This window comes from Rosa rugosa, chromosome 3 (genome assembly GCF_958449725.1).
Source record: "Rosa rugosa chromosome 3, drRosRugo1.1, whole genome shotgun sequence".
In the NCBI taxonomy this organism is placed as follows: domain Eukaryota; kingdom Viridiplantae; phylum Streptophyta; class Magnoliopsida; order Rosales; family Rosaceae; genus Rosa; species Rosa rugosa.
In genome coordinates, this window is record NC_084822.1 from 36487000 (window position 1) to 36547947 (window position 60948).

The following is a 60948-nucleotide window of genomic DNA, read 5'->3' on the forward strand; positions in this document are numbered from 1 at the left end:
ACGCGTAGAATGAATCACAGGAATCGTCCATCCAACGGTGGAGATCTGCTCACCTCGCTCTATAAATAGGTGCATTCTGAGGGCGCAACTGTTCACTCCAAAGGAACGAAAATCTCTCCTGAGTTCCAGCCCCTCTCTCCCAACTCTTCAGCTTTCCTCTTCTTTCAAAACTCAAAACATTTCTTCTTCGATTCAATCCTTCTCTTCTGATCTTCTCTCCCATCTAGTTGATTCAATCCCATCTTTCCTCTGAACTTTCAGATCTCCAACCCACCATCATCATCCTTAATCCCTTTAACAACAACTCCTTCAAACACTCGACAACTTTACTCTTCGATCTTCACATCCCCTCAACCCATCACCATGGAACCACGAACTCTGCAACTGATGGAGCTACAAACCCAGCAACAAATCGAGGATGGAGGAAACAACCAAGCAGCCGGGAGTAGTGTCAACACGGATTTCTGGCGAAGCCGTACCAGGTGGATTCCTACTCCAGATCAAATAAGAATCCTCAAGGATCTTTACTACGACAAGGGAGTTAAGACCCCAACTACAGAGCATATTCACGAGATCTGTCTCCAGCTGCAACAGTATGGACAGGTTGAGGGCAAGAACATTTATTTTTGGTTCCAGAACGTCAGGGCTCGAGAGAAGCAGATGAAGAGGTGCAATCAGGCTGCTCAAGTGCCCATGGGAACTAGTTCTCCTGGTACTGGTGGATCCATTGATCTCAATTTTGGGTCCACTGGTTCTACTGGTGCTGGTGGATCCATCGACATCAATTTTGGGCCAGCTGGTGGATCCATTGACATCAATTTTGGGTCCACTAGTTCTACTGGTGCTGGTGGATCCATTGATCTCAATTTTGGTTCCACTGCTTCTACTGGTAATGAAGGATTTATTTACTTAAAATTTGTTTCATAATCTTCCTCACCCTTCAATACTAATACCAGTACAACTCTTTTGGCACAACAGGAGGACAATCTTCCATGGAACAACGAGGAGGAGTTCGCCAGGAGTTTGAAACTCTTCCTCTGTTCCCCGTGCACGGCGAGGACGTCTATGGTAACCCGAAGACTACTTCCGAGGAAGGTAGCGCATATGATTACTATTTCGGTGGCTCAGGCGGTTACAACTGTGGATCTCCAATTTCTCTTGAGCTCAGCCTCAACCCATCCGGAGCTACTGATTAGGCTTAGTATAGCGTAGTTCCAATTTCCTTTTTGTAATATTAAATCAATAAGATGGTGTGCATGTTTTCTTTTCTTTTTGTTTAACCAACAACAACACCAAGGATCGAACCTTGGTCACCCAATACTATTTTCAAAACCATAAACAACTCTACTGCACACATCTCTCATAATGATGCAATAAAAACAATCACTCAAAAAGAATCCAACAATCAATTAAGTCGCATCGAGGTCTAGCTAGTATCGTCTGAGTCAAACCAAACACAAACAATTTCGTCGCTAGAATCAGGGATTAATAAAGCTAAACACTTCCTGAGTCAGCTGGGAAAAACCCACATCCTTAGAGTTACTCTTATTACTCTTATAAAGTCTCAACCATTCCATCTAAAAACATTTGTACGTCCAACTTAAGAAGGCAAAATTTCTATCAATTCATACTCGTATCCACATTCGATACTTGCATAGGTCAACATCATGCCTTCAACCAAACACTTCAACATTCAAAAGAACCGCACTTCCATAAAACAATTCTCATTGACTCAACAGAGTTAAATCCGGAGGTTCCCATTCCTCAAAGATTGTAACTCGCGGTAACTGAACTTATTCTAATACGAACCTACAAGACAACTTTACGGTTCTAAGTACTACCTCTTCGAATATCCATCATCTAAGAAGTATAGTATGCTTGGCTAATACACGTATAACACTTAAAACACAGTATAAGTCAAATACAAGTCCATATTAACCAAGTTGTTACTACAGGGAAGGTATTCACGTTCCTAAAACGACCTAGCGGCCTAAACAACTCCCAACACTCACGCATACCCAATGACTTAGCCAATACCGAAGAGCACACGATGGGGATCCGCTGCAGACGGGCCATCACTCGGAAAGTATTGACACATCACCAAATATGCACCTTACGCTCTGATACCAAACTGTCACGCCCCGAATTTTGAATAACAAATTCAAATCCGAAACATGAATTAAACAACTTAAACAAATAAACGTTCTGAATTTTTTTTTCTCAGAAACAACCTCGCCACTCACGCTCAAATTCAAAACTCGAAGACCTCGAGTTAATTATTACAACTCACTCGTACAAAGTAAATTGTAAAGCTCTAATGAGCATAACAAACCTCACAACTGAAAATCAGAGTATTACAAAGCAGCTACTCTACACGGTTCGATCACCTTCCTGAATTCTCCAGTCCTGTAGGATTATCCGCTACACCGTTTGAATAGTGTACCGGGATTGCAACAACACAAAACCCGGTAAGCTTTTGACAGCCAGTATGAGTAAAAGAAAGAATGGTTGATTTATTATAACACAGTACTTTTAACTCAAGTAACAACCAACAATTTCAACATCCACAAAGAAAACCACAATCTCGATAATCGATCACCAAAATCATTAACTCCAAATCATTTGAAATCACACACAAAGAAATCAAATGAATCACTCATCTCTACTCTTAACAAGATGTCTTTATCCCCACAATACGGAATAATATTTCTCAACTTTCTACAAGTCTCATCCATCACTGCACTTCCCAATTAAACTAATAAGAACATTAATCATGCATAGAAAATTAATTCAGGAAATAACCAACACGCATAAAATCAGAAGTCATAGTAATCCCTGCATATAATTTAGTTCAGGAGATTACATTAAAATCAAACAATAAAATGAAAACGAGAAATAAACGGGAAATCGAACCATAGAAATGATCAAGGAAATAAATAGAGATAATAAACAATATAACCGAAAAAGAAGAAAAGAGAAAAAGAATAGAAATTTAAACAAAAGAATTAACAAGGAAATTAATTAAAAACATCATCAACTCACACTAATAAATCCATCCAAAACTCAACACCTTTTACCAAAAGGACTCTTACAAGTCACATCGTGACAAAATCATAGGAAATGTTAACCTAACAAATCATTATGAAATTCCGGTCCAACCTGGACACGTTGGCAGACAGACTAGAGCTCTAACTGATCGAAATCACTAACCGGGCCAAAGGCGTAATTACGATATATTGCCTGAGGATGCAACCTGCAAACCCCGGATCTTTAGGCCAACCTGACCCTTAGATCAAAACATTTAAGCGAGTCGCACTGGACCCAAAATGTTAAAACAAATCAAACGGAGAAATCACAACCTGTGACTCTCAAATCCTCAGACCACCGGTCGTCAGATTAAAACATTTAAAATGGTCATACCGGACCTGAAATGTTTCCCAACCCAAAAGGAGAAATCACAACCTGCAACTCCCCAAATCCTCAAACACTTTTCAAAACAATAGAAATACCATTTCCCACGACATATTGTTTCCCGAAAAGTCATACCCAAAAACAATATATGAACTCACTCACAAATATTGTTTGCATCACAACAATTCTACCAATACATATATGTTTCCGACATATGTAAATATTCAATTCAATAATCCACATACCACAATGCCACACCATCCATATATATATTCCACATAAATATATATATACGTAATTATCCGCTCAGGGATAATCACTAATACCAACTATAGTCCACACAATAAAATCGTGAAATTCATTTTTATAGTTTAAATACATTTTACTTACCTATGGACCGTAGTTGATCAAGCCCATATGATTTAAAACAAATATTTATTTCATAAATATTTTCACACAATTACGACAAAATAAAGTAATTAAATTTATTCGGTTCGTAATATGAACCACGTGAGGTTTACTCACCTCTGATCCAGCTGCGTCTTCTTAACAGCTCAATTAACAATCTCACGAATCGTCCGCCAAATAAATCCATCGATCACCTAATCCAATAATGATCTTAACTTAGCCAACAACTCAAAAGCACACATATACGGGAATCTGACGGTCGGATTCTAACTTATATAAAAATCCGACGGATGGATTCTCACAATCGCCTCCCGAATCACCATTTCTCAATTATACGAAGATCCAACGGTCGGATCTTCGTCCGTGACCACACAAAGTCATCGGGACAGTCATACGATCAACATATCAAATCTACAATTCCATCAGACGGTCTGATCTTCACAGATCACAAATCGAACGATCGAAATCGATCGAAACTTAAAAATTCATAACTTAATCATACGATATCCAAAAATTACGTGTAATATACCAAAATGATCGTATTGAAATATAGAATCTGAAAATGTACAGAAACCATATTTTTGATCCCCGGAGGTGGCCGGAAAGGGCCGCCGGAGTTAGTGGCAGAGCCGCCGCCGACCACCACCAATGGTGTCGGGGCCGGGCTGCTCTTCTTCCTCTCATCATGCTTAACAATTTTCATAACTACCATGTAAGCTGAAAATGACCGGAAGTGGTTGAAATTACCTAAAACAGTCGAGGTGGCCGGAATTTTTCCAAAAACCGGCGAGAATTTGCAGAAACTGGCGAAGCTCCGATCAACGTAAAAATGTCCTCCTTTCGCTTCGATTCCTTCAGGAGACTTGTTCAGAACTTAAAGACGAACTCACTGGTTCAAGAATCACTCAAAACGAAGCTCTACAGCTCGAGATATCTTGATCGAAAGCGTCGGTGGCCGGAAAATTTCCAGAATCCGGCGAGCTTGAATTCCGACGTAAAAACTTCAATTTCTCGCTTCGATCCCTCATGAAAGTTGTTCAGAACTTTAATCTGAGTTCACCAGCTCAATAATCACAAGAAATGATGGTCTGTAGCTCGAGATATACGGATCAAAAGGTGATTTTCGATCTAAATCGAGGCGAGCTCCGACGAACGTGAAAACGTTCACCCCAAGTGCGATCCTTCTCGGAGGATGATCAGAAGGTTGAGGCGAGTTCAACAAGCCAAGAATCTTGAAGATTGGTGGGCGGAAACTCGAGATATCGGCGTTGACTCAAAATCGACATCAAACCGGGTCGAGCTCCCCGCCGCCTGTACAGGCCGCGCCGCCATGCAAGGCTGCCACAGATGGCTTCAGAGGAGTGAGGTGAAGCTGCTGGACGTGGTTTCTCGTCCAGAGATGGCCGGAAGAGGAAGATAGACGCCGGCGAAGGGAAGAGGCCGACGCGGCTCGAGAGAGAGAAAAAGAGAACTGAGTTTCCAAAATGGAAAAAGAAAATATTTTTTTTTGGAATTTCCGAAAATGGAAGCTTTATACAAAACTGGAAACTTTTTCGAAAAATTATAATTAATTCATACGAACTCCGAATATTGCGTTCCACATATGCACGAGATCGTATCGCCGAGCTCTACAACTTTCACGAAGGAAGTTTTCCCAAATTTTGAACGTATAAAAAGTCAACTTTCGCGAGCCCCTAAATAACGTTCGTTTTTTCGAAAATTAATCGTTCGAACTAATTCCACAACTTCTCCGAGCCTCGTACTCGCTCCCACTATCGTGAAATCATTTCTAAAAATCCACGGAATTTAATTTGGATTTTTCGGGGTATTACAAGGAAACTCATCTCCCACCACCACCAAGTTCAGACCGATGACGCCGCCATCAGGGTTCGAACGCCGGACTTGTTAGCACGACAACCTCCGCTCACCATCCCAGCCAGAACCACCAAGCAGCCTCGAGCAAAACTCCCTCTGATGGAACAAGAGCAATAGCCTTGACTACCCGTCCGGCAGCAGATCCCACGACGACGGCAAGGCCAGAGGCCAGCCCATTCGTCCGAGCGCCTCCGGACGAGAAGGATTGCTCAGATCGGGACGCCGCCGGCTTTAGGGTTCTCTCGTGGAGAGTAGTCTGCTTATTAAATATATTAATCTACTTGAATGTACGTATTGGTATATTAATGTCCTGAAGAACTTTCCTTGTTAAAATATATCAAGACTTTTCACCTTAAGTGCTAATTGTTTGCGCGGGGAATGATAGGGAGCCTCAACGAGGCCTAAAATTTACGGCTTCAAATCCTATGTCTCATGCCATGTAAACAAATGGAAATTTTATTTTCAATTTCACATGATATATCTTGCCACATCATACTATTGCAACACCAACTCTTCCCTTTTGTGTTTCCTTTTAGATGTTAGGGGATGAATCAATGACATTAATGAATTTAATTAGATGACGAAAAAAAATATCTTCTATTAATTATGTATTAATTTAAGGGATATGTCTACAGATTCTTTGACCAATATTTTTTTTCATTTAATTAAATTATTTCCTAAAAATTTTCTTATTTCCAAATAGCATTAATATATTGAATTAGATGTCGAGAAATAGGCATTAACTTTTGTTTCCAAATATTGATTAATTTCATCCAAAAAATAGCAATTAATTATCGTCTACAACCTAATGATAACTTTTAAACCCTAGCTTTATTTGAGAAAAAGAATTTCACAAATTTCATTAAATACAAGATTTCTGGGTTTTTTGGTAGTTTATTATTTGAGTCCAAAATAATTTGGAGCCGTTAGATTTTGGAATGATAAGATTGTCTTTCTCTCAAGAATTACATGACATGAATATTTGACAAATAGGTGATGTGTGTAGTTGACATGGCATGACACTTAGAATTGAGGCCACAAATCGTAGGCCTCATTGAGGCCACAAATCATTTTCCTTGTTTGCGCTAATAGTACCCACTGTTTTCAAATTTTTTTTTTTTTGGAATTTGATCAGAACATTTAATACCACAATATATTGGGGCATCTTTAAGGTCTTAGATAGAGTTTTATAAAGAGAAATTTTAAATACACACCTCCAATTACTTAATACACACCCCATTCTCAATACACCACTCATTTAATTTATCATTCTAATATTTTACTAAATACACAACCCAAAGTACCGAAAATACCCTTAATCTCAAAAATCATGAAATATTCTATTATTTGACTATATTAAGGCTACTATTTAGTATGATCAGTATAGGTTGACGTTTTGTAAATGCCCATATTGATTACTTGTGTTAAATATTGGGAAATCCTTAAAGATTTATTACCGTTCCCTTCAAATCTTTAAACATGATAATAATAAACAAGATGAAGAACACACACCTCAACAATGTGTTTGGATGAAGGAAAAAGAGATGATATTTAAAATTAAAATAAGCAGTTCATAACTTCTTAATATGAATTATCTCGTTTGATATTCTATACTTGGAAATTATGAATTTCTCTATGGAAAGAAATGAATGAATTGATTGTCCGAATTCTTCACTTCAATTTCCATCAAAATATATATCATTTCAAATTTCCTTACAAAAGTTTACTTTTCTTACTTTATTAGTTTCCAAAGCAAGGTCATTTTTGTTTTCAATATTTTAACTTGTTTGAAATCTTCTTAATTTATTACAACCCAACAATGGAAATTGCAATTTATGGAATTCTAATTGATGGAGTGGTAGATTCCATCATTTTAAATTTCTCAAGAATTTATAATTATTTCATCCAAACACGACATAATTGAAGATTGTTGAGCGAGGTCTTAAGAATCTATGTCAATGGTCGAAATTGATATGATGAAGTGTGGAGAAGAAAGATATATTACAGCGTCTAGGGTTTAGAAGAAGAGACGTAAAAAAGAATATAGGCGTGACTCAATTTTTTTTCCATCTAATATATAGATGTCTGTTTTGGACATTTAACCTACCTATAAAATTTGATTTGAAATATAAAATAATAGGGATGTGTATTAAGTAAGTAGGGGTGTATTTAAAATTTCTTTTTTTATAAATCCTTCAATGCGGTGAAAAAGATATTGACTTCGCCTCTCTTTTTCAACGCAATATTTCTCAACTCAATATCCTAAAAAAATAAATGCAGTGAAAATGGACCAAAAATATGTTTTTGCAAAGATTTGTAAATTTTATGCATTAGTAAAACATAGTTTGATCGGATTGGGGATGGGGTGGCGCATCTTGCCGGTGTGGGGATAATGGACGGTTGGAGGGTCAGACTGCCCTTGCACGGCGTCAAGGGGGTGGCGGTGGAGCTGTCGGCGGCAGGACGAGAGGACTGCGTCGTGGCTTCTGCACTTCTCTTTTTAGGCTTGGGCTTGGTATCATATGGGCCTGGGCTTTGGCTCTAGGCCCAATTTATTTTTCAGTTTATTTATCTATTTTAATTTATTTTTCAGTGTATTTAGGTGGCTTTATGCCCATAATAATGTCCTACTCTAGGTTTGTAGGGCGAGGTGGACGCTGTCCCGGTTTATGCACCTTGAGTGCCTTGTCTGGCCTAGGGCGGCGGCAAACTTCTTGCATTGTCAAATGGTTGCAGCCTCCTAGTGGCAGAATGAAGTCAAGTGTCACCGGATTTATTTTTCGGTGGCAACATAGTGGGAAAGTTGATATTATTAGTCTATTATGGCTCCGGGTGAGCATTATCTTTCCGGTATGTCGCCAAATTTGTAAAGCAAATGGAGTAGCCAGATGTGCACTTTTTGCTAATTGGTGCGTGATAGAATATACAATATTAGTAGGGACTTCTGATATTATTTCGGAATGTTCTCTTAAGGCTTCTTATAATTTGGGGTTTATGCTTTATGTCCCCCCCCTTGTATTCTATGGTTTCATTAATGGTTATGGCTTAAGGGCAGCCGTTTTGGCCCTACCTCAAAAAAAAAAAAAAAAAACAACATAGTTTGATCAATCATGGCAACAATATTTGAGTAATAAAGAAAACATTTATTAACATGAGATAAAAGATTAGACTTGAAGTAATTTACAAAGAGATAATGAGATATGTGACAAAATTTCTTGAGGTTCAAGGTTCTAGCTCTTAAGAGGAAGCAACAGTTGTGACATCTTTGCTCGATCGGTTGTACTTCATGTGGCTCTTAACAAGTTGACCAGCTGCAATAGCTGACATCAGAGATAGCTCTCCAGCAAGAACAGAACCAGCCACAACACTAGCCAACTGCCTTGCGTTTGATCCTGGTGCCTCTCTGTTAGCACCCTTCACTCCAAGCAAGTTTAAACAAGCCGACTGCGATGCAAGTTGGGTACCTCCTCCTACTGTACCAACTTCAATAGAAGGCATGGTTACAGAGACGTGAAGATCCTTTCCATCATTGATGGCTTCCATCATGGTGATGCAGTGAGAACTCTCGATGTTCTGAGCAGGGTCTTGGCCAGTTGCAAGGTAGACTGCAGAAACAATGTTACTGGCATGAGCATTGAACCCACCAAGAGCACCAGCGATGGCAGAACCAGTAAGGTTCTTGAGCATGTTAAGCTCCACCAAGGCCGCCACGTTGGTTTTCAACACCTTTGTCACTATGTCTCCCTTGATCACGGCCTCACAAACCACAGATTTTCCACGACCTTCAATCCAGTTAACAGCAGCAGGCTTTTTGTCTGAGCAGTAGTTACCAGAAATGCCAATGACATCCATGTCAGGGAAGTCATTCTGGAGGAAATCAAGAACGTTTTGAACACCTTTAGAGACCATGTTCATCCCCATAGCATCACCGGTGCTGCAGCAGAATCTCATGTACAGGTTCTTCCCAGCAACGGCACACTTGACTGTCTGAAGTCTACCGAATCGGCTTGATTTGTTGAAAACCATGGAAATGGTTTCATAATTGGCAGGGTCTTCCATGAAGAACTTCAACTCAGCAGCTCTTTTAGCAGAGTTGAATCTGACAACAGGAGCTCTGGTCATTCCATCTTTCAATAGCACACTTGAAGCTCCACCAGACAAGTTAATAGCTTTGCAACCGCGGTTGGTACTCGCCACCAAGCAACCTTCAGTGGTGGCCATGGGGACAGAGAACTCTCTTCCATCAAGCATGAGAGGCCCAGCAATCCCGACAGGAATGGTAATATACCCAACTGGCATTTCGCAACACTGACCCAAGATGGACTCGTAATCAAAGCCTTCCAAAGGCAACCCCTCCAAAGACTTGCCTGTAACTCTCTGCAAAGCCTCACGCCTAATAGAAGCTGCCCTCTTGCAGTCGCCAAGCTTTGACTCCAGTGAGTATGAAGGAATGGTTCCGGCAACCACTGCCTTTATAATCTCTTCGTCTTTTTCAGTAGGTGGTGGTGTCTCGATCATTGCCTTTTCTTCAAACACTTTTGGGGCAACTTTAGGAACAGCTTTTGGTGAAGCAATCGGAGCCATTTTGGGAATTGAATAATCAATGGCCTGGCCACAAGGGATTTTGCGAGCATCCTCCTTAAGAATAATTTCTTCATCATCGTCGGCAGCCCAAATGTCATTACTGGGCTGGAGAATGAGGGACTGAACGAAATCCATGCCGAAGAAGCCAAGGAGGTAGATGAAGGATGCTACAAATGCAATGATCGCAACGATCTCGGAGAGATCTATGATATGAAGAGGAGTGTTGGTACGTATCTTCTCACGCCAGCTTGTGAGCAAGAAGTAGACGACGGAGAAAAAGAGGGTGAAGAAGACCGCATTTGTCAGGTACAGAGGCAGGGGCAAGGCGTCTGTGGCTTTGACGACATCCTTTTCATCGTCGACAAACTTGACTTTCATTTTTAAAGGCTTGCCTGACTTGGTGTTGTGCTCCATCGCCGATCTCTTTCCGACTTCCATCTTATGTGTTGGATGTGGAAGATGATAGACAAGCCGCCGTGGGTCAGACGGAAGAGATCGAAGAGAGAAAAGTAAGCTTTGGAAAACTGAACAAGAAGGCTTGAATTCCTGTTCTTGTTGTTTTCTGTGTTGGTTTTGAGTTTGATATAAAATGGAAGGAGGGAGGTCTATATATAGTGTTGGTTGCGAAGAGTTGTTAGGCGTGTGAGTAAGAGCTCGCGTGCGCAGTAGGAAGCTACGTACAGGGTCATCACTGAGAATGAGTGAAGAGTCAAACGAGTACGCCTATTATTGTATTCGTGGTGTTTAATTCTTTCTCGGCAATTTCTTACTCTCTTTGTCCCGGTATCTTTTCTCTTACCATATATTGCTCAACTCTGCGAATTTGTTGTCTTTATCTCCATCTTTGTTAATCAATTTTAGGGTTCTGGTATTTAAGGCAGACTACGCTCAAAATTTGACGAAAGAAAGAATAAGAAAAATGGTCAAGGTCTGTCCTCCATGATAGGGTTCTATCCTGATCGTTTTAGTGCTATTAGCCACTGTGGCCATTAATTTACTACAGTGTTTACCGGTCCATTTTCGACATGTTTTAAATTTTTCTGTTTCAAATTTTTAGTTTTCTACATGCACTTTACTTTCATGCAATCTTATTTTTAAAATTCCAAAAAAAAAAGAGCAACTTGCCGATGATCTAAACAATTGTGTGATCTGATCTCCTAGTTCTTCACTACTATATATATATGTTATGCCATTCTTGGTGCACTCCCTCATAAAATCGACTTTCACAAATAAAACTATGTCCTTCGGTTTTATCTTCATCTGTGGTGGGGGATGTGTCTCCCTTCTTTTATCTTATTGTATTATGAGAGTGAGGGTATTCCACAGTTTAGAGTTCGTCAATTTGTTCTTTTTTGGTTGTTGCTTCCAAAGATTTTGGTTAGATCCCCTCTTTTGTCATTCATTTTTTTAGAGTAATAAAACGCAATGTTAGGGAGGTTGTTCATGTGCTATCACTCATTTCATAAAATAAAATAATAAATAAATATATACTCTCAAAAGGGGTTTGAGGATCCTAACCTTTGAGGCCGGCCCCTACTAAAGTCTTTGCTTCCAAGGCAATTTGAATTTGAGATCGGGATTTGATTATTTTTGGGTTATAATCCATGATATGGCAGCTAAATCCGAGGTGCAAACTACTATTAGTACATAAAAACCTCACTAATTTCCTAGACAACGAGCTAGTTAGCACGTCCATGCACACTAAAAAAGTCAGATGAACTCGTGTAGACTTCTCAGTAGGAAAATGATTTGTGGCCTCAATTTTAGGTGTCATGCCATGTCAGCTACACCAATCACCTATTTGCCAAATCATGCCATGTAATTCTTGAGAAAAAGACAATCTTATCCTTCCAAAATCTAATGCCTCTAAATTATTTTGGTTTTCTTCTAAAAAAATTATTTTGGTTTTTCTTTCTTTTCATTATACTCATGCTCAGATTTAATCATTTAAACAACAAATTTTTTTCTTCAATCAAGAATAGAAAAAATTTCATGTAATTCAGTCAATAGATTTGTACATATATTCGATCAATAGATTTGCATAACACATGTATATGAATTTAAACTTTGTTGGATTCCTGCAAATTTTAAAAATATAATGTGAAAAATACATATTCATATGATTGTATATATGTATTCTTTTGCTCATTTTTTTTTCTCTATATGTAGCTAGGATTTAAACGTTATATTTGAGTTTATTTTTTTTCCTTATCGTTAGATTGTAGATGATAATTGTTGGCGGCTACTGACATGGAATATTTTCTTATTACCTCTTAATTTGGACATATGTATTTTTCAAATTCAATTTATTAATGCTATTTTTTGGATGAAATTAATCAATATTTAGAAACAAAAGTTAATGCCTATTTCTCGACACCTAATTCAATATATTAATACTATTTGGAAATCAGAAAAATTATAGGAAAAAGTTTAATTAAATGGAAAAAAAATATTGGTCAAAGAATCTGTAGACATATCCCTTAAATTAATACATAATTAATAGTTGATATTTTTGTTTTGTCACCTAATTAAATTCATTAACATCATTGATTCACCCCCTAACATCTAAAAGCAAATACAAAATGGTAAAGTTGGTGTGCAATAGTATGATGTGGCAAGATATATTATGTGGAGTTGAAAATAAAATTTATATTTGTTTACATGGCATGACACTAGGATTTGAGGCTATAAATCTTAGGCCTCATTGAGGCCACCTATCATTGCCCTCTCAGTTATCACATGTGCCACGTGGACATGCATGATCGATTCCCTTAGTTCACCGGGTCATCCACTATTCACTATTTTTTTATTTTCACCCTCTGGGTCACGAATACAATATATTTCGTGTCTTGGGTCACCCTGGATCACTTTCTGGGTCACCATGGTGACCTACACAGTGTATTTTGTGCCCTGGGTCACGAGCACAGTGTATTTCGTGACCCATAGAATGAAAATATACACTAAAAAGCAGTGAATAATAGGTGAGCCGGTGACCCAATGGGTGAACTTGCTCTTATACCAATTGAAGTTAGCATTAGAAAAATGAGAAACAAGTTTAGGGGATTGGTGATATTTCTTGGACGGAGTTGAAAATAGAACCATTAATTACAGCAAGATATACTAATGAAATTCAAACAAATTTCCTGCTTTTATAATCACGGATCGCCTAGACAGCCAACCAAAGAAGAATATATAGTTTGAGAAGAGTGACAGATCGAGTCAGTATTCGCCTAACTCCATAAGTCAAACATGTTTGATTAATGCTTCATGATTTGCAACTTGCTAGTGTGCTCAAGTAATTGCCTTAACATAATCTGAAAATCACTTTAAAAAGTCTATGGCCTCTTGTTCTTTTGGATCGATTGAGATTCGTGATTAATTGGCCAACAACCCCTGGCCTCTATAGTCTGAACTGGCTGGCGGGCGCCTATTTCCTTTACTAAGACTAAGAAATTCAATCCACTTCAAATATATGTGGTACGTAGTAGTAATACTAGTATATAACTATATATAACTCTGTGTACGTATTTCTGATTTGTTATAGTCCTCAGCACGAACTCTTACCCAGTCAACATCACAAGAAAGAATTATAAATTCTAGCTATATATGGTGCCGTAACTTCAACAATACAAATATTTTTGACAAAGACAAAAATGTTTTGACTCCTATAATTGATCATGTATGAATGATTCTGTTGATTGTGGATGTATAGCTGGCTTCTTTTCTGAGAAAGCCCATCCTATTTGTTTCTTCATTACAAACATTGAAGAAATTAAAAATCATTTTGATCGCCACGTTATGCGCGCAAAATGCAGAAATGATTTCATTGAGGGTGCAACCTAAAACGTGCACATATGAAATGAAATTTAATAATAGAATCGATCTACATTGGGTGAAGGAAGATCGATTACGTAGTAGTAGTAGAATGCAAAATCCAAATTGATCCTCCAAAATAAAATAATTTAACCGAGTCCACTGACTCAATAGTATAAATTGTTCACGCGTCATTTGAAAACTCCAAGTTTTTTTTTTTTGAGAAATTTGACTAGAAAATCCACCATACAACTATATATATATATATATATATATATATAGCTAGGTCGGCATGACGGCATTGGCTACAAGCCTACAAGCTAGAGCGGTTCTCTTTTTTTTAGTCTTATAATCATATATATATATTCCAGCAGCCGCTTCTTCGTTCATCTGTTTTCGTCTGCTTTGTTATTTTTCTGCAGTTGAAGCAGTACGTACTACTTCATTTTGTTTTAATCCTTTGCTTGTTTAGTTCTCTAGAGATTCTTATTTGCAGCCTTGACGGTATGATGACTTTAAAAACATAAAATCAGGTTTGAATGATTCAACAGTCCAAAGCCTGGTATATATTTAATTTGATCTGATAATAACAAGAGTACTAGAGGAAAAAGAGATTACGTACCTAATATTATTTTCCCAGTTCACACTGGCCATGCCAGTTGCTCAGAATATTAACAACGTGCATGCTGAACTTATATTTCGTAACCGTGTTGGGTGCCGTTATGAAGGCTAACAAGCTGGATCACTGACACTCTGACAGAAGATTCAGAAAGATCTTCATTATTGCTTTAGGTTTTTTAATAGGTGAAGTAACATTATGTACGTAACATGACAAAAAAAAAAGGGAAAACATCACAAACCATACATCGACTTTAGGCATTTCTACACTTTAGTATACTAACTTTCATAACTATATATAACATTAGTATATCAAGTTTGCCCCAATTTTTTATTTTGGCGTACGCCGCTAACTTTTCCGTTATCTATTCAGTTACCAAAAAAAAAAAACTGACAAAGTGTAGTGGGCTCATACTTTTGAGTTTATTCATTTGACATATTGCAGGTATAAGCCTATCCTCTATACTCGAAGGTAAACAGTTAATTTTACTATTCATAATTTCAATCCTTTCCATACTAGATTTACTTACTATTTGCAGCAGAACTAGTAAAGGATTAGCAGAAGAAAAAGAAAAATTGAGAAAGTTAGAAGATTTTAGATCAAAGGCTTAAAAGAGAAACTCCAGGTTAATGGGATATTATCTTCACAGTCCAGAAAAAAATTTATAAAGTCGAGAAAAATATTAGTGAAATTAAAGAAACTTTTGAAGAGGAACAAAAGCCTCTTGATTATTTGAGCATCGGTTAGATCCGTCTAAACTGGTATTAGAGCTTGCTGAGAAAGTTAAAAAAAATCCCTAATGGGGACAATGTCTGAATTAATTATAGAGAAGTTGAACTCTCTATTAAAATCTTCTGATGAGAAACATCAGAATCTGATAAATGAATTATCTAGATCTCAAGATCATCATCTAGAAAAATTACCAGATATAATCTCCTAATTAGAAAAATTAGAAAATAAACTAGATTATATCAAAGATCTTCCTAAAAGGGCAGAAGAACAGCTAATCAGTGTTAGCAGAAAAATCATAGAACAAAAAGAAATATTGGATTCTATGAAACAATTACTAAAGAATAAGAAAAGTCTTCCAGTAAAATCCAAGAAATCTAATGGATTCAAACCATTAGAGAAACCTATGAAGAATCTTGTTCCAAATATGATTTTTCCAGAACCTACAAGAAGTTTGACTAGCATCAAATATGAAAAACCAAAACACTTGGTAGAAAGAGATGCTAAAATAATGAGCATCTTTGGAAAAAAAGAAAGGAGTACAACTCCTAAATGCAAAAGAATTCGAATACAACGAAATAGAACAAGAGGTAAAAAAACTCTTCAATTCCAAAACTAGATTTCAAATAAATCTATAAAAGAGGAAAATTTGAACTGATGGATAGCCACCATTTCAAATTATTGGAATTTACAACTCCATCGACAGCAGGAGAAACAAATCTCTTAATGATCACTCCTCAAGAAGTTGCTAGAGCAAAAGAAAAAAATTATCAATTCATGCATATTGGAGTAGTCCAAGTTGGAATAAAAACTCTTGTTCGAGAAGACATAAACTGTTCAGTCCTATGTGTCTTACAAGACAATAGACTAACAAATTTTCAAGCTAGTTTACTGGGAACACTTGAATCATCTTTATGCAATCAAGTGGCATATTTCATCTGTTTCCCAAACTTCTCAACAAGCTTGAAAGATGCTACTCACTGTTTAAGATTAAGAGTCAAGACAGATGGCATAACAATGAAAGAAAATATGCAAGAACTTGCAATAGAATACAGAATATACTATAAACTGATGAGTACCACAATAGAACCTAAGACAAGGATATCGAATATCCCAGGTCTTACTACTGAGTTTCTCACTAGCCAAAAGAATCATTGGCAACAAATACACAAGGTTACTTGGAATGAAGTAACTTTTCCAATCGAATGGAAATTATCTAGTCCAAAGAAACCACCAGAAAGTGCTACAGCAGCAATTTATGAAAACAGAAAAACTGGGGATATCAATCTAAAATTTGATGATCACAGAAAAAGTGATGTATGTCCTGAGAACATCAGGATAAACAAAAATTTCAGAAGATGCAACAACATTATAGAAGCAAGTACCAGTGGTACTAAATTAATTATAGAAGAACTAACATATCCTATTACTGAAGAAAAACTAGAGGCTGATCTAAATAGACCAGTAAATATGCTTAGAGCAGAAAAGCTCTATGAACTATATGATGAAGCAGAATCTTGCAAAGACACAACACGATTAGAACAACTAATCAAAGAAATAAAGAATTTCAGAGTATGAAAGGTATGAAAAGTCCTTCCCTATCAAGATATAGAAATGGAAGAAGGAGAAAACTCCAATTCCAAAATTATCATCACTAGAGAAAAGGGAAACTAAAACTCCCTATACAGAAAGCACCTATAGACAGAAAAGAAGAAAGAAACTCTCAAAGATACGTCCCAGAAGACAATCGGCCTAGACTACCAATTACAAATTACGGTATATGGTTGAATTTAGACAAAGCTCTAGATAAAAGAAAAGCTATTGACCAATGGGCAGATAGCCTCATGATGGTTGCTGCTCTGACCCTTGGAAAGTTTGAAGCACCAGATCTTCAAGTATATTTTGAAACTACTCTCACTGGAGTAGCCAAGAAATACTACTTCTCTTTTAAAGAAACTGAAAGAGGAAAAGAATGATTAGAACATATCAAAAAATTGAAATCACCATATGATTTTGCAGTACCTCTGTATGACCAATTTTGTGGAGATCTCTCAAACATAAGTGAAAAGGCCAAAGAATCAGCCAAATCAAACATTTATTCTCTCAAGATTTACGACATGTGATATTTTGAAGAGTATTTAAATGAATTTCAGGAATACTATTGTACAATAGGTGAACTAGAAAACACTGATCTAGTAAACCTGTTACACAGAAAACTTCCCGAACCATGGAGAACAGCTATGAGAGAAAATATAGCTGAAAAATCAATTGAAAGATTTTTAGTAGGAGGAATGGCTAATAGAAATAGACAATTACTGAGAGAACAATGCAAAGCAAATATAAGAGACAAAATGGCCAAGAAACAACTCAAAGGAGTTGAAACTTTTGTTATGGAATTCTGGATATGACTACCAACTAGGGATGCCGTGAGTCCAAGTTCCACAATAAAAGAAAAGAAAAATATCATTCAAAACGGTTCAGAAAGAATGAAAACAAAAAAAATTGGAAGTTTAAGAAAAGCCCCAACTTCAAGAAACATGATGGAGATCCAAAAAAGAAATTCTTCAAAAAAAAAGAATCATCAAAGCAACCATCAGAATAAACCAAAAAAGAAAGCATGCAGATGCTGGTTATGCAAAGCTGAAGGACATTATGCCAAAGAATGTCTAGAAAAAAATAAAAGATCTACAAAAGCTCTATTTGAAGATTATGAGCTTATAGTAGAAACAACAAATATTTTACTACGAAGTAGCTTATTCTGATGAAGAAGATGATAACAGGTCAGTTTACTCTGCCTGGTCAGAGGAAGAAGACCCATCTGATTCCAAAAGTGATTCAGAAATAGATTATTTAGAATCAAGACAAATGCATATTCTTAAAGTAAAAAACTGGGAAGAAAGTAAGACAGAAGAAATGATGTCTTCATATCAGGTTAACCATAGTACATTCATTTGTAACTATTATCTATGTCATGAAAAGAATGGACTTCCTATGTTTTGTGAAGAGTCGAAAAAGACTTATCACAAACAATGCTTCATACCTGAAGCAAGAAGAAAAACAAAGAATGGCGCCATAAGCTAATTAGTAGAACAAGAATACGAAGAGTATTTTTGTGAAAAGAAGGGTTCAGAAGTTTTAGATCATAAAACTACTGAAACTATTGTTCTATCTTCTCCAAAAATAAATGAAGAAAAGATATGAGAAAATATAGTACTAGTCGAACTAGAAAAAAATCCGAAAGAAGAATGTAAACCTTTCGTACCACAAGAACAACCTCAAGATGAGCTTCAACAATCAAAAGTAATCTCTACTAGTAAATATAGCAACTATATAGAGATTGGATTAAAATTCCCTGATCACAGAAAATATCATCTACAGGCATTTAGGCCTGGGCATAAGTCGGGGCGGGTCGGTTTGAGGCCCAAACTGACTCCGACCCGATTCCATCGGTTTGGCCCATTTTCAGACCGACAACCGAAAGTTATTGGGCTAGGCCGAAAATTCGTTTGGGCCGAATTTCCGGTTCAGCCCGGTTCGGTTGTGGACTGCACCGATTCAGTCTTGGCCCATTTTCAAAGATTTTACCTAATAAATTCTAAGCATTTTCAACAATTCTAAGCAATCAAACATCCAAACAGGAAACAATTTAAACTTCAAAAGATCAACAGATACAAGTCCATTAGTCCATCACCACTACTTAGTTACATTCCAAACTCCAAATTCCCAAACTTGAAACAGAACAAAGTTCGATTCCATCATCACTACTTAAGTACTTAGGTACATGCCAAAGTCCCATCAGCAAGTGTCTTTTTAAGCAAATAAAATATAAAACAAAAGGAGAGTGCAGCTCCTAAACTTCACCCATCATTGATGACTCCATGCCATGTCTCCCACTCTCCATCAGAGAGTTTCAGCAGGAAGGTCATCTACAACACATGATACCCCTGAATCTACAAGATTTCCCAAATCGGACAGTCATAATTCAACATTTGAATGAACTTCAGGTCTACATACAAAGTCAAGAAATCAAAGAAATTAAAAGTTACACAAACTAACATAAAAATGTACATGCTTCCATCTTTTCCAATTCAGAGTACTGCTCCATTTCATCCCTAGTAGGCTCTTTGAACAACGGCTTACTTGTAGCCCTCAACCAGTCATTTGAACAAACAAGGGCCTCGACCATTTTAGGGGTCAAACTTGACCTAAATGGATCCACAATCCGCTTTCCAAGACTGAATGCGCTTTCGGAAGCTACTGTTGATGCAAGTACAGCCAAAACATCTCTCGCAATCTGCGACAGAATTGGAAATCTTGCAGCATTTTCTTTCCACCATTCTAACAGCTGAAAGCTTTGATTTGTAGGGTATTCGGATGGCTCCAGCAGGTATTTATCAACCTCATTCTTGATCTCGACAACATCCTTTTGCTGCCTAAGCTTCATGAACTCAATCATGCTTGCTGCATAGCTGTCCTCTTCCACAGTACTTGCATATGCAGCGTCAAACCTAGGCTGAGTTTAAGAGAAAGATGCTTGTGCTGCCTCTAGATCATTTTCTGCATACTCAACGAAGAGCTGCATAAACATGCTCTTCACTTCATTCACCATCAAAGTCACCATGGAAATGTCTTGCTGCAGTTTTGGAAAAAAATATTCCAAGTACAACAGCTTGTACCTAAAAACAAAAAATTGAAAATCAAAATTGCAGCAATGTTCCAGAATGTGCAGAAAACATAAATTAAGGTGCAGCTTTTTAATACCAAGCAAAAGTACCTTGGATCCAAAACAACAGCTACCAAAAGTATCTTGTTCAACTCCTCAAGCCTCCCCTAATATTTGTCGAACTTTTTCTTCATTGAATTCCCGATGCTCACCATCAATGCATCATCACCTTGTCAAAACAGAAATCATGCAATGTTATATTTAGAAAAAAAGAAAACTGACAAGTAAAAAAAAAACAGAATTTGTGCAAATGTGCAATGATATTTACCTTTAGTACACTTGTCTAACTCTCCAATGATGGTGCACATCCAAAGCAATGGTTGGTTTGTAGTCACAACTTGTGTCCCACTAAACTTAAGTGTTGCCTCGTAAAATATCTTCAAGAACTTGACCAGCCTCGCAGCTTTCTCCCAATCAAGACCAATTGAAGGTCCAGCTCTCTTCTTCCCACCAACCCTCTCATTGAAATAGGATTCAAACTGTGAATCATCATCCTCCATCCTAAGAAAAGCTTTCCGATACTTGATTGCTATGTCTAGCATGAAATAAGTCGAGTTCCATCTAGTGCACACATCTAAAGGCACTATCCCCCCCTTATGGTCAATTTTTTCTTGGGCAGCACACTTTCGAAACTTCTCTAGCCTAGCTGGACTTGACCTAATGTACTTTACGCAGTTTCTAATCCCCTCAATTGAAGAATCCAGCTCATCCATCCCATCCTTAACTTAATAGTTAAGGATGTGGCAGCAGCACCTCAAATGTAGAAACTGCCCACCCAAGACCAACTCTTTCCAATTTTCGATCTTTTCTCTCATGTAATCTAAAGCCACTTGATTAGGAGAAGCATTATCCACCACAATACAGAAAATTTTCTCTATTCCCCACCCAATTAAACAAGTCTCCACTAGCTGCCCTATTGCTTTGCCCCTATGGTTTGGTATCACACATAAATTAAGGATTCTTTTGTGCAGAACCCATTCATCATCAATGAAGTGGGCTGTGAGAACCATATAGTTGATATTTTGGACCGAAGTCCAAGTATCAGTGGTTAGGCCGAGACACTCTTTGACCATAAGTGGCTAAAATATTTTTGATCCTAGTCTTCTCCGACAGATACAAATCCCATATATCCCTAGCAATTGTCCTGTGGGACAATAGCTTAAACTGTGGCTGCACACTCTTCATGAATCAATGAATCCCTGCCCCTCAACAAAGCTAAAGGGAAGTTCATCCCTAATTACCATCCTAGCACAAGGTACCCTAGCAACATCCGGATCACAAATCCTTGCAACTAGCTTCCCCCCATTATCTACCGAATCAAAAACTAGGTTTTTCTATTTTTTTGCAGGTATATAAAGGGGACACTTCTTACACTGATAAAGCATGTGAGTTCTCATCGAACTCGTGCCATTTGACTTTGTGTGGCAGTAGTATGTCTGCGGACAGTAGTTGCATTTTGCCCTCGGCTTCACCAACTTTGAACCGTCAGGATTGAGCAACTGCGTGAAATGCTCCCATGCCACGCTCTTGTTCTTCCTCTTTGCAGCAGACTGAACTAGTGGCTCTGTAGCAGGGGTGGCAGCAGTAGAAGGTGGAACCGTGGCACTGGATGCAGGGGTTGCAGCATTGGTTCCAATTCAATGCTGCTTCCAGTGATCTCAGTCCTGGCTCCTTGATTTGGAATCAACGAATCATCCATCAGCTATCCTGCACCATGAACCCAAAATATTATCAATTTCAAAAAGAATAAATAAACTACAGTCATTTTATCAATAACCACATATTATCAACCCAACAAATTATCTCACCATCAGTTTCTCATATCTCAATTACCATAAAACCCTTCTGAAACCCAGAGTCTTAAACCCACATCACAAATCGGTGAGATCAGCAGATCACAGTTTATCGCAGAATCACAAAACCACATATCATTAACCAAACAAGTATCATAGTTTATCACCCAATCACAGATCATAAAACCGTTTAACAAAAGCCCTAATTCAAAACTTTAAAACACAAATTACAAACCCACAAACAGTGAAACTTCAAACCCTAATCCCAAAACGGCAACATATTAACAATCAAAATATGAACACACACACACACAATACTGACAATAGTGTTCGAGATCCCTACATCAGAAAATCAAGACACAAAATAAAAAAATTTAAATGAAAAGAGAGGGGCCGACCCGATCTGGAAGAGAGGGAGAGTGAACGGCGAGAGCGAGAGCGAGAAGAAGAGGTGAGAGCGAAAGCGAGAAGAAGAGGTGATCGATGTTGAATGACTTGAATCAGTTGATCGCTGGAATGAGAGCGGCTAAGAGTGAGTATTTGAGAAGTGCTTAGGAAATGAGAGAGAGAGAGAGAGAGGCGGAAATGTAAAACAACAAAGACAGATTTGCTGAAGAGATAATTGCTCTATTGATCTGTAGCACATATATACAATAATACAGCTTGATTCTAGGATACAAAAAGAGAAAGCTATTCTAGCCCTATTAATGTCTAATAATACAGAATCAATGTGATGATATTGAGTGAATGTGTTAAATGTTGACAGCTATACAAGATGCTAATTTTGCTCTACTTTCCAACAGGAAATGAGGTCGCTCGATTAGGTGTCTAGGGTTTTCTAAGGTCGAGTGATCTGGTGTGGTGTAGTCTACTCAGCCCTTGTGATTCACCAGTCATCTGAAGACATGTATAAAATATATATATATAAATAATTAAAATATATTTATTTAAATATCGGTTCGGTCCGGTTTAAACCGGTCGGTCCAAGATTCAAAACCGAGCCCGACCCGGTTCACACCCAGTTCGGTCCGGTTCTGTCAACTTTCAGTCACAAAGTCATCGGTTCAGTTACCGAACCGGAAAAACCGGCGCGGTTCGGTCGGTTTTCAGCCTCAATTCGGTTTTTTGTCCACCCCTACATGCATTCGTAGGTAATGGGTCAGGATTCACAGTTGCAAAAAAAAAATTGCAATTCCAGAAGAACTCTAGAAAGAAGATAATAAAAGAATAGCTACTGGTGTTCAGTTTGATGGAAGCTAGTTTACCATGAACAAGATAGCTAGAGATGTTCACATCACCATCGGTGGAGGAACATTTATCATCAATACTCTTTGGCAAGCAGAAGGCCAAGGAGCAGACTTCTTGTTGGGAAATGATTTCATTCTCCAACAGAGATTTGTTCAAGATGACGAAGCTATAGGCTTCAGAAAAAGAGATATAATGTTTTGGGCAGACAGACTTACCCAAGCAAAAAGTATAGTAGGTCCAAACTTTACTACTCAATATCAGAGACTTACACAGATTTGAACCTGTGCTACAATATAAACAACAACAAGAATTGCTTATTAAAGAATCTTCAGATGAAGAAAAAGAAGAAACTAGTGAAGATGAAGAAGCTAGTTTTATACATGAACATAACCTCAAGCACTTTCAAAATAAGCTTGAAACCCAGAAAATCCCTACGCTTGAAAAAATCAAGAAAATGCTTGAACAGAACATAGATGTTGACCCTCAGAAATTTTGAGAAAAAGACCCAGTGGTCTGTGAATTAAGATTATATGATATGAATGCTATATGTCATGTTAAAGTCATTCCTCAATACAAAGAGGAAGATAAAAAAGAATTCAGAAAAGATATAGAAGATCTCCTGAAAAAGAGATTAATTCGACCATCTACTAGTCTTCATCATGCTCCAGCATTTTATGTAAGAAACCATGCAGAAAATGTTAGAGGAAAAGCAAGAATGGTGATTGACTACATAGACGTCAATAAGAAAACCGTTAAGATCAATATCTTCCCAATCTAAAATATGTGTCGGGTCTGGTTCATATTTTCGAAGCATTGAAACATGAAAAACATCATGAATACCCGAAAGCTGTGGTGGTAGAGCTAATTTGTATGCTACTTCATCTTTCCGTTCTAGGATCTCAAAAGGACCAATAAATCTCGAAGCTAATTTCCCAGTTTTTCCAAACCTTTGAATTCCTTTTTGAGGTGATACTTTCAGAAACACATGATCACCCACGTTAAATTTTAGTGAACGTGTCCTTTGATCGGCATAGCTCTTTTGTCAACTTTGTGCAGTTTGTAGTCGTTGCTTGATAATTTTTATTTTCTCAGTAGTATCCTGAATAAAATTAGGTCCAACTATGGTAGTCTCACCTACTTTTGTCCATCACAACGGTGATCTGCAAGGTCTGCCATATAGTGCCTCATATGGTGCCATTGAAATGCTAGATTGAAAACTATTGTTATATGCAAACTCTGCTAATAACAAATAATCTTCCCAACTTCCATGGAAATCGATTCAAAACACATGCTCTCAACATATCCTCCAAAATTTGAATTGTTCTTTCTGATTGACCATCAATTTGGGGATGAAATGCATTACTAAAATTTAACTGTGTAGCGAGAGATCGTTGTAAACTTTCCCAAAATTTAGAAGTGAATTTGGAATCTTTGTCTGACACAATTGAGAGAGGAATTCCATGTAATCTAACCATCTCTTGAACATATAACTTGCCAAGTGTTTCTGTAGAAATCTATAGCTTTCACTGGTAAGAAATGAGCTGATTTAGTTAAACGATCCACAATTATCCATACTACATCTTTACCTCGAGATGATCATCTATAATTCATGAATGTGGTAAACCAGTTACAAAATCTATGGTAATATAATCCCATTTCCATTTAGCTATTGGCAACGGTTGAAGTTTCTTGCTGGCTTTTTATGCTCTGCTTTGACTTGTTGGCAAGTAAGACATCTTGGTACACATAGTGCAATATCTTTCTTCATTCCATCCCACCAAAATTGATGACGAAGATCATAGTACATTTTTGTACTTCCAGGGTGAATAGTATATGATGAGTAATGTACTTCACGAAAAATTTCATTTCTGAGCTCTGGAATCTCATGTACATATAACCTTCCAAAATATCTCAAACCATTACTTTGATCGAAGATCCAACCCTCAAATTGATTTCCAGACAGCAATTTGTCTTGAATTGATTTGGGTAGAGTATCCTCTTGTTGTTTCTCGATAACCTTTTCCATCAAAATTGGTCGCGTGACTAAGTTACAAATACGAGCCATATTTTCGTGTACATCCATATGTAGATCATATTCACAAAGAGACTCCATCATCTTCCATTTTATGAACATGTAAGCTTGCCACAAACCTTTCTGATTTTCTACTTAAAGCATCTGCAACTGTATTTGCCTTTCCAAGATAGTAATGCAATCCGAAATCATAGTATTCTAGAAATTCCATCCAACATTGTTGCCTCATGTTAAGCTCCTTTTGTGTAAATATATATTTCAAACTTTTATAATCAGAATATTGCTCGAATCGCTCACCATATAAGTAATGTCTCCAAGTCTTAAGAGCATGGACAATAGCAGCTAATTCTAAATCATGAGTTGAATAGTTTCTTTCATGTGTTTTCAATTGTCGAGAGGCAGATGCGACCACTCTATCTAATTGCATTAACACACATCATAATCTGGGGAAAAAAGCATCTGTGTAACCACGTAACCTTTTCCTCGCTCAGGAATAATTAACATCAGAGCAGTAGTTAAGCGTGCCTTCAATTCTTGGAATGAATCTTCACATTCTTTACTCCAGATGAATTTGACTCCTTTCCGAGTTACCCTAGTCAGAGGTGCCGCTAACTTAGAAAAATCTTTTATAAATCTTTAGGTTTGACTCGAAGTTGATGATAACCGGAATGAAGATCAATTTTTGAAAAGAAACAAGAACCCCTTAACTGATCAAACAAATCGTCAATTCTTGGTATCGGATATTTATTCTTCACAGTTACTCTATTCAATTGACGATAATCGACACACATCCGAAGAGATCCATCTTTCTTTTTCACAAAAAGGGCATGTGCTCCCCAAGGTGAAGTATAGGACGAATATAACCTTTGCCTTCTAATTCCTGAATTTGTGCTTTGAGTTCTTTCAATTCTGCTCGTGCCATACGGTAAGAGGGTATCGAAATAGGTGATGTGCCCGGATATACTTCAATTACGAATTCTATCTCTCGCACAGGAGGCAACCCAAATAAATCTTCTTGAAACACATCAGTAAATTCCTTTACCACAAGAATAGTTTCTAACTTCATTTCATTCTCCTCTTCGGCCACAATGTGGGCAATCAAATTCAAATAATTGCACTTAATATCAAATGATACTTCTAGTTTATAAGTGCTCTTATCCCCGTAAAAACTAAAAGTTTCACCTTCCAAAGTACAGATAGTTATCTTCTTTTTACCACAGTCCATGATAGCATCATAACAAGTAAGCCAATCCATACCCAGGATGATATCGTACTCTGACATTTCCAGCATTATCAAATCAAAGTCTAATTTATGATTTGATGTTTCTATCATGCATAGCCTGCACACTCTATTAACTCTTACACCCTTACCCAAAGGAGACCCAATAATTAATGAAGTCTTCATAATCTCGGGTTTCATTCTTAGAAAAGTAGCCCAAGTAAAAGATTCTCAGTGCTGCTATAAGGCGGGCTCTGTTCTCTAGACTGAATGAGGACACTCATTCAAAGTTCTAAATGTAAAACGCTTCACCACAGGAATTAGAGTATAGGACATAATGAAGCTTTATTTTTTTAGTCTTCCCTGTACTCTTTATTTTCTGTGTATTTTGAGTGGGCCGGTGTAAGTGTGGTATTATGTATGGAGAACTTATTTTCTCTAAGTCATACTGTGGCATGTTCTTTTGTAGTGCTACCAATTTATATGAATGAAGTGTTCCCGTTTCTATTAAAAAAAAAAAAAAAATCTCAAGTCCACAAGCTATTATACTAGATCATCAACTACATAATCTCTAGCCATTAGAGTACCTCAATCAAAATTATAATTAAAGATATTAAAATGTCAGACGAATTAATTGTTGTTAATGGTATGTTATCAGGAACCAAATTACTTATAGATTACATAATTAGATCTTGTTTCATCCTAGTTTTGTAAACACTATAGGTGTCAAAGTGTTTTATGGAAAATGAATTTCAGTGTTTAATGTTTTCTCTTCTAACAAATACAATTTGCAGTTTTTCAAATGGTTGGTGAACAATTTAAAATAGTGAGTCGGTATAGTGGGTTGTTAAAATATGACAGATAATTTGAGGAATCGATTTGGATCTTCCAGGTATGTTTATCAATTCTATAACTCCAGCTGATATTTGCAACTAAGTTGCACCATATATAGTTAAACCACTATGTGTATATTGTGGTGATCAAGATAATATAGGACTTTGCGAAGGAGATCCTCTATCTCCCTTCCTTTTTTTTGTTTGTGAATGATGTCTTGTCTCAGATACTTCGCAAGCTTTTCAGGGTTAATATCCTTTACTCTGTTCAGATTGGGGCTTCGGGGCCAAAAATAAGTCATTTGTTCTTTGCAGATGATTCATTGTTTTTTCTCAGGGCAACAGTTTTGAATTGTGAGGTTCTCTCGCTCTGACGTTCTTCATCATTACTGTTCAGCCTCAGGTCAACTTTGTCTATCGAGTTATGAGTGAGTAGTGAATTTGGGGCTAGGGTTGAAAGCCCTAGCCAGTCTTGTATGATAATGATGTGAATACTATATTTAATGCAAATTTCCATTACTACTTTGACATGCTAAATCAAAAAGTAAAGGCTTATATTGGAATCTAACTAGTTTAAGTATAATACATTTGTCATGTCATGATTAGTGTTTTGAGATTAGTCACCTCTGCATGAAAGCACATCATGTGTGCATATGAGGATAGTGAGTTAAAATCACCTAGAATTATGATTGGTTTGCTTGTTTGGTTATCTAAACTCTAATCTTTATGCATCTAGGAACAATAAATTGAGACTTACCCGGTAATAAAATTTGTTCTTAGGTAATTAATTCAAGACTTACCTGGTTAGAATGGATAAAATCAAAGGAGTTTAGGCCCTGGTAGTCATCTTATCCAGATGCTAAAAGAGTAATTGGGTATTTGGGATTGCATCACTTGTAGTTTGATCATCAATGCATACAAGAGAGGCTATGGTGGACAATCTAAGCTCTAACTCCCATCCATTTGATAACAACTTATTTAGCTTAGCTTAGTTGACTTTACTTGCTCTAGTTGTTCCAATTTAATTGAAACTATTTCCAACATCAAATCAAATCACTGCACACCATTTGCAGATACTCACCATGAACTTGTGTTCACTTGTGAGGTTTTGTTTATGATTGTATATTTGTATATTCTTTCTAGTTTTCGTCTGGGTCTTCCCTAGCTAGAGTGAGATTTACCAATCTCCTGGGTATAATATCCCATACTCTAAACCTAACTACATTATAACTTGATCATTATACTTGATAGTGACTTCAATCCTAACGTAATCTCAATCAATTGTTTAATCTCAATTATTTCCAATTGGATTGAAATCAATCTCAATCAATTGTTTGTGAATTTATTGTTTAAAAGGACAGGACAGTACATTTTAACCAAATCATCAGATGGTGGCATAATTATTTTCGTTTTCTTGCAAAAATGCATGCTATGCGTTTTTCTCGTACGTGTACGTCTATCGTTAGGGAAATCGGGTGGTAGATATATATACCGGTAAAATATATAAATGGGAGTTGACAATGGTGGCACAGCCTTGATGGAACTCTTGCCATCCCTACTGTGTGGCCGTCCTGTTTGTGATCGAGGAGACTTTCGGCCACCCATAATTTATTTTTGTTGATTTTCTTCTTGCTAGTACGTTGGGTTTTTGGGACTGTTCCCTTTAGTTTTTGTATTCTTTTGATTAGGGTGGAGGGTGGGCACAGTTAGTCTAGGAGGAGCTAATCTTGTGTAATCTTTTATTATACTAAAGTAATAACTAAAAAAATTATCAAACACTTCTATTTCTCTGCTCTCCGATGGAATATACACTATGCAAGTATGCAGTGGGATTAATATTGCCATATACATTAACAATTCAATTACTATTGTGATGTCGATCGAGTGCTACGTCCTCTTGCATGCATGTAATATATATCAAATAAAATACGAAATTACGTATCAAAATAAATAATAAATTACAGTATTTAATGTTTTCTCTTCTAACAAATAAAATTTGCAGTTTCAAAAGTCGTGTGAATAATTTAACATAATGAGTTACTGCAGTGGATTGTTAAAATATAACATGGGCATCGATTTGTATATTGAATTGTAATCTTGCTTCGACCGATGTTGATCGATTCTATTATTTCAATTGGTATTTGCACGTTTTAAGTTGCACCATATATATAGTAGAACAAGTATGTATATCGTCGTGAGCAAGATAATATTTGAAAAAATTTATTGGATGAATTTATGATATAAAGAAAGTACAGAAGATGAGATTCCTTCAATTTACAAGTATAAATAATGTAAATTAGCTGTAAGGTATTGACAGGGTCTTCAGGTCTTGTATTTAAAAGAGTAATTAGTCTACTTGCGCTTACAATTTGTATGATTGTGATCGAGAAAAGTCACAAAACATATAATAAGATGATTATATAATGGACTATGTTGCCCAAAATTTTTACTTGAAACACATTTTGTTAGAAAAGAGGACAAACATATCTATCAATCTGACAAAAAAAGAAATAATATGCTTTTTGAAACCATAAACAGTATTTAAATTATTTCAAATGGGATTGAAACCATGAACAACTCATTGTTTTCATTTCTCTCAAAAAACTCATTGTTTTCATTGTTTGCGAATTTATTGTTTAAAAGAAGGACAAAACACTTTCGTTTTGAATCCAAATCAGCACATAGTACGTGGCATAACTGCTTTCGTTTTCATTGTTTGGAATTTATTGTTTAAATCTAAATCAGCACATAGTATTAGTACGTGGCATAACTGCTTTCGTTTTCTTGCAATGAAGGAAATCTGGTTGTCGATATACATACCGGCAAGTAAACTTTATAAATGGGGTTGACAATGGTGGCAGGCAGCCAGGCACCGCCTTGATGGGACTCTTGCCATCCCTTCTGTGTTGAAGTCCTATTTCTGAGGAGTCTTTCGGGGCACCCATAGTTTAGATTTTGTTGATTTTCTTCTTTGTTTTTACGTTAGGTTTCTATGGTTGTTTTCGTCATTTCTTTGTATTATTTTGATTTAATAAATTTAAAAACGGAGACTGGCGGCCGAGGGTTTCAGGTGGTTGCAGCTAGTTCAGGTAAAGCTAATCTTGTGTAATCTCTTATTATACTAAACTAAAAACTAAAAATTATCAAACACTTCTCTGCTCGATCTCTGATAAAATATACACTACGCAAATATTATGCAGGGGGATAATTGCCGTATACATTAACATTTAATTAATGCGATGTCGACCGAGTATATATGTACGTCCTCTTGCATGCATGTAATATATATCAAACAAAACACGTACATAATGTAGAGGAGTTGGATACTCAAACAAATCAAAGAAAAATTTGGCCAAAAACAAATCAAAGAAAAATAACGGTTGTGAGATAGCGGTTTGAACCTCCATACTGTGATCAATGCACGAGTCCACCTTAGGAGTCTTGGTCAGTATTATTATATACATTATTGGAGTACAAATTCTCTGCAAGATAGCTAGGGCTTAATTACAATTAATTAGAGGTACTGGTTGGTAAAGTCCTTATCCACACATCTTCTACCTTATCGTCCTTCCTTTGGCGTAGATATTTATTTTAATATTTATAACCTTAGGAAAATCAGAGAAAGCTACAAAATTATATATACCAAATTAAAGTCCTACATGTTGACTATCATGAGGTAAGGGTATGTGTATCTATCACATACAATGTGAACTGGAATTTGTTAGTCTTAGTAATAGAAACACGCGCCACCCAGTTCAGACATTTATATAGGAAGCTTAATTTGGCTAAACACGAATCCCTTTTCTGTGTTTCTTTTGTAATATAAATTCTACAGTTTTCAGTTGGACTTTGTGAGCTGTGTATCTCTTTCCACAACCTTATAAATCAAGGTGAATGATTAATTACAGAGACATATTATATTAGAGTTGTGCCATTGAGGTAAAATACAATGCAATGCATCGTCTTGACTAGATCAATAGCTGTTTTAATAATAACAGCTAATCCTTCATTAATTAATTAAGAATCGTTTACAGGTTCTCCTCCTTCATTTACAAATCTAAGCTCTCCAATTAACCACTTTATCAGCGAACTAATTGAAGAAGAGAAATACGTACTTGCACTCAATCGATCTCGATCACCAGCAAAAAGTAAAACTTAATTGGGTTCACACTCTCTCTTTCTCTGATGAATGCGTGTGACGCTGTTGGTGAATGGATAGTGAGCTCACCGCACATCTCGTTATCATTGTGGTGCTAAATTCGCGTGAAACTCATGGATTGCATTTGGTACGTTGTATAGTTTAGATGACATCAACATTGTGATTGTTATCATACAGAGAAGATATTTTTATGAAAACTTACAGAATACAGGGTTTCAATCGTTGAACCAAATCCAACCATAGTTAGAATGGTAAAAGTTGGCAAATTTTACTAGAACCGGGCTTTATAATATTATAGTTACCGTCGATTGTTAGATAGGCTTTGTTGTTTGATTTCTTATGATTTAAAATTTTAAAGAAATACATTATTTTTAAAATATGATGTTAAATCTATAATTTTAGCAACGTAACAGACGTTAATAGTAGTTAATAGTAATTGATGAAGAACTATTCCTCTACACATAAATGCTACGACTATGATGAGCTATAAGTATCCGTATAAATATACGTCCTGTCTTATATATATGAAGTGTTTAAGATCGTCAATCTAAACTGTACAATTGTTTCACGTATGATCAGTTAGCAAATATAAGTGAATGTTACTCTTCCAAACCCATTCTTCTTTGGCCGGCTGATCCATAATTATAAAATTAAAACTTTTGTTTGACATGTCTTTTGGTGCATGTAATATATGATCCCATCTTTGACAAATTTGTATATTGCTCATCTTCGTTTCAAAAGCACATGCTAGATTTAGGGGTTTCAAGTTCATTTTCATTTACAAGAAACAGTGAAGAAAGAGACAACACTCAATAAAGTTAAATAATAGGTTCATCAAATAAATAAAAAAAGGTAAAATAACAGGTGTATTCCTTTGACTGTTTATTCATTCATTCAATCACACTGACAGTGATGACCCTCCATGCAGCTTCCTACTTCGCACGCGAGCAATGACTCGCACGCTTAGTAAACACTATATATACGCATCGCCTCCACCATTCTAACTCAAACCAACAACTCGAATTCAAAGCCTTCACAGTTTATCAAATCCCACTTCTCTCTCCTCCGTCCGATCCCCGGCGGCTTGTTTGGCATCTTCCATATCCAATACATAAGATGCAAGTCGGAAGGCGATCGGCGATGGAGCACAACAATACCAAAGCAAGCAAGCCTTTGAAAATGAAAGTGAAGTTCGTCGACGATGAAAAGGACGTCGTGAAGGCATCAGACGCCTTGCCTCTGCCTCTGTACCTGACCAATGCCCTGTTCTTCACTCTATTCTTCTCCGTCGTCTACTTCTTGCTCACAAGCTGGCGTGAGAAGATCCGCACCAACACTCCTCTCCACATCATCAATCTCTCTGAGATCGTGGCTATTCTAGCCTTCGTAGCCTCCTTCATCTACCTCCTCGGGTTCTTTGGTATCGATTTCGTCCAATCCCTCATTCTCCAGCCCAGCAATGACATCTGGGCCGACGATGATGACGAGGAGATTATTCTCAAGGAGGATGCTAGCAAAGTTCCTTGTGGCCAGGCCCTCAATTGCTCAATTCCCAAAATGGCTCCTATTGCTTCACCTAAAGCTGCTCCTGAAGCTGCCCCAAAGGTGTTTGAGGAGAAGGCAATGATCGAGACCCCGCCAACAACTGAAGAAGACGAAGAGATCATCAAGGCAGTGGTTGCTGGAACCATTCCTTCATACTCACTCGAGACAAAGCTTGGCGATTGCAAGAGGGCAGCTTCTATTAGGCGTGAGGCTTTACAAAGAGTTACTGGCAAGTCTCTAGAGGGTTTGCCATTGGAGGGGTTCGATTACGAGTCCATTTTGGGTCAATGCTGTGAAATGCCAGTTGGATATATTACCATTCCTGTTGGGATTGCTGGGCCTCTTATGCTCGATGGAAAAGAGTTCTCAGTTCCCATGGCCACAACTGAAGGTTGCTTGGTGGCTAGTACCAACCGTGGTTGCAAAGCTATCAACTTGTCTGGTGGAGCTTCCAGTGTTCTTTTGAAAGATGGAATGACCAGAGCTCCTGTTGTCAGATTCAACTCTGCCAAAAGAGCCGCTGAATTGAAGTTTTTCATGGAAGACCCCGACAACTACGAAACCATCTCTATGGTCTTCAACAAATCTAGCAGATTTGGTAGACTTCAATCAGTTAAGTGTGCCGTTGCTGGGAAGAACCTGTACATGAGGTTCTGCTGCAGCACTGGTGATGCTATGGGGATGAATATGGTCTCTAAAGGCGTTCAAAACGTTCTTGATTTCCTCCAGAATGACTTCCCTGACATGGATGTCATTGGCATTTCTGGTAACTACTGCTCAGACAAGAAACCTGCTGCCGTGAACTGGATCGAAGGTCGGGGTAAATCTGTGGTTTGCGAGGCTGTTATCAAGGGAGACATAGTGTCGAAGGTGTTGAAAACCAACGTCGCAGCCTTGGTGGAGCTTAACATGCTCAAGAACCTTACTGGATCCGCTATCGCTGGTGCTCTTGGTGGTTTCAATGCACATGCCAGTAACATTGTTTCAGCTGTCTACCTCGCCACTGGTCAAGACCCGGCTCAAAATATTGAGAGTTCTCACTGTATCACCATGATGGAAGCCATCAATGATGGCAAGGATCTTCACGTCTCTGTCACCATGCCGTCCATTGAGGTCGGTACAGTAGGAGGAGGGACTCAACTTGCATCTCAATCAGCTTGTCTGAACCTGCTTGGTGTGAAGGGTGCTAACAGAGAGGCACCGGGAACAAACGCAAGACAGTTGGCCAGCGTTGTAGCTGGTTCTGTTCTTGCCGGAGAGCTATCTCTCATGTCTGCAATTGCTGCTGGACAACTCGTTAAGAGCCACATGAAGTACAATAGATCTAACAAAGATGTCACAACGGTTGCTTCCGCTTGAACTTACTACAAGACCCCATATTGCCTCTGAGCGTTCAAAAGCTTTGATAGTTAATGGTCTATGGCTGCAAATGATCACGCCCCGGACTGTTGGCAATGGCACCGAAACATATAGAGATTGTAGTTACTTGTCTTAGCAATCCGTTAGTGATTTGTTAACTGAGGTAGCCTCTGTTTAGGCCCTTCCCTTTCTTTTGTAAACTATTTCCTTGTAAATTTCTTTGGAAATTTAATCATATATCTCATCTTTTCAAATTAGAACTCATTACTAGTCGTGTATTTCTGGGATACCCAATCACAATATCTCACGCTTTCGATTCTTTGTTCATCAGAGATTCATAACATAACTCTAATTGAGGGGAAAAAAATAAGAAGAAGAATAAGAAACAAATCACAACTCAAAATTTGGGAATTTTTCATTGCAAACGTGAGTTAGGGTTATGCACCGTACCCAAACTTACCCGTTCACTAGTCATTTGAACTGTAAACGATAGTCATCTTTACTTTTTACCTTCGTTTCGAACTTTTTAGGGGTTTCAAAAGTTGATTTTTTCTTCGACTTAGTAATTAAGGAAACTTCCTTCTAGAAATTTTTAGAGCATGATAAACCGAGCTCGTGGACACGCGGCATGTTAGAATCGGAGTTGTAACAAAGAAGTTATAAGGGTTTAACATAGTGGCAATTTTGTAATTTTAGGAGGTTATTGTAGTATTATGGGGTGTTTCCCGAAGGGGAAACTTACTATTTTTGGGGGCTTCCGTTTTGAGAAGTCGAAGAGAGAGAGAGAGAGAGAGCGGGGGGGGGGGGGGGGGGGAGACCGGCGACGAACTTCTCGGCCTCGCCGGCGCCGATTTTGCCTACCTCCAGCCGTGAAACCGGTCCCATCTGGACCGCCTCAACTTCCTCTTCCTCCCTATGGCAGCGACATACGGCAATTGTGGAGATAGAAGGCGCAGCAAGAAAAAACTTAGGCGACGTCAATTTCAGTTTTCCAGCCACCTCAGGCCCCGCCACCACCCACATCTTGAAGCTCTCTTCTTTGTGGTTCAAACCCAACTAGTGGGTAGCTCCAATTTTTTCGGAGAACGGCGAATTGACGGCGAGAAGAATCTAGAGGTTTCAAGGTCATTTCCGATAATTAGACTTGAAATTGAGTTTTGTCATAATTGAGAAAGTTGTTGGGATTGATGAGATGATCAAGTTGATGAAATTTGGTAATCCAATTTGGGATTGGAACCGGCGGCGCGTGGGGCCCACACAGTTGCCTGTGGTTGTGAGTGGGGCTGCGTCCGACCGTTCTCAGCATCCATTTTGGTTTGTTTGGTCAAGCATATCGTTACGAGCGTGTAGACATGAACTTTGTATTGATTGGTGCACATTTTGAAAATGATAGGAATTTTCAAAGTTTTGGGAAGTTCGGGTTTTGATTTGGGAAGATCCGACCATTGGATCGACCCCAGCTTTCAGTAGGTCGTTATAACTATTAAGTCAACGTAACATATGAAGTTTGAGCTCGTTTTGATATGATTTCGAGCTTCCGATGAATTATCGATTTTAGGGTTTCAATTTTATTATTGTCAATTTATTTCCGATTATCGAGAAACAGTTATTTATAATATCATTTTGTCAAGACGACGTGTAGACCGAGTTCGAGGAGGAAATAATTGGACGACCATCGTAGCCGCAATCTGTGAGTGAACATTTGATTTTAAAATAAATTATGCATGCAGTACTACTTTTGAGCATTTATTTTATTATGAGATTTATTTAAGATTTATGGGATTTTTATTGAATTTCCTTTCCGAGTGCTTTTATTAATTACCGAGCTATTTAAGTTATGAATTATTGATTTATTGAGAAATGATTTTCGAAAAGTGGTTGATTAAGGAAATAGTATGAGAATTAATGATTTTCTAGTATTTGAGTACGGTTGCATTATTGAGATATCTTTTTGGAAAGCAAATGATTTTATGAGATTATGAGTATGATATTAAAGTATTTGAGTATAAACGAGTTATCAGAGTTTCATGAGTTTAATATTTTAAAGGGATTGATTTCAGTTTGTTTGAGAAGGTAAAAATGTTAGCGCATGCATGCATTACCTGATCGGCAGTCCTCTTTAGGTAATAGTGTGGTCGGCAGCACCCTCCATAATATATATATTCCGGTCGACAGTACCCTCTGATGCGTCATCTGGTTGGCAGTACCCTCCAGATGGCATGAAATAGTTAGTCGGCAGTACTGTCACGCCCCGAATTTTGAATAATAAATTCAAATCCGAAACCTGAATAATTACAATTACAAAAAACCAAATCTCGAAACTTCGAGTTCATTATTACAATTCACTCTCACAATATATTATAAAGCTCAAATGAGCATAACACACCTCACAACTTACAATTGTTGTAAAACTCTAACAATTGCTCTAACCGCACGATCACCGTCCTGGTTCTCCTGTCCTGTAGGATTACCCGCTACACAATTTGAATAGTGTACCGGGAGTTGCAACAACACAAAACCCGGTAAGCTTTTTACAGCCAGTATGAGTAAACAAGAAAGAACTGTTGATTTATTAGATTTCAAGACTACCACAAACCCACGTTACTTTCTCACTCTCATATATATATATAGCCACTTATGAGTTACTCTCAATTTAGCTCATAAGATCACTCACTCTCATATATATATATAGACACTTATGAGTTACTCTCAAATTCGCTCATAAGATTTCCCAACATTTGGTAGACAGACTCATATATATATATAGACCCTTATGAGTTACTCTCAATTTCCCTCATAAGGTTACCATATATATATTGACACTTATGAGTTACTCTCAATTTCACTCATAAGTTCACTCCACATTTGGCAGACAGACTAGAGCTCTAACTGAACGTAACCACTCGTCCGGCCACAGACGTGATTACGATTTAATACTATTAATAACCACCAGCCCGGTACGAGAGCGTGATTCACTAATAGATGCCATGGTCACCTCGTGACCTAGTGATCTCCACAGATCACAACAATTTATTGTTCCTCAACAATAAAACTCAACACCTCTCACAATATATTGTTTCTCAACAATAAACTCAATATCTCTCACAATATATTGTTTCTCAACAATAACTCAACACAACTCCAACAATACATATTATTTCACGTAATAATATATATACAGACATTCACACAGAAATGTCTAGTAACACCAACAATAGTTCATATGATTGCAACAAAATAAAGCAATTAATTGTATTGGGTTCGTAATATGAACCACGTGAGGTTTACTCACCTCGATAATCCCGCTGCGTCTTCAATTCAGCTCAAAATACGATCCACAATCGTCCACCAACTCAAACCGTCAATCACCTAGTCAGATACGATCTTAACTTAGCAATCATTCATAAACCACACATATACGGAAATCCAACGGTCGGATTCTAATTTAATGATGATCCAACGGTCAGATCGAATTTATACGATGATCCAACGGTCGGATCCTAATTATACGATGATCCAACGGTCGGATCAAAATTATACGATGATCCAACGGTCGGATCAAAATTATACGATGATCCAACGGTCGGATCCTCACGGATCGCCCTTAGGATCATCCTCCAAAATTATCACAAAGATCCAATGGTCAGATCTTCTTGAATCACTCTAACAAACATCTCCATAAAATTATACGAAAATCTGACGGTCGGATTCTCACGAATCGCCTTCCGAATCATTGTTTTACATTTATACGAAGATCCAACGGTCGGATCTTCGCCCATGACCACACAAAGCCACTGGGACAGTCAATAGATCATCATATCCAAATTTGAAGTAAAACCGATGGTCAGATCCTCACAGATCGTAAACCGAAGATAAAACGTAAAAACGTTAAATAGTAACGTCAAAACATAAATTCACTATTTATCAACGTTTTCTAAAATGACCTTGTAATATATCAAAACGCTCGTAAGGATGCGTAGATCATCACCTAGATAATAAAAACTCAAAATATGGTCGAATACGCCGCCACAAGCGGCGGTCAGTGGGCGGTCAACGGCGGTCAACGCGGCGGTCAACCACCTCCTCTGGCCACCAAATTTCATCCACAGCATCATCTCAACATTTCCAATCACTTTCTCAACTGTGACAAAGTCAGAAAATACCTTGAAGTAGCCGAACAATTAAGCACTCCGATGTACAGTGAAATTTTCCAATTATGCTTTCTTCCTCCATGCTTCGATCTGGGTTATGAGACTTGGCGAGCATGAAGAGCGGCTTAAGGCGCTTCTAATGGACCTGGGTTTATGACTGGAGGTGGCCGGAAATCGGCGTTGACTAATTTGCTACAGTAAAAATGTTGGCTTCGATCTCCACATTTCCGGCCAAATCGTCGTAAACAACTCCCACATGCGTGATAAGGAGGAAGAGACGAGTCTATCGATGCTCGCAGCTCGCCATTTGGTGGTCTAGAGGTGGTGAAAGAGGAGGTTGCAGAAGAGAGAAAGAGAGAGTTGCAGAAGAGAGAGACTGAGAGAGCACGGGGGAAGGAGAGAGAAAAGAAAGAAAAGTTACCTGGCTACAGTAACATTTCAAATTTATACCAATCTACCATAAACAGTAACTTTCATATTTTGCTTATAACTTTCGCATACGAACTCCGATTTTTACGTACCACATATGCACGCACTCGGTTTAATGTCCTCTACAACTTTCATGAAGGAAGTTTTTCCAAATTCCCAATGTATAAAAAGTCACTTTTTGAGACCCCCTAAATAACGTTCGTTTTTTCGAAAATTAATCGTTCGAACTAATTCCACAATTCCTCCGAGCCTCGTACTCGCTCCCACTATCGTGAAATCATTTCTAAAAATCCACAGAATTTAATTTGGATTTTTCGGGGTATTACAATCTACCCTCCTTAAAGAAATTTCGTCCCGAAATTTAAGCGTAAGTCAATTCCTCTCGATTAAGGTTGACCTAATCATAGAATCTCCATCTTTTCCAAATCTGTAGTAATCTACAAAGCCACAATCCTTTGTATAAAAATACATTCCTATGGCCACTAAATCCCTTCATCACAATGTAAATTCACAAAACAACTGTTCAACAACACTCCACATCACATACACAAAATCGTCACATGGATCATCTCATAGATCCTCACATAGATCTTCACATAGATCATCACATAGATCTTCACATAGATCATCACTCTGTACTGGCATACAAGCACAGTAATCACTCCCACAAAGTGTTTCGCTACTCAATTAGCATCACGGTAAATCTCCATAGTAAAACTTAAGCATGCACCACTCTTCACAACCATAGAGATGCATCACTCAAAACAAATCATCCCCAAAAGTACGCCAATAAATTATGTCACCCAATGATGATGACTTGGGCTTGCTCAATCCTTGGGCTAAGCACTAGGGCTGGCCAATTGGGCCTGAAGAAATCGGACCATCCACATTTCGAACCGGCCCAAACCACTTTGGGTTTAACATTTGGGCCTACTATTCGGGCCGAACAATTGGGCTTACTATTTGGGCCTACCAATCGGCCCACCAACTTCCAGCTCGGCTACGGTATGAAATTGTACATACCGTATATACGTATACATACTGTACAGATCGTGTATACGTATGCATACCGTACAACTGTATATACGTATGCATACTGTACAGACCGTATATACGTATGTATACCGTACATACCGTATATACGTCCGTATATCAAGCATATACGAGACCCAAAAATATTTGTAAGAGGTAGGGTTCGAACTCCCGACCTCAAACACGAAGGTTTTGCTCCCAACCACTGAAGCAAGAGCTGCCTTCATTAATATATGCTCACGTGTTATATTTATTATGTCATAAGCGACATAAATAAAATAACGGGGGAGGCAAGGTTCGAAACCTCAACCTGCCGCACGAAACCTTTGTCCCCCAACCACTGGAGCACAAGCTGTGCTTAATATAATGTGTACAAATTTTATACTTATTATGTCATAAACGAACATAATAAAAATAAACAAGAGGCGAGGTTCGAACCTCAGACCTCTTGTACACGAACTGTACACTCAACCACTCGAGCACGGCTGCTCACGTTATTATCCATACCAATCCTTTTATTTAAACCAACTGTTTCAACTGTTTCAACAATTCGGCCCAAAACATCCAAGACTGTTGCAGAAACCCAGCCCAACGTATCCAAAACTGTTACAGAAATCCGGCCCAACTCATCCAAAACTGTTTCAGAAACTCGGCCCATCATGTCCAAAACTGTTTCTGAAACTCGGCCCATCAGGCCTCCACCCACAGCTACAGTGATGCCTTGATCCGAGACAGGCCCAAGTACGGCCCACTTGTGTCACGGCTTATCCCTTCCGTGATTTACGGCAGTCAAATCTGCTTTCGGCTAAAGCTGTCTGCCACAGCATCTCGAGGTTCGGCCTGTCCCCTTACACGCTCTCCACGCGCCAACAACTTTTCCGGGTTTTCGGATGACTTTAATCCAACGCGTGGATTCAAATTCTGAGATCGTTCATCCAACGGTGGAGATCTGCTCACCTTGTTCTATAAATAGGTGCATTCTGGGGAAAAACTGTTCACTCCAAAAGAAAAGAAATTTTCTTCCGAGCTCAAGCCTTTCTCTCTCAACTCTTCAGCCTTTCTCTTCTCAAATCCTTTCTTCATCAATTTCAATCCTTCTCTTCTGATCTTCTCTCCCATCTAGTTGATTCAATCCCATCTTTCCTCTGAACTTTCAGATCTTCAATCTTTTCCTCCAAATCTTCAATCCTTCTTTCTCAGATCTTTTCTTCCATTTGAAGATTCGATCTCATCTTTCCTCTGAGAATCTCAGATCTCCAATCACCAGTTCAACAACTCCAATCCTTCTAACAAAATCTCCCTCAAACACTAAACCATGTATTCCTCGATTTCCACATCCTCTCACCCCATGACCCAAGAGCCACGAACTCTGCAACTAATGGAGCTCCAAACCCCGCAACAAATGGAACCACAACAACAGCAACCAACAGAGGAGGGAGGAAACACCCAAGCAGCTGGAAGTAGTGCCAACATGGATTTCTGGCGAAGCCGTACCAGGTGGATTCCTACTCCAGAACAAATAAGAATCCTCAAGGATCTTTACTATGTCAAGGGATTTAAGTGCCCAACTACAGAGCAGATTCACGAGATCTGTCTCCAGCTGAACCAGTATGGGTATGTTGAGGGTAAGAACATTTACTTTTGGTTCCAGAACGTCAGGGCTCGAGAGAAGCAGATGAATAGGTGTAATCAGGCTGCTCCAGTGCCCATGGGAACTAGTTCTCTTGGTACTGGTAGATCCATTGATCTCAATTTTGGGTCCACTGGTTCTACTGGTGCTAGTAGATCCATCGACATCAATTTTGGGCCAGCTGGTGGATCCATTGACATCAATTTTGGGTCCACTAGTTCTACTGATGATGGTAGATCCATTGATCTCAACTTTGGTTCCACCTATTCTACTGGTAATGAAGGATTTCTTGATTTAAATTTTGTTTCATATTCTTCCTCACACTTCAACACTAATACCAGTCCAACTCTTTTGGCACAACAGGAGGACAAACATCCCTGCAACAACGAGGAGGAGATCACCAGGAGGTTCAAACTCTTCCTCTGTTCCCCGTGCACGGCGAGGACGTCTTTGGTAACCTGAAGACTACTTCCGAGGAAGGTAGTGCACATGATTACTATTTCGGTGGCTCAGGCGGTTACAACCGTGGATCTCCAGTTTCTCTTGAGCTCAGCCTCAACCCATCCGGAGCTGCTGACTAGGCTTAGTACAGCATAGTCCTCGTTTTCCTTTTTCTTTTTTTTTTTTTTCTTTTTTTTTTGTAATATAAACTCAATAAGATGGTGTGCATGTTTTCTTTCCTGTTTGTTTAACCAACAACAACACCAAGGATCGAACCTTGGTCACCCAATACTATTTTCAAAACCATAAACAACTCTACTGCACACATCTTTCATAATGATGCAATAAAAACAATCACTCAAAAAGAATCCAACAATCAATTAAGTCGCATCGAGGTCTAGCTAGTATCCTCTGAGTCAAACCAAACACAACAATTTCATCGATAGGATTAGGGATTTATAAAGCTAAACACATCCTGAGTTAGCTAGGAAAAACCCACGTTTTTAGAGTTACTCTTACAACTCTTATAGAATCTCGATAATTCCATCTATCAATTGCTTCAACAAAAACTCACCACAATTCAATCCCTAACATTTAGCGATTCAGAAATCGAATCAAACTCCATATCACATAGTAATTCACTTGAACCACTATGGATACCTAACAAAGTCACTAAAATCAATATCTGAAATTGCGTTTAACTATATCACCTAAAATCAATCACCAAAGGCAAACCCTTGCCTGACTCTAACATGTCCTCCATGCTTCTTCCTGCACCATACATAGGCCTCAAAATTCAATTTCATTCACTTGAACAAAACTATATTCACAAGTCTGCTATAGACATCAGGGAAAAACCCATACTTTTACTCATAACTTTTCCTTCTAAAAGTTCATCACGTAGTGTATATAAAATCACCACACAACCTTCTTAGTCTACACTAAGAATTCAATCTCACACAAGGTCAGCATAATTGCCTCAGAGTCACTTTAATCACGTATCACATGTCAATTACCAAAACTCCACTAAGACGTCTCTTTATAAAACAAGATATCTAATCCTTGATACGTACACCTCATCTAAACATCTGTACGTCCAACTTAAGAAGACAAAATTTATAACAATTCATACTCGTATCCACACTAGGTACGTGCATAGGTCCACACCATGTCTTCAACCAAACACTTCAACAATCAAAAGAACCTCATTTCCATAAAACAATCCTCGTTGACTTAACAGAGTTGAATCAAGAGGTTCCTATTCCTCAAGGATTGTAACTCGCGGCCACTGAACTTATTCCAATACGAACCTACAAGACAACTGTAAGGTTCTAAGTACAACCCCTTCGAATCTCCATCACCTAAGGAGTATAGTATGCTTGGCTAAGACATGTATAACACTTAAAACACAGTATAAGTCAAATACAAATTCATATTAACCAAGTCAATACTATAGGGAAGGTATTCACGTTCCCTAAACGACCTAGCGGCCTAAACAACTCCCAACACTCACGCATACCCAATGACTTAGCCAATACCGAAGAGCACACGATGGGGATCCGCTGCAGACGGGCCATCACTCGGAAGGTATTGACACATCACCAAATATGCACCTTACGCTCTGATACCAAACTGTCACGCCCCGAATTTTGAATAATAAATTCAAATCCGAAACCTGAATAATTACAATTACAAAAAACCAAATCTCGAAACTTCGAGTTCATTATTACAATTCACTCTCACAATATATTATAAAGCTCAAATGAGCATAACACACCTCACAACTTACAATTGTTGTAAAACTCTAACAATTGCTCTAACCGCACGATCACCGTCCTGGTTCTCCTGTCCTGTAGGATTACCCGCTACACAATTTGAATAGTGTACCGGGAGTTGCAACAACACAAAACCCGGTAAGCTTTTTACAGCCAGTATGAGTAAACAAGAAAGAACTGTTGATTTATTAGATTTCAAGACTACCACAAACCCACGTTACTTTCTCACTCTCATATATATATATAGCCACTTATGAGTTACTCTCAATTTAGCTCATAAGATCACTCACTCTCATATATATATATAGACACTTATGAGTTACTCTCAAATTCGCTCATAAGATTTCCCAACATTTGGTAGACAGACTCATATATATATATAGACCCTTATGAGTTACTCTCAATTTCCCTCATAAGGTTACCATATATATATTGACACTTATGAGTTACTCTCAATTTCACTCATAAGTTCACTCCACATTTGGCAGACAGACTAGAGCTCTAACTGAACGTAACCACTCGTCCGGCCACAGACGTGATTACGATTTAATACTATTAATAACCACCAGCCCGGTACGAGAGCGTGATTCACTAATAGATGCCATGGTCACCTCGTGACCTAGTGATCTCCACAGATCACAACAATTTATTGTTCCTCAACAATAAAACTCAACACCTCTCACAATATATTGTTTCTCAACAATAAACTCAATATCTCTCACAATATATTGTTTCTCAACAATAACTCAACACAACTCCAACAATACATATTATTTCACGTAATAATATATATACAGACATTCACACAGAAATGTCTAGTAACACCAACAATAGTTCATATGATTGCAACAAAATAAAGCAATTAATTGTATTGGGTTCGTAATATGAACCACGTGAGGTTTACTCACCTCGATAATCCCGCTGCGTCTTCAATTCAGCTCAAAATACGATCCACAATCGTCCACCAACTCAAACCGTCAATCACCTAGTCAGATACGATCTTAACTTAGCAATCATTCATAAACCACACATATACGGAAATCCAACGGTCGGATTCTAATTTAATGATGATCCAACGGTCAGATCGAATTTATACGATGATCCAACGGTCGGATCCTAATTATACGATGATCCAACGGTCGGATCAAAATTATACGATGATCCAACGGTCGGATCAAAATTATACGATGATCCAACGGTCGGATCCTCACGGATCGCCCTTAGGATCATCCTCCAAAATTATCACAAAGATCCAATGGTCAGATCTTCTTGAATCACTCTAACAAACATCTCCATAAAATTATACGAAAATCTGACGGTCGGATTCTCACGAATCGCCTTCCGAATCATTGTTTTACATTTATACGAAGATCCAACGGTCGGATCTTCGCCCATGACCACACAAAGCCACTGGGACAGTCAATAGATCATCATATCCAAATTTGAAGTAAAACCGATGGTCAGATCCTCACAGATCGTAAACCGAAGATAAAACGTAAAAACGTTAAATAGTAACGTCAAAACATAAATTCACTATTTATCAACGTTTTCTAAAATGACCTTGTAATATATCAAAACGCTCGTAAGGATGCGTAGATCATCACCTAGATAATAAAAACTCAAAATATGGTCGAATACGCCGCCACAAGCGGCGGTCAGTGGGCGGTCAACGGCGGTCAACGCGGCGGTCAACCACCTCCTCTGGCCACCAAATTTCATCCACAGCATCATCTCAACATTTCCAATCACTTTCTCAACTGTGACAAAGTCAGAAAATACCTTGAAGTAGCCGAACAATTAAGCACTCCGATGTACAGTGAAATTTTCCAATTATGCTTTCTTCCTCCATGCTTCGATCTGGGTTATGAGACTTGGCGAGCATGAAGAGCGGCTTAAGGCGCTTCTAATGGACCTGGGTTTATGACTGGAGGTGGCCGGAAATCGGCGTTGACTAATTTGCTACAGTAAAAATGTTGGCTTCGATCTCCACATTTCCGGCCAAATCGTCGTAAACAACTCCCACATGCGTGATAAGGAGGAAGAGACGAGTCTATCGATGCTCGCAGCTCGCCATTTGGTGGTCTAGAGGTGGTGAAAGAGGAGGTTGCAGAAGAGAGAAAGAGAGAGTTGCAGAAGAGAGAGACTGAGAGAGCACGGGGGAAGGAGAGAGAAAAGAAAGAAAAGTTACCTGGCTACAGTAACATTTCAAATTTATACCAATCTACCATAAACAGTAACTTTCATATTTTGCTTATAACTTTCGCATACGAACTCCGATTTTTACGTACCACATATGCACGCACTCGGTTTAATGTCCTCTACAACTTTCATGAAGGAAGTTTTCCCAAATTCCCAATGTATAAAAAGTCACTTTTTGAGACCCCCTAAATAACGTTCGTTTTTTCGAAAATTAATCGTTCGAACTAATTCCACAATTCCTCCGAGCCTCGTACTCGCTCCCACTATCGTGAAATCATTTCTAAAAATCCACAGAATTTAATTTGGATTTTTCGGGGTATTACAAGTACCCTCTGACTATCTACGGTTAGTCGGCAGTACCCTCTAACCATCACCTCCTCATCCGGTCGGTAGTACCCTCCGATGCGTCCCTGGTCTACAGTTCCCTTCAAGTGGCATGAGATGACTAGTCGGCAGTTCCCTCTAGTCATCGCCTATTTTGAGACATGAGTATTTCTATCGAGATTTTTGAGATTTCTAAAGTGGTTTTGAGTTATCATTATATATATTTGAGATAAACAGGATTTATGAAAGGATTTCGAGATACTTGATTATATGAGTATTTTAACAAGAGTTTTGAGATGAGATTTACAATATGATTTGAGATATTTATCACATGAGATTTATCACATCATGAGTTGATTTACAATACATTTTGAGATTTCAGTACAAAGGAGATTTAAGAGTAATTTCAAGAGTCTTGCACTATTTTGGAGATGCTCGTTTCTGTATTATTTAAAAGTATTTTCTCGAATTCTTATTGCATGCTTGAGTTTTAAGAGAATAAATTTGGGAAAGTATTAAATATTCGTTTTACTTTATTTACAATTACTTATTTTCGTCCACTCACTCTAATGGTTTTTCAAATGCTTTTCCCTGGTCTTTTCAGTTTCTTGTGACTAGTCTGCAGGGTAGTTGAGGTCGAGCTTGCGTAGGAGTCGAGACATAGTGACCACCGCTTCCACTTTCCTTGTAGGTTACCTGTTAACCTACGTGTACTTTATTTCAATTCATTTGTCTAGTTTGCTCTGATGACCAGCTTTCAGTTGTATTAGTAGGAAGATTATTGTTATTAGAGATTTGAGTTTCAGTGTTGTTTTATGTTATCTGTTTCGGAGTTGGTTTTGAATTGTGGGAAGCAGGTAGGCTCCAGGAGTTGAGGATGGATCAGTTTATTAAGAAGTGTTTGAATGTTTTTACAGGCTTTTGGATAGTCTATTTTTAGGAGAAGTTTCGCCAAATTTTTGATAGAATTTCTTCTAAGGTGAGCCCTGCAAGGCCACTTCAAATATATATATATATATATAGAGATTTTATCCAGAGCAAAGCCGAGCATTGCTAGGGCTTGGTGCCTTAGATTAGCATTTTTTATTTATTTTCTTTTTGTTTCTTTGTTTGCTTAGTGACTTTAGTTCCGACCACCCAAGGATTGTGGGTTAGCCACTAATCCCCGTGGTACGATAACTTTGGGCATTATACTTCCCTATCTTGATAATGATACGTACGCTTGCGTAATTGTGTATCCAAGTCAGTACCTAAAAACTGAACGGTCAAAATGTGGATATGTGACCGAAAAGTGATCATAAACCCTAACCTCGCTCTGGATAAGATATATATATATATATATATATATATATATATATATATATATATATATATATATATATTCAGTATTTTTATCTAATTTTGTGCACGTTTAAAGCAAGACCTCAAATGAAGTCAAGTTACAATTTGTTTATACAATATACAATTTGTCCTGGCTTATACGTACTACATTTGAAATAGCAGTAGTTCTTCACTACGCCTAACACTATTGACCAATTAAAACAAACATTACACCTAACACTGTTCTTGGTTTTGTTTTTTACTTGTTTGAATGCATGTATGGTTAGAAAAAAATTATAAAAGGTTTGAACAAATGAACGGTTCCGCACTATATAATTGAATCTGATAATAACAAGAGTAGGTGACGATGTACGTATTATTCTTTCGATTGTTTTGCTTTCACACTTGCCAAGTTGCCACGAATACAAACGTACGTACATGTTTCTGTTAGGAATTTGACCTAAAATTCCTCTTGCGGAAGCAGACAAGTGCAAAACAATATAGATAAACGATCGAGAAAACAAACACGAACTTGTTAACGAGGTTCAGCAAAGAACTTTGCCTACGTCCCCGGGCTGCTTGGGTTTCACTATAGAAGAAGAAGAATACAAGAACAAGAATACAAGAATCTCTCACAAGAAGTTCTCACCAACTCTCAAGACCTCACTTGCTCTCTCTGTTTAATGCTTCAAAGACTTGATCTACTACTACAACCTATGCCCCTATTTATAGATATCTAACTAGACCCTATAAGACATTGGAAACCTATTCCCAATAGACATAGAAACCATTACCAAGTAGGATTATGTAAGCAGGTAGGAAACAATCAAAACTCCTCTTTGATCAAGGATTAACAAATCCTTATCCTATGTGGAATCGGATCCACACACCCAACAATCTTCCACTTGGAGCCGATTACGCTAGTAGCTAACATTCTTCAATACTCTTCAATCATAGCCAACACAAAACCCATTATCACAGCCAACATCTCCTTCTTCAAACTTGGAGATCAACTGAAGCTAAGCACAGCTTCAGTTTACTTATTGACACAGACTTAGTCAACATATCAGCAGGATTCTCACTTCCTTGAATCTTCAACAATTGCAGCACTTCATTCTCCACGAGTTCGCGTATGTAGTGATACTTCATAGGAATGTGTTTAGTCCTTGAATGAAAAGCAGGGTTCTTTGCCAAGTGAATTGCACTTTGACTATCACTGTACAATGCACAATTCTCTTGCTTTTTACCCAATTCCTCCAACAGACCCTTTAGCCACACCATCTCCTTACCAGCCTCTGAGACTGCTACATACTCGGACTCCATTGTAGACAGGGCCACTTGCCCTTGCAAATTTGAGACCCAAGATACTGCAGCACCACCCACAGTGTACACATAACCAGTAGTACTCCGACAAGTATCATGATCTCCTGCCAAGTCTGCATCAACATATCCTTGTAGTTCAGCACTACCTCTCTTGAAACAAAGAGACATATCAGTAGTACCCCGAAGATACCTCATGATCCACTTCACAGCCTCCCAATGTTGCTTTCCTGGATTACTCGTGTACCTACTCACAACTCCAACTGCATAAGCAATATCGGGTCTAGTACACACCATAGCATACATTAAGCATCCAACTGCCGATGCATAAGGTACATTCTTCATATATTCTTTCTCTTTTTCGCTCTTGGGTGATTGTTTCTTGGACAATTTAAAGTGAGCCGCCAACGGTGTTCCTACAGCCTTTGATTCATCCATATTGAATCGCTTAAGCACCTTCTCAACATACTCCGCTTGTGAAAGCTTCAGAGTACCAGCCACTTTATCACGGATAATCTTTATACCTAAGATTTTCTTCGCCTCACCCAAATCCTTCATCGCGAACTGGTTTGACATCTCTTTCTTCAACTTCTCAATCTCATTGAAGTCTTCCCCAGCTATCAACATATCATCCACATACAGTAAAAGAATGATATAAGATTTGTCAAACCTCTTGAAGTAACAACAGTGATCGGATTGACATCTTGTGTAGCCACTCCCACACATGAAAGCATCAAACTTCTTATACCACTGTCTTGGGGCTTGTTTCAAGCCATAAAGGCTCTTTTGCAGTTTGCATACCAAGTCCTCCTTACCAGGTGCTATAAAACCTTGTGGTTGCTTCATGTATATGACCTCCTTCAAATCACCATGAAGAAAAGCAGTCTTGACGTCTAGCTGCTCCAAATACAGACCTTCAGCTTCCACTAAACCAAGCACCACCCGGATTGTGGTATGTTTCACAACCGGCGAAAAGATCTCATCAAAATCAATTCCCTCCCTTTGCTGAAAACCTTTCACAACCAACCTTGCCTTGTAACGTTTGCTCCCATCAACTTCTTGCTTAATTTTGTAAATCCACTTGTTATGCAATGCTTTCTTACCTGTTGGTAACTTAGCTAACTCCCAAGTATTGTTGGACATGAGAGAGTCCATCTCATCTTGCATGGCACCCTTCCACTTAGCAGAATCTTTATGTTGCATTGCCTCATCATAACTCACTGGTTCACCACAGTCAGTTAACAGCAAATAGTTAGCACAAGGCGAGTATTTATCAGCTGGTATTCCTTTAGTACTTCTTGACGATACTCTTGGCACAAAAGGAGGTGTCACTGGCTCATCACTAGGAACTTGTTCTTCAGGTTGTGCAACCTCAGGAGCTTCTTGTTGTTGTCGTTCCTCCCCATGATTTTCCTTAGACACATCTTCATTGGACAATTCTTCCAACCTTGCAAACTGTCGATCTTTTCTTATAGGACTTTTAGGCTCTGCTGCTTGCCTATTCTTGTACATCACTTCTTCATTAAAGATGACATTCCTGCTCCTTACAACTTTCTTATTCTGCATATCCCAAAACCTATAGCCAAGCTCGTCACCGCCATAGCCTATGAATATGCACTTTTGAGACTTGGGATCCAACTTGCTTCTCGCACCGGACTCAATGTGAACATATGCCACGCAACCAAACACTCTTAAATGCGATAGGCCTATCTCTTTTCCACTCCATTTTTCCTCAGGTAGGAGATGATTCAATGGTACTGATGGTCCACGGTTAATTAAATAAGCAGCAGTATTAACCGCATCAGCCCAAAACATGTCTGGCAATCCTGCGTGTATCCTCATACTCCTTGCGCGCTCATTCAGAGTCCTATTCATGCGTTCAGCCACTCCATTCTGCTGTGAAGTTCCGGGAATTGTCTTCTCCATCCTAATCCCATTCTCTGCACAATACTCTTTGAAATCATTACCACAGTATTCACCTCCATTATCCGACCTCAGACATTTGATCTTCGACCCGGTCTCATTCTCTACGATCGCCTTCCACTTCTTGAAAGTATCAAATACTTCCCATTTATTTTTCAAGAAATAAACCCATACTTTCCTTGTGGAGTCATCAATATAAGTCACATAGTACTTTGAGCCACCTAACGAAAGCTCCGGTGCAGGTCCCCACACGTCAGTATGAACCAACTCTAGTTTTGTATCTTTTGGTGCCTTGCCACCCTTTGAGAAACTAACAACCTTTTGCTTCCCAAATATGCAGTCTTCACAAAGCCCAATTTTCACTGAGTTAACACCATGTAGTTTACCCTTCGACTGAAGTACACCCATACCTTTCTCACTGATGTGCCCAAGTCTACGATGCCATAAGTATGCATCTTCATTTTTCTCAACGATCGCAGTGCCTTCATTGTTCTCAACAGTAGCAACAATATTCAAGGTCGTATAAAGTGTTCCTGTCTTGATTCCACGAGCTAACACCATAGCTCCTTTACACACCTTCCACGTACCTTTCTCAAAGGTAGTGCGATATCCTTCATCATCCAACTGACCCACAGAGATCAAATTCCTCTTTAACCGCGGTATGTGTCTAACATTGGTCAAGGTCCATGTTCCACCATTTGTCAGCAAAATCTTTACATCACCCCTTCCCACAATCTCCAAGGCTCCACCATCAGCAAGAAACACTTTGCCAAAATTACCACGTCGGTAATTCACCATGAGCTCTTGTTGTGAAGTTGAGTGAAATGACGCTCCAGAGTCTACGATCCATGACTCCAATGGTGCTTCAGTAACGCTTAGTACAAGTGCATCCGAATCACACTCAGTTGTGTTTGCCATCTTCAATGTCTCCTTCCACTGGTTATAGTCTCTCTTGACATGTCCAGATTTCCCACAATGCCAACACCCATCGGACCACTTTCCTGACTTGGACACGCTTCGGCCTTTTCCAGGTGCCCTAGACTTGGACCTTCCACGATTGTTGTTTGAGTTCTTGTTGAACGTTCTACCTCTATTTTCTATAGAGAGCGCAGAACTTGAAGGATCTTCAAGGTTATTTTGTCTTCGCGTCTCTTCATTCAGAAGAATGTCACGCACATCATTAAACTTCAGCTTCTTCGTAGTCCCAGCTCCACTACAAATCGAGTTCACAGTCACATCCCAATCTGAAGGCATGGAAGTCAACAACACCAAAGCTTTGATGTGTTCGTCGAATTTAACATCCACCGATGCTAGTTGCTCGATAATATCACCAACTATCCCAACTTGCTGGCGAACAGATATACCCTTACCCATCTTCAAAGTGAATAGCCGCCTCATCAAGTACAACTGTTGAACGGCATTTGGCTTCTCATACATGTTGGACAAACTATCCATCATCCCCTTCAACGTAGTCTCCTTGATAACAAATCGCCGTACATCATTTGAAAGCGATAGTCGAACGGCTCCAAGGGCCATCCTATCCATCTCGACAAATTCTTCCTCCTTCATATCTTTTGGGAGCTTGCCCTCTAAAGTCTTAGCAAGCTTCTTCATATTCAAGTAGTCCTCGATTTGTGACCTCCATAGGCTAAAGTCATTACCGTCGAACTTATCAACCCTCTTCTCAATGTCTTCTATGCTCATTGTTTCCACTCTAGAGCCTAAGCTCTGATACCACTTTGTTAGGAATTTGACCTAAAATTCCTCTTGCGGAAGCAGACAAGTGCAAAACAATATAGATAAACGATCGAGAAAACAAACACGAACTTGTTAACGAGGTTCAGCAAAGAACTTTGCCTACGTCCCCAGGCTGCTTGGGTTTCACTATAGAAGAAGAAGAATACAAGAACAAGAATACAAGAATCTCTCACAAGAAGTTCTCACCAACTCTCAAGACCTCACTTGCTCTCTCTGTTTAATGCTTCAAAGACTTGATCTACTACTACAACCTATGCCCCTATTTATAGATATCTAACTAGACCCTATAAGACATTGGAAACCTATTCCCAATAGACATAGAAACCATTACCAAGTAGGATTATGTAAGCAGGTAGGAAACAATCAAAACTCCTCTTTGATCAAGGATTAACAAATCCTTATCCTATGTGGAATCGGATCCACACACCCAACAGTTTCATACCCCAAACTCTCCTCAAGTGGAAGGATGTATATATTGTAAGCATTTATCTTGTAACATTTGTTGTATACAATGTTAATTAAATGATTTCCAAAGTTGTAAGTGGTGGGAAAGATTCTACATTAGTTGAATGAGGCTTACAGGGCCAGTCCTGATGTTTTTGTGGTCTGAGGCGAATGTAATCTCGTATAAAGTAAACATTAAAATGTCACATAATTTTGTTGGGTACACTATGTCAAAAAGGCCTTCAGACGACAGAACTGTTCTGTCGTCTGAACGAACAAAAATGTGTCGTCTAGTACGATGTCGTGTCTTGGGCGTATCGAACGACAGAAGAGTTCTGTCGTCTGAAAATTCAGACGACATAAAAAATGTGTCGTCTGATGAGTTTTGCATTTTGGGAACATTGTGATCTGTTTCTTTAAAAGCATTCAAACAACGGTTTTGTATTGTCTGATAAACAAAACAATGACATATTTTTTGAAATACTATTCTGTGAAGCATATTGTAAGACTTATTTGTGTGGTCTGAATGCCCTTAAATAAGAAATATGAAGACTCATATGTAGTGTCTTCTCTCATACAACAACACTTAAAGGTTGTGCTAATTTACTTTACACGACAATTATATGTGGTCGTAAAGTGTATCAGAGGACAATTAAGTGTCGTTCTATAGTTGATTTGTATGACATTTAAGTGTTGTGTGAAAGATTTTTCAATTATACGTATGTGATGTTGGGAAATGTTTTAGACAATAGATTTCTGTTATGTCAATCTCATTACGACGACAATTTACTGTCGTTTGAGATTATTTAGACGACAAATTTTTGTAGTCTGAATATAACAAGGACCACTAATAGTACGTGTTTTATATTGTCTGTAATCATGTCCAATCACACTTATTTGTTGTTGTTATACACTTTAGTCAGTACTTTGAACTAACTTATGTTGTTGTTTTGGCTTTCAGACTACAATTTTCTGTTGTCCCATTGTCAAACAGACAATAGACTTATTATTGGTTTTTGTGTTGTGTCTGTGCAGCTGCAACCACACATTTTGGTGTGCTTTTGTTGTAGCTTGCAGTTTGTGATGACACATTTTAGTAGTCCCCTGTACAATTGGTATGCATGCATTCTGGAAATTAAAATTGGCTATTCCTGAAACCATAAAATCCACATCCAAAATCATTCTGAAAATAATCCATCATCGTCTCGTGTACACAAGCCTAATCATGAACATTAGTTCAAAATGGCCCATATCTAATAATCTAGGCAGCCAACAAAATATATGCATGCAGTACTGCAAGGTAATAAACTAGAAGCACTACACAATTCGGGCAACCAAGTAAACAACATAGCAAAATAGCTAGCAATACTGCAAGTTTGTCCAAGGTTTTATTGATCTTGAACTTGGGTAAATGGAAAAACTTTTGACCCTGAACTGAAGCAAAGCAGTAGCAGCGTGACACTACTGTGAGGGTACCTTATTCAGCACATCGGTAGAGTTTCGAGCGTGACAGGTACCATGGTTACAGTTCCCATAGCTTCTAGGTGGAGTACTGAAGCTTGAAAATTTAATAGTAGAAATGGATTGCTCGTTTGTACACTCTAGACGAAGTTTAGGCTTCTTTTGCTCCTTCAGTTTGCCTCGGTTCTTGGTCTGCCATTTCTCAACATGTGGGTGACTTTCAGAAGATCAATCTTTGTATCATCGCCAGCAAGCTCCTCAAATACCACCAACAAATTTTGGTAGGGCTTGAGCCAATACCGAGGAACATGATACCTGAAACATAGATAGAATATAGGAAATTAGTAAATAGGTACTTAATGCTTTTTTCTGATCCAGTGGTAAACAAGTTTATACATACCATTGTTGAGTCGATTGGAGACAACCAAATTGGCACTTGTTAATCCTGAATGTACCAAAATAATTGCACGCGCTGCAGTTACCATTAGCATGAACAGTCCAGTATCTTCCAATGAACAATCCAGTTACCATAAGCTCAATTATTCCTTACGTTTTAGTTACCTCTAGGAGTGATATACCATATGATTAAATTAGTGGTTGACCCTAAACTTTATTTAGCATGACATAGTGCTTCATTTGATTGCTGAAAAGTACACACAAGTAGACTGTTAGATCATAATGTCATGGTGTCCTGAAAAGTACATTGCTGCTAGCTCACTGCTTTATTACTGATCCTAGTGTCCTGTAAATTGCTGACTCACTTTGGGACCAGAGCACCCCATTTAGAACATTTACTCAAAACCCAAGGCCAGCTTAGCCCCTCCCCTTCCCTTCCCAGGCCTTAGGCTTCCTTTGTGTACCCAAAACAAGAAGGGAAAAAAAAAAAAAAAAGACGAAGACAAAACACACCAAGAGCGAAGAAGACAAAACACACAAAGCACCAAAGAATCAAAAATCAAAGAAATCAAAGAATTGAAAATTTGAAATAGTAGAGCAATAGAGCATTAACCAATTGAAACGGCAGCTTACAAAAATAAAAAATGAACCAGCAGAGCATTAACTAACACTAACAGACCTGGGATCTCTTATTTTAGACATTAAGCAATAGAGGCGACAAGCTTCATATATAATAAGCATCATCACAATTACTCCTATTTTGGACCTGTACTAACCTTGTACTTAACACGTCATCATTCAATACGAAAAGGAAAGCAGCATATCATATGTACCAGACTACCAGTAATGAAAATCACTATGATTTACAAAAGGAAAACACAAAACAAAATCAATCTCATCCATAGAAAAACTCACGAAAATAAGCAAAATTAGAAGTAGCTAACTCATCCAAATCAAGACTAAGTACCAAAATTAGAAGTAGCAAACTCATTCAAACAGATACGAAGAAGTGAACAACTGAAGAAAAAATTCTTCTCTTCAAAGTTCAAACTGAAATAGATTCAGTACCCAACTACCCATTAAGTCATTAACCAATTCAAACATCCAATTCAAACTTAGAACTTACCTTAAGAGACTGAATATGATGTGTGATGCACTCTGAAAATAGAACACCAGAGAGATATTTATAAGTAGCCAGTTATGTTTACATGGAAATTTATACAAAATTGACAAACGTGTTCACAAGAAAAAAGTGTAAATAATTTCTTTGCCATACCAAGATCAATAGAAACCCAAGCCACATGCATTTAGGTGAAGGGAACGGAAGCATTAAGCGGCCAACACCATAGATGGCAGCTGCAAAGAAATGGAGACACAAGCGTAATGGACGAGGGTTAAGACCAGAGAGAAGAAAAACTGGTCCATTTGAGCAGATGCCTCCAAGCCTCCAAGGGATAAGACAGTGTTGTATCCTTCCCATCTTTGTAAAGAGCATAACCAAACACTTTTTGGGCATCAATCGACTCATTTGCACAATTTAGATAAAGATTTTATCTAAATTCTCCCACTTTAGCAAGATGACTATATTTCATTTACACAGATGTAGAACAGCAGTTGCAACCATTTATCCAGGACCTCACAACTCAAATTATAATCAAAGAATCACCAAGTTAACTTGCAGTGTGAGCTCGTATCATAATATACTCACCTTCTCCTTTTGAAGGGTGTGCAGATGCGCTTGATATTCAGTTAGCTTCCTCGATGACAAGTCATGTTCATCAAGGGTTAATGAACTGATCAAAGAACTGTTGAGATGATCGTAACCAGATATTTCCTCGCTGATCTTCTCAATTTGTGTCCTTATATCTGAAAATTGCTTCATTCGTGCCTCTTTCTTCATTTTTAGATTGTCTAGCAGTGGTGCAACAGATGCGAGTTTCTCTTTTAAAGAACTTGATCTCTTTTCTCTCCGTATCTGTAAAATTATGTTGTGAATTAGTAAACATATGCAACTGAAACAGCAGCTGGTAGCCACAATCAGTACACAAGGTTCATATAAGGATTACCAAGCAGAACAGTATTACCAACATTTAATAACAGGGAAAGACACTTATTAAACAAAATTCTTCTACAGGCTAGAATCTTCAGAACTATAAAAAGCCAAAGGGCATTCTTCCCTACATCTGATAATCGTGGTAAGAAATTCTAGTTGAGAAGTATTATAATCCAAATGTACCCATATAGATCTGAATGATAAACAATAACAAACCTAGCCATTCAATCACAGTATATTAATCACAAATATGACAAATAAATGACCCAAATTGGAAAATAGGAGAGCAAAACTGCTAGTACGAGAACAAAAAATGGTCAATAAATGATCATTTCCACAACAGTCTGAGTTTTGATTCTTTACCGGTGAATCAATATTGAGTTCCCCCAGAGTAGCCATGAGAGTGGCGAGCTCAGCTTCTTTTGCTGCAACGGACTGATGAAGGCGTGCCTTGGTATTGGCAGCTTCATCAACCTTCCTCCTGTAAACTTCTAAGCATTCCCTTTCCAACTCCAACAACATGCGGTCTTGGTCTGCCGCGCTCTCACCAATGTCATTCCATATTTGCTGCAAAGCAGAAGCACAAAAACGGTTATTGCTGTATCACCATTCACAAAAACGGTTATTTCCGTTCACATTTTCTTTACTTCACGGGAGAGTGTGAAAATTTTGCCAGAAGTACATGGGGTAACAAACATTTTATTAACGAAAACTCGAAAAGTAACCAAAGGAAACACACAAGCACCGTTCTCGTGATCTATGACACATCAAAACTTGCATAGCAGAAAAATAACAGAGAAAATCTTCAAAATTAAGATAAATGAAGTAGTAATGCTGAATTATGGAAATTGGGAAACAAAAGTCAAGAACCCAAAGTTTTAGCAACTTCATTCCGGCCAAGTAGCATCCCTGGTTTATTACCACAGATGAATGAGCATTTTGGAAGAACCAACAGAAAGTCAAATCCCATAAGAAAAACAAGTGAACAGAACCCTAGTCTCAAAAAATCCATTGAAATAGAAAAGTAAAATTGAGGAACTTCAAAATTCAGGAAGACACTTACACAAAAAGCCAGGAAATGAATACAACATAGATAATTAACCGGTCAATTTTACCATGATTACAAGGAAAATAGTGGGAAATTCCAGAGATTGGCGAAACCCATTAGAAGAAAAGAAAAATAGAAATAAAACAGGAAAAAAAAAATCCCTAATATATACAAACACATATTTTTCATAAAAACCATGATCGAGTATACACAATGATACAAAGAAACTGAATTTGAAAACTATGGTGAACAGATCACATTCCACGGAGCCTATTAACTTAAAAAGGTGGAAAGACACATCTACTTTCTCTAATAATTCAAAGAAAACATAAAAGACCCCTAATTTAAAGCTCCATTATGACACATTTTAGCGAAATAATCAATGCTCTCCTTTTGACAGAGCAAAAAAACTTAAAAGTAGGCTGAAAACGCATAATGAAAAAGCAAGCTTCCAAGAAGAAGAAGAAGAAGACCCAATTAGAAAAAGTCACAAATTTTACTGTTTAGAAACAACAAGAAACACAGAAAGTGAAGAAGAGAGAAAGACCTGAAGCTCTTTGAGCAAATGATTGCAGCCACTGCTTGCTCTGAAGCTGATAGTGGAACTCCCAAGAGCTAGCATTTTGCTCAGATCTCTGTGACTTACTCAAATTGAAGTTAAAGCAAGTTTCTTGTGAGAATAGATATTGTTCAATGTTCATCAAAATTTAGGTACTAGTTTAGTAATAATCATTCAACTTCAGCAGAACTATGAAGTTAAATTAAAAAAATTCACAATGCACACAATTCTAGATTAGGTGATTGCTTACCTTCAAGACCCAACTCAATCAATTTGAGATATCCCCCAGGCTGCAATAGCTCCCCAACAATTCTGTCTGGCTCACTCAAGACTTTTGCACTCCCAAAATCACAAAGTTTCAGCTGATGTGTGTGTGGATTTACCTGAATATGCACAGGTAGGATTTGAGCATAACCAATAAATTTAATACAAAAAATATTACATGTAGTTGATTAATTTTTGTAAAACCAGTAGAAGTCTTATATAGGTCATGTGTCCAATGGCTCTGCTAAGGAACCCAGTGAATCGGTATCAGACAAGATATCTAGAGTCATACAAAAGCAACCATCCATATGGAAAAATAATCTTACAAGTAAATTTTGAGGCTTGATGTCACGGTGACAGATGCCAATGCCATTTTGTATATAAGCAAGTGCCCGACAGATCTGTACCAAAAAGAAGTTGGGCTATAAACAAGTATAAATAATGAAAGCAAAGAAACATTATAAATTATGAACATAGAACCAAATATACTTGGTGGCCGTAGGTAATATGCTCATCTATGAAGCCACACTTTTATAGACTTATTTTAAAAAGAAGACACTAATCAGAATGCACTAATCAGAATACACAGAAAACAGAGCTTTGCAGTTACTTTTGAACATGGATGAAACCTTTCGAACTGAAATTTAAGACTCAAGGAATGCTTTGCATGTTTAGTCCAATGTACTAAAGATTGAGGACTGACAAGAGAGTAAAAGTTTCTCAAATCATTAATCTTGTACCAAAAACTGCAAGTTGAAAAGTTCTCAGAAAACTGGTAACAAGAAAGAAAAATTCACCAACAATCATCCTTTCAATGATTTTAATCACAACTCTCCAGATTTAAAGTAGACATGCAAAGCTACTATTTTTCAAAATTTCATGTTATTCGCAGTTCAAATGAATGGTCAAACAAGAATCTGAAATGACAGGAACGCTGAATTCTGCAGAATTCCTGAAACAGTGCAGTAACTTCAAAATAGCATAAGTATCTCATTTTCACTCCGTTTTTCATGAAACCAGGTTCAAAATGATCATTGAAGAGTCTATTTTAAGCTATCAAAGACTGAGAGTGAAACAAGGAGTATAGGTTTTTCGAAAATCATGGAATAGCCCACTGGTTCAGCTTGGGTGTTGTCTTTGAGGCATAACTTCAAACACATGGTGTGCAGTAATTGAACTTGACCCTTTCCAGTCCTAATCATCCTAATGGAGTCACCATAGCCAGATAATAATCAAAAGTGCATTCCACAACAACCTTGAATAGATTTAAGAACAGAGATTTAACAGAAAGTAGGTGTGTTCTTACCAAAAGAAAGTTTCTGATACTGAAGAACTCGATTAAACAAGACCCATAAATTGATTGGGGAAAAAGACTCCCCAGAAATTTAGACAAACAAGCCTTCTGTTTTTCTGCACTACACTACGAGCAGTGAGCCTTGCCAGCAAATCCTTTTGTAGCACCAAGTTTCCCTAACAAGACCAACAAAACAGAAGAAACGTGTTACAAAATTGAAGAACTATACCCAAACTCAAAACCCCAAAACACAAATCAGCTTTAATTGAAAGAAGAAAGAGTTCTTGTTTGACAACATGGAAGAACCCAGTTGCAAAAACCCCAAAACACAAATCATTTGCAGAAAAAAAAACCCTAAATCAATCGAAGATTGAACCCCGTCGAAATCCTAAACTACAAAATGATTGAAACCCTAAATTGCTTACCAATATCCGATTTGAAAACAGCTCTTGCTGGAGAGCTCCATTAATACGAACATGAAAGATGAAGTAGAGACTAAGAAGAAGAAGGAGAGACTATGAAGAAGAATAGAGAGAGTGAAAATCGAGATCTGAGAGAGCACAATGAGAAGGAGAGAGGCTGGTGTTTGAGTTTTCTAGTTTCGCGAGTTCTAGGTCGAGTTGAGAGAGTTGAGTGAGAAGGAGAGAGCGCGCGGGGTGATGTTTGAGTAGTGTTTAGTCATGGTCGAACTGAGTGAGAAGGGATATATGTCAAAATGTCAAATAGCACAAGTCAAAATAATTTAGGAAATTTTAAAACAACCCCCACATTTAGACA

The 60948-nt window shown here is 38.1% G+C and overlaps 3 protein-coding genes and 1 long non-coding RNA gene across 4 annotated transcripts; 1 reads left to right on the plus strand and 3 right to left on the minus strand.

Moving 5' to 3' along the window:
* Positions 1–2175: 2175 nt before the first annotated feature.
* On the minus strand, positions 2176–4598 carry LOC133735520 (uncharacterized). The gene is made up of 3 exons (XR_009859078.1): positions 4567–4598; positions 3937–4013; positions 2176–2421 (listed from the first exon to the last, which is right to left on the minus strand). It is a non-coding gene; the product is annotated as an uncharacterized LOC133735520 (long non-coding RNA).
* A 4218-nt stretch (positions 4599–8816) lies between these two features.
* Positions 8817–10862, minus strand: LOC133738675 (3-hydroxy-3-methylglutaryl-coenzyme A reductase 1-like). Its single transcript, XM_062166257.1, has one exon. It carries the CDS (start codon positions 10714–10716, stop codon positions 8932–8934), a length of 1785 nt encoding a protein of 594 aa, XP_062022241.1. The 5' UTR covers positions 10717–10862; the 3' UTR covers positions 8817–8931.
* A 21592-nt stretch (positions 10863–32454) lies between these two features.
* On the plus strand, positions 32455–34614 carry LOC133737006 (3-hydroxy-3-methylglutaryl-coenzyme A reductase 1-like). Its single transcript, XM_062164637.1, has one exon. The coding sequence runs from the start codon at positions 32563–32565 to the stop codon at positions 34348–34350; it is 1788 nt and encodes a 595-aa protein (XP_062020621.1). The 5' UTR covers positions 32455–32562; the 3' UTR covers positions 34351–34614.
* Positions 34615–56623: 22009 nt separating this feature from the next.
* LOC133740890 (65-kDa microtubule-associated protein 6-like) lies at positions 56624–58732 on the minus strand. The gene is made up of 3 exons (XM_062168834.1): positions 58602–58732; positions 57370–57573; positions 56624–56928 (listed from the first exon to the last, which is right to left on the minus strand). Exons 1-3 carry the CDS (start codon positions 58674–58676, stop codon positions 56647–56649), a joined length of 561 nt encoding a protein of 186 aa, XP_062024818.1. The 5' UTR covers positions 58677–58732; the 3' UTR covers positions 56624–56646.
* Between the last annotated feature and the right edge of the window lie 2216 nt (positions 58733–60948).

Coding starts and splice junctions, on each gene's coding strand:
- LOC133740890 (XM_062168834.1), bottom strand. CDS start 58,676: ATGCTAGCTCTTGGGAGTTCCACTATCAGCTTCAGAGCAAGCAGTGGC. Junction 57,574..58,601: donor ATTTGCTCAAAGAGCTTCAG/GTCTTTCTCTCT, acceptor TCTGCTTTGCAG/CAAATATGGAATGACATTGG. Junction 56,929..57,369: donor AACTCAATATTGATTCACCG/GTAAAGAATCAA, acceptor ATAATTTTACAG/ATACGGAGAGAAAAGAGATC.
- LOC133737006 (XM_062164637.1), top strand. CDS start 32,563: ATGCAAGTCGGAAGGCGATCGGCGATGGAGCACAACAATACCAAAGCA.
- LOC133738675 (XM_062166257.1), bottom strand. CDS start 10,716: ATGGAAGTCGGAAAGAGATCGGCGATGGAGCACAACACCAAGTCAGGC.